The 60,648-nt window shown below is 42.1% G+C and overlaps 5 protein-coding genes and 1 long non-coding RNA gene across 7 annotated transcripts; 3 read left to right on the top strand and 3 right to left on the bottom strand.

Annotated features, from left to right (window-relative positions):
- Positions 1-717: 717 nt before the first annotated feature.
- fam161b (FAM161 centrosomal protein B) lies at positions 718-5,982 on the bottom strand. Its single transcript, XM_080783851.1, has 9 exons — positions 5,812-5,982; positions 5,156-5,401; positions 4,576-5,054; positions 4,017-4,351; positions 2,177-2,301; positions 1,862-2,029; positions 1,545-1,644; positions 1,281-1,456; positions 718-1,011 (listed from the first exon to the last, which is right to left on the bottom strand). The coding sequence occupies exons 2-9, from the start codon at positions 5,368-5,370 to the stop codon at positions 927-929; spliced, it is 1,683 nt and encodes a 560-aa protein (XP_080639977.1). The 5' UTR covers positions 5,371-5,401; positions 5,812-5,982; the 3' UTR covers positions 718-926.
- Positions 5,983-6,219: 237 nt separating this feature from the next.
- On the top strand, positions 6,220-21,509 carry coq6 (coenzyme Q6 monooxygenase). 2 transcript variants are annotated; one of them, XM_080783503.1, is made up of 13 exons: positions 6,220-6,619; positions 7,059-7,193; positions 8,532-8,590; positions 11,498-11,624; positions 13,019-13,149; positions 13,252-13,359; positions 13,757-13,819; positions 13,917-14,024; positions 17,250-17,452; positions 18,193-18,308; positions 18,719-18,885; positions 19,670-19,725; positions 20,531-21,509. In XM_080783503.1, exons 1-12 carry the CDS (start codon positions 6,427-6,429, stop codon positions 19,697-19,699), a joined length of 1,440 nt encoding a protein of 479 aa, XP_080639629.1. In that variant the 5' UTR covers positions 6,220-6,426; the 3' UTR covers positions 19,700-19,725; positions 20,531-21,509. The 2 variants fall into 2 exon arrangements, with proteins under 2 accessions (XP_080639629.1, XP_080639628.1); XM_080783502.1 differs by lacking the exon at positions 20,531-21,509 and having other exon boundaries at positions 19,670-19,790.
- Positions 21,066-30,238, bottom strand: entpd5a (ectonucleoside triphosphate diphosphohydrolase 5a). The gene is made up of 13 exons (XM_080783501.1): positions 29,417-30,238; positions 28,889-28,968; positions 28,222-28,365; positions 27,503-27,578; positions 26,738-26,773; positions 26,178-26,266; positions 26,003-26,082; positions 25,824-25,885; positions 25,613-25,714; positions 24,732-24,875; positions 24,368-24,424; positions 23,117-23,232; positions 21,066-22,715 (listed from the first exon to the last, which is right to left on the bottom strand). The coding sequence occupies exons 1-13, from the start codon at positions 29,841-29,843 to the stop codon at positions 22,632-22,634; spliced, it is 1,497 nt and encodes a 498-aa protein (XP_080639627.1). The 5' UTR covers positions 29,844-30,238; the 3' UTR covers positions 21,066-22,631.
- LOC308329280 lies at positions 29,873-33,706 on the top strand. Its single transcript, XR_013965372.1, has 3 exons — positions 29,873-30,015; positions 31,675-31,782; positions 33,500-33,706. It is a non-coding gene; the product is annotated as an uncharacterized lncRNA (long non-coding RNA).
- A 674-nt stretch (positions 33,707-34,380) lies between these two features.
- Positions 34,381-45,702, top strand: bbof1a (basal body orientation factor 1a; the record flags this gene model as incomplete). Its single annotated transcript, XM_080784207.1, has 11 exons — positions 34,381-34,424; positions 34,888-35,140; positions 35,329-35,394; positions 39,198-39,341; positions 39,694-39,774; positions 40,197-40,267; positions 41,448-41,592; positions 43,525-44,018; positions 44,243-44,347; positions 45,157-45,225; positions 45,421-45,702. The coding sequence occupies 11 exons, from the start codon at positions 34,381-34,383 to the stop codon at positions 45,518-45,520; spliced, it is 1,572 nt and encodes a 523-aa protein (XP_080640333.1). The 3' UTR covers positions 45,521-45,702.
- Positions 45,703-46,234: 532 nt separating this feature from the next.
- Positions 46,235-54,974, bottom strand: aldh6a1 (aldehyde dehydrogenase 6 family, member A1; the record flags this gene model as incomplete). The annotated part of the gene is made up of 12 exons (XM_080783873.1): positions 46,235-46,599; positions 46,981-47,079; positions 47,987-48,166; positions 48,322-48,503; positions 48,986-49,175; positions 49,547-49,668; positions 49,886-50,188; positions 50,541-50,619; positions 53,159-53,320; positions 54,060-54,134; positions 54,309-54,350; positions 54,936-54,974. 12 exons carry the CDS (start codon positions 54,972-54,974, stop codon positions 46,495-46,497), a joined length of 1,578 nt encoding a protein of 525 aa, XP_080639999.1. The 3' UTR covers positions 46,235-46,494.
- Between the last annotated feature and the right edge of the window lie 5,674 nt (positions 54,975-60,648).

The raw sequence follows: 60,648 nt of genomic DNA, 5'->3' as shown, positions 1-60,648 counted from the left end.
AAATATTTTCATTTGTAAACTTCAAGCATAATTCCGTTCCACTAAAATATGTATGTAAAAGATGTATAAAAACATCCTAATTACTTATGGAGTTCTATGCATGTTGATTTAATTTGCTCAGCCTTAAAGGACAACTTTAGTTTTTTCAACCACGGTTCATGTTTTAGGTTGTTATTAGAGAAAGTAAAAGATGAGTGTTAATATCTTTTCATTCACTGCTTCCTTTCGTTTTAGGGATTTTAGCTGTTTTTGACAGGGGGCGGGGGCATTCGAGCATGGGGCTAAATATGTATTTTTTTTACACAATATGATGGCGATTTCTTTTTTATTATTATTTACTATAGTCCTACTAGACCCCAAGAAATTACATCTGCCACAAAAGATCACAGGATCTACTGAATGTGAAGGTAGCCTACTGGGGAGAAGCCACACTGTGTCATAGGCTCAATATGTCAGTTCGACCCATTCAGTAGATCTGGTGATCTTTTGTGGCCAGATGTAATTTCTTGGGGTCTAGTAGGACTATATTAAATAATAAATAAAAAACCGCTAGAAAATGTTGTAAAATAATACATATTTAGCCCCATGCTCGAATGCCCCCGCCCCCCTATCAAAAACAGCAAAAATCCCTAAAACGAAAGAAAGCAGCAAATGAAACAAAATTAACACTCATCTTTTACTTTCTGTAATAACAACCTAAAACATGAACCTTGGTTGAAAAAAACTAAAGACTTAACTTAAGACTTTGTGTTAGCATTTGTCTGAAAATGCAGATGCATGGCAATTTCATAATTCATAGTTACACATCTGAAACTATCAACTGCCTCTTTGCACATAGTTATCCTTGACATGAATTATTTTTGTGGACAGCACTGTTCTCAACCAGAAAGACCACAAGACAATCCATGCCGCCTGGAACTTTTTGATCATCTCGTTTTTTTGTACCCGTTGGATTTCACGCTCGTTTCTTCTACCTCTTCAATTTTCTCTCCGTCGTCTACATTTTCTTCCCTAAATCAGACATGTTGGGTTAGAAAATGCCTATATAGTAATTACATGAAACTTTTACTTGGCTACACTTTTTGCCTTTTCTCGTCCAAAGGTTCTGAGGCCGAATCACAGCATTATGTAATGTAACATTATGACTAAACCACATGCAGGCTTTGGCTTTCCAGCACCGGTTCTATTCATACGGTCACCAGATACAGTGGAATTACATGATTGTATGGTCAAAACTCGAAGACAAGTGCTATTATGGAAGAAATACCCATGTTGCATACCTTATCTGAGTGCTATTTTCAATGGTGTCTTCATCTTTCTCATCCTCAGATGATGATATGTATGTCATCTGTGTTAATTCAGCCGCAGTGCCATTTGCTTCTACAAAATGCTCACACAACCCGGCTTCTTTCAGTTTGTTCCTGTACGTCTGCTCTGCATGAGCCTTGGCCTTTCTCTGGAAATAAGAGGTAAAAAATAATGCAACTGGGAAAGATACCGTTTTCTGATGCAATTAATTTTTCAATTAAATGTATTGCGTTTACCTGCTTCATCTGTTCAAACAGAAATGGGCGTACACTGACTCGTGTTTTCATGTCACGCAGTTCTCTTTCATAATCTCTCATCCTTTGTTGGTCAGCCTCTCTGACAGTCAAAGAGAAGATTACACAAGTGTGTGGCTGTTGTCATGTGTATATCAACAACAGGTATATAGAATACCACAGTCTCTTGTGCAAGTAAATACAACACTGAGCAGCAGATATATAAATATATTGCAGATATAGAATATCCCAATCACTTATCAAGTTTGAGATGCCACATCGCAAAATATATTAAACACAGCCTTTCTTACGGCACTTACCGATTCTGTTTTAGTTTTTCGTGATACACCTCTTTCAAGCTGCTATGTGGGTCCATGACTTGTGCACGGGTGGCAACTGCTTTTATCATGGCTTGAGACCTCGTTTGGTACCTTCTCATCCACTCTTCACTCTCTTGTTTCTTACTGTCCCTCAGCTCCATGGAGTTCCTGCACAAGAGAAAAAAAGGATTTTAGACATGCACGCAGTTCTCATTGCCTATTATAATGACATGCCCAAAATAAGGATGCTAGGGTTCATGTGGTTGAGATAGATTGCAATTTTATTATATATATTGCCAACACAGTGAGCTTCACCTGATGGCCATGCAGCGCTGTCTTGCAGCATCTGTGATGTACGTGGGAAGTGTGTCAGTGGACAGTGAGGTTAAGCCCCCAAATGAATGACTTCTCTTCAAAAAGCTGGACAACGATGCTGGTTCCTAATGGAAAGGAAAATAACTTCAAAGTTTAAATGCAAAAATCTTTTGGTTATTACAGATATGGATATCGGCCATGTTTATTATAGATAACAACAGGAACTCACAAACTGCATCTTTGCAAAGAGATATAATTAAAAAGCTGCAGAGGCTGCATGGTTCCTTCTATCCTTAACAGATCAGAGCGCTTTTCCTTTCTGCTTTGGATTACGGGGACATAATTTACAGAAATTAATTTGCTACCACACTTAAAACCATTAGATTCGGTTTATCACTCAGCTTGCATATTTATAACAGGCGATAGTTACAGTACGCACCATTGCATCCTCAAAAACAAGGTTGGCTGGTCCTCCATTGCTATCTAAAGAGATCAGCATTGGTTCTTATTTATTTACAAAGCGGGATTTCACCCCCCTACTTAAATGCCCTTTCACATTGGAATATTGGAGCCTACTGTCTGTACCTACCACACAGTCCCAGGACTGTCTACTGTAATGCTTGAGGTTGTGTTTGTCTCCATAGACCTCGGAAAGACTTTTCAGTGTTGTACAGTATGCAGGACATACTGTACCTGGAATAATCTATGGGGTCAAGCACCTTTCCCTTGTTCCCCTTGGACCTTTTCAGTCTGGTAGTGGTACTGTATATCAACTCTGGTTAACCTTAATTGCACCTATTTTAAAAAAAAAGTATGGATGAGCTCCTATGAGATGTGATTTTGTGACTTTGTTTTTTATTTAGTCATTTAATTTCCTCTTTCACGTCATTTTGTTTTTTTATTAACTTGTGATCTCAGCACCAGTGGAAAAGAGAGTATCTCAACTGTATTTTGCGTGTCTTAAGTACCAGGTCTTATTAATTAACGTAAGACCTGGAGGCGTGATCAATGTCATTTGGCTATTCTGAGTGGCCAAAGAGCATTGACCACGCAAAACACGCAAAAAATACTGTCTGTCTTCTGCCTCCAAGACAGAATATGAAGATTTATTTTGGTTGCAGGCAACAATATTTTGTTTTATGCAGATATACCAAAAGCAAAAGAGTATGAAACTGGTATTTATTTTTTTATAACATTTCTAAATAGAAAATATACTACAACTAGCAAACCTTGTCTGAAAAGTGACCCAACTGAAATCTTTGTTCAATTTGAAAATAAAGTCAACATTAACAACTTTGCAAATCACAAAATTATTGAACTTCTGTTGGCAGCTTTGAAATACTGAACAAAATCCTGGGTCTAGACTGCACCATGCCAGAGGCTCACCGGAACTCATCACAAGATTTACGGTTCAATTCTGTCTGGAGATCTAGAGATCTTCCTCACTTTCCTATCTTTCTACTATCTCAATAAAGCTAAACACATGTTATAATTAGGGATGTTAAGAAATTTATCAATTAAACTTAAACGGTTAATTCTTAATCGAAAATTCTGTGGTTCTATCATTGGGTGGTTTTCTGTGCTGTCTGTGCGACCGAGGAACGCACATGTGGGCCGTAAAACAAGGTCCCCCCCACCTGACAGACAAGACCGTGCACTTTTAATTTAATTTTATTCCTCATACAAAGATGCCATTTCTTGGCCCAATGGCCTTTTGTATTCTTTCTGTATATCAGCAAAGTGTAGATTTTTGTTAGACATTGAGGGAAATTAAGATTCTCAGGTCTAAACTTAATCGATAACTCCCATCCTTAGTTATAATTAAAGGATAATGGTCTACCTGTGAGTTTTCTGGGCTCATCCTACTTTGTCTCGAGGGGAGAGTTGAGGTTAGCAGTTGGAATGGTTTACACCTCGTTGCATCTTTCCTCTCCATCCTTCTCATAGCATGGGTCTGAAAGGTCTTGTGCAGCCTGCTGAAGTCAGGGACAAGAGGGTTGATCTTTGGATGGAAACTAGGCTTCTCATCCAGGAAGGCCAACATCTCTTTTTTTGTACGCAGGGCACTGCGAGGTTCAGGGTCCCCAGGGGAATTATTATTCTGTACAGGAGCTTTGCCGTTTCTCAAGGTCTCCTGTGCCGTTGTCTGAGTGTGAACCTTTCTGCAAAGTTCCTCTAGAAAAAAACACCACATTCAGATGGAAGAAGTGTCAGCTGTATGGTGTAGATAGAATGTATACAGTACTGTATGTATTGATTATATTAACAGAACATATTCTGTGACACTGTATTTTATTTAAATAACGCTAGATAGATGTTAAATTCATACCAAATGTTCTATCTCACACACACACACACACACACACACACACACACACACACACACACACACACCTCACCTTTCAGAGGTTCAGAGACTTCTGGTTTCTCAGTTTCTTTGGGAAGAGACTTTCTTGCAACAGCAGCTTTGTTTTTGTGATTTTGTGCAGTTTGATTTAACATTTCAGTTAACTTGTCTACCTTTTCTTTCTCTCTCTCCAGGAAGCTGAAAGGTTTTTGTGAGGAGAGGAGGAAGTTTCTCCTCTCCTCATGGCCTTGTTTCCTCTCCTCCTCTCTTAAACGCAGCATGTCTTCGTACAGGGGCAGACTCACATGGCTGGGGACGGGAACCGCACGGAACTGCTTCTGACACTCTGCCTTGTCCTCCAGCAGTGCCTTTGATGGGGCGTGCTTTGGTATTGTCTTATTATCACATTTTCGGGAGACATTTGACAGCGATTTCGATACGTGCCTCTCTGATTGTCTGGTGACCTGCTGTGATGTTTCCTTGTCTGAGTTCAGGGCACGTGTAGAACTGGACCGGCCTGGGCCTGAATGACTATATGGAAATACAATGATAAAATAGTTATGTGTAAAACGGATTTGACATTATGAACATTATGAAGACAGCGGATAATTGAGGGAAACTGCACAATATACCTAATCGAATGTCTTTCATTACTGGGCTTTCCGTTAATGTCTGTTGGGAGCAGGGAGTTCAATTGAATCCTTCTGTCCAGATCTTCTCTCTGTCTCCTCTCTGCCTCCTGCAGCTGCTTCCTGTGGGCATCCTTCAGGGCCTGGAGACGGCTCTCAAACGTATGTTCTGCTTCTGATCCAAGGCCGTCCACTAGCAAGGCTTCCAAGTCTGACATACTGTATTTATTTTAGTTCTGAATGCCAGAACTGGAAGATCAATACACAAAATAGGGTCAATATAAATGTAATATAATTAAACGCAGCTAAAAAAAAAACATGTTCATGCCTGCATGCAAGCATATTTTATTTCTCCATTATTTCTCCATCGTGTAGACTTATTACTGCACATTGTGCAATGAAACTTTATCAATAGCCTATTAATCATTCCCCTCCCACAATTTGAAGCGCATGTTTGGAGTTCATGACATGTTATGGTGTTACCATGGTACTGCAAGCAAGCCTACACTTTCACAATGATAGGAATTGTGTTATCGGGAGGAAATGGTATAGTTTCCATACATACTTAAACAAACTCGTAAAACACACAAAATACAAGATAGCATGAACAAAACCAAACGCAAAACTGACTCCCAATGTGATAAATAGCCTATACAAACCTGCAGTGCACAAGTAAATAAAAATAGTCCATTGCGTTCTGACTTTTTCCACTTTCGTGAATCCTACTCGAATTTCCAAACCACCCTATCTCGGTTATGATGTTTGACGATATCGTTGTAACTTGTAAAATAATGACTTAAGCCCTTAATACGATAAGTTAAAGTGCAAGATGTAAAGTTCTCTTTCGTTTGTGCAATGTCGGGTAAGTGGTGCCATTAGCGCTGTATGTGGACAAATAGAGTATTGCTGGCCTGGGTGCCACTGCCATTATTTTCCTCATTGGATGAAATGAGGTAGTTTTTTCCTTGTAAATATATGGAAGGCAGCATCCTTGTCCGAATTAAAGGCAGACGTAAGCAGACGCCCTGGTGCCTGAAAGGAACAATATTGGCGGTAATAAAAGTACCTTATTCCAGTGGACGACAACAGGAAGTATTTCCTCCAGCTTTAAAACGGGGTCGCGTTTATGCATGTGATGTGAATGTCAACAACATGGCTGGATTATAACTGATACATATTAATAAGGAGTCGGACGCATTTCAAGGGGAAACGTTGAACAGTGGATCGAGAACAGTCAGTGAGGTGTGCAGTGAGTGCACAGTGGAACAAGTACAATGCATAGTTTCGCAAAAGCGACGCTGGCTTTAAATGGATTTAGCCGGTGTTACATGAATGGGGCGAAGCACTCATCTACTGTAAAAATCATTAGTCGGGGACTGAGCACACAGAATAATGACCAGAGTGATGTTTATGATGTAGTTATATCCGGAGGAGGGATGGTGGGGTCCGCCATGGCTTGTTGTTTAGGTAAGTACTTCATGATGCCCATTGCCCTAGCTTGCTTCGAGTGAAAGGCTGATTGCACATTTGCTGTAATATAAACCTGCCAGTCAGCAACAACACTGCCATATGTTCACGTACCTTGTGGTTCTGCAGCCCCCTATTTACACATTTAAGTAACAATTAAAATGATTAAACATAACCAATAACTATAGGTGAGTGTTGTTTTCCTCACTTCATTTGTTTATCTATTCTCATCGTAATTGATAAACCACTATAATGATCATCATTAAATGATGTGAGGAAAACTAGTGTCATCACTGTCATGACATGACACCAGCCACAGGTATGTCTAAATGAAACTATGGTATGATGCATGTAAAACCACAATATTTAATAAAAAACAACGTACATGGCTGAAGTCTGTGGTCACGCCCATTTGCTCATTATGTCACTGTGTTGACAGGTATGGATCCCAATTTGGAGGGTAAGAAGATTTTGCTGCTCGAAGCAGGCAACAAGAAAGTGATGGACAGTGTCCCTGAAAACTACAGCACCAGAGTTAGTTCCATCAGTCCTGGCTCCGCCACCCTCCTCAGCGGTACGGTGTACAGACATGCAATGCTTGCAATTGAAATTAGACTTGTGCTTTATAAATATGTTTATAAATATTACTATTTATGGTGGGATACCCAGTAGTACCGCTAGTAGTTAGCTAGTACTGTATGAATATGGTTTAGTTTGCTTTGCTCTGAGCAGCAGTGGCTGCAGGGGGTAGAGTGGTTGCTTAGGAATTGGAATGGAATGTACAATCCCCTTTCCTGGCATTATGCCAGAGTGTCTTTGAACAAGACACTAAACTTCTAACCGCTCCCTGGAACTGCTGCTCTACTGCTGCGCGTAATAATTAGGATTGGTTAAAGTCTCAGAGGAGTCAAATTCAAATTCCTAGTACAAATTTCAGGTTGTATGTCAGTGCACACACACTGTAGCGCCACGAAGATGCCAAATGCTGCGAGCGGCAGGAGTCTCTTCCTGGTTTTTAGACCACTTCCACTTGCCGTGGGGGGTTTTCTGGCCGACGCAGCATTTATTTTGCTGCGCCATATCTACTTGGCCAATTAAACTTTCCCTTGTCAGAGTGTTAGCAATTAAAGAGACACTTAGTTAATGAATCTCATTAGTGGCAAACGTTTAAATAGTTCTTACAAAGTAGGACATTGATCAGTAGCTGTCCAGTCACCGGAGGCTTAGCAGGGATCATGTCTGGCTTCAGGTGTCCATGATATAATCTGTCTCCTTGGATTTCTCTTGGCCTTTTTTTAATTAAACTGATCCAGCTTCCAAAACACTACATTTATATCAGACTATAATTGATAATTTAACAGTAACTGGCCAGACCTTGACCTTTATTGTGCCCTTGACCTTTGACCTAATTGACAGAGAAATAAATCACCCGTTTGTCACAGCGTACTGACCGTTCCCTCCTAGGTTCACGACAATCTGCCAATCCATTCTCAAATTAACTTGCTATATAAAACAAACAAACATGAGCGGCTACAATATGCCATCATGCATCACTGAATGCAGGCCCGGGTAACCAGGCTTTCACAAATTTCTTGTCAGCCTTTTACAGTTGAACACACACCCCAACAAAGACATTAGTCGGATGGGGAATCAAACAAACTGCTTTGATGGACAAATCTCACACAGACTTTTACTGTGTGTTCAATTGGGCCTGATCTGTCAAAATGATGTCCCAACCAGGACCGACTCGCCCTGAACATACTGTAATGATTCAGGATGTAAATCCAAATGTAGCCTAAATGTCAGATGCCAAGTTACACTGACCTGTGCTGAAATTCACCCAACTCAAACTTTTGTTTACAAATTTGACAGGTAATATTTTATATCTAAAACACTGTCCTCGCCAATACAGGTATTGGAGCATGGGATCATGTCACAAACATGAGGTGCAAGGCCTATCAGAAAATGCAGGTACTGTACCTTTTTTGTGTTTTTTGGCACCTTGTGTAACGCAGTGGGAAATTGACCGTGACACTACTGGTGTCATGATCGAACATGATTTAGGTAACAAAACAAAGGCTAAAAAAAAGTAACTGAGAAAATGATTATAAATTATTCATATCTTTACCGTTTATTATAAAGATTATAATTATATTTTATGGATATTAATGTATATTTTATTCATCCTTTTAGCCTTCATATCTGACTGTACCACGTGTTGTTTACATTTATGACTAATAAAGTTTTCAATCAAAACTGTAAAGAAAATAAGGAAATAGTTTGCGCTCTTGTCAAACAGTCCATACAAAAGGGTCTTAATCAGGTGCATAAGTTGAAGGCATGAGATATAGAAACATTCGAGCACGCTGATATCGAGTAAAAGTAATGTCCATACTAAGGTTTAAGGATGCAAAAAAGTATTTCATAAATTCATAGTTCAAAGTGCTGTACAAAACAAAAGTGCACCAAAACGGTTTGAGATGCATGCAAAAAGAGATTAAAAAAAGATAGAATATTTGTGAAAATCCTTTTGAATAATTCACCAATAATAATGACACAAGCACAAAATGAGTTGATGACGCCAGGTTCCTACAAAGGAATGTTCCAGAAATCCTCTTCCTTGTCATGCAAAGCACAGTCTTTGTCCTTCCTCTTGCACTCTGTCAGATTTAATGCTGCCACAGACATATTTTTGTCCTCCATAAATCAACACGCCTTAACAAATGAGCACTGCAGGAGGAGGGTTTTGGATGGGCACTTAACTTTCCCTCACTCATCTACTATAGTGAACAAGCAGCACAGTACCATTTCTCTGCATTTAATTGTTGGCTCTGAGAAGTTGTACACACAGTGGCGTCGACTAGCATACATTTTCTTCTGTTCTCCTGTGCAATTTATGCATGTACAGGGCCTTGCGGATTCCAGTGTGCCGCAAAACCCCACGAGGGCACGACGTAGATTTAAAAACAGAACCCCAGTTGCCCTGGCATACTGGGAGTACTGGCCGCAGCATCAGTGTTTATTTATTAAAGTCATGTTCGTTATGAAGAATAAATCCTCTTGACGTTTTCAAATGGGTGCTCATTCACTGTGTCTTCTAATTATGAAGATTCATGTGAAAAACGGGACTGAGATGAAAGATTAGTAGAAGAGTGGTTGTCTGCAGCAAAGTGAACCCATTTTACAGCTGCGGGTGCAGGCTCCGTCCCTCCCGTAAGATGTGGTCAGTGTGTACCAAAAACTTAACCACAGGGTTACTCTCAGGGCCTAGGAGGATGTCATCATGAAGGGCTCTATGGTGATTATGGTGATATACCTCTCCCATAATACCTTCGCTGCACTGCCGCTGTTTCGGCTTGTTTGTCTCGGCTCGTGAATCTCAGCCATACTGTAGTAGCGGAATGCACTGAGGTCAGCTCTAAATAAGATCCCTTCCACCCAACAAAATACTCTTCCCACTTAATTGTCCCCTGAGCATGATGGTTTGGAAAGGCTACATGAGGGAGAATGAGATTTGGTCATTAGGTTTTTGTTTTTTTCCCACGTCGCAATTTTGCAAGACTGTGCACAGCGTTTAAATCTCTCAAGGGACCTCGTGACCTTGTTCTTTTTAAAAGTCATATCTTTTAACTGTGCAGGTTTAAAAAAAAAAAAGCAAATAATTTTGGGGTTGGTTTCACTAAATCTTTTCTTCCCAACCGCTTATCACAAGTTGCATACTCCAGTGCCATTAGCGGTTTGCTGCAGGGCATATCCCCCCACTTTATGGCAACTTGGGAGAAAAAAAAGCACAGCAGCATATTACTACTGAATGATAGGGTCTGTCGCCATGGTTACGGCCCAAGAAAGGATTAATCGTGCACAAACACTTTCACGTCTTTGTGTTTAACTTAAATGATGCCTTAGAGAATGAAATTACAGTTGCCTATAAGTACAACTTTTTCTAGTGCCCATTCTATAGGGGGTGATTGTGGTGATGTTAGTGGTGTTAATGTTAGGGAAACTTAACCCCCTGTGAGTAAATATTGACATGCAGACTGAGTCATCTTCAGAAATGTGTATTATAGACCTTAACCACTTGAAGCCAAGCGATCCCTATTCTGGGAATGTCATAATATGCAAACCGTCGATGAAAATAGATTTACAAGCTCACAATGCATCCCAATGTGAGCATCGTTAGCTTGTAACGAGCTATTTTCGGTAAAGGGATTTGGTGTAGAGGGAAAAAGGAGTGGGCCAAGGATCCCCCCCCCCCCCCCCCAAGTATAAAGGATTTAAGTGGTTCAAAGTGAAGTATAACACACTTTAGCCAAATTTGGAATGAAACGGCTTTAGAGTGATGATAAAGACGATAAGTAAAAACGTTTTACATGGGCACCTCAAACATACTACCCAAACTCAGGGGGTGACGATGGTGATGGTTTACAAATGTAAAGGTTTTCTTTTACGTCTTATAGACCATATCAGTGAAAGTGCATCGCTAGAGAACAACTTGAGTCCATGTACATTATTTCTTGTCGGCTGCTGATATTTACAAACACTGTAGCAGGAAAGAAACTTTGATCCGTTTAAAATCTTTCATCATTCTTTCATCATCGTTTCCCCAAGAAAATGTGGCAACGAAATTCATATTGCAAATTCCCATTTCACCCTGTTTCACCGAACCTCAAAGGTCAGCCTGAGGAGCAGAGGTGCTGTAGGGCATAGATCTAAGCTTGGTGCTTCGTTGTATGCACCGCCAACCCCTGACCGTGGCCAAACGACTTTGATGTGTTCAGTTCTATGAAGCCGTGCTCCTTGCGCTGGCTATATTTAGGGAAAAGGGGTGCATTTAAGGATAGAGTTGTAGACCACAGGGATAATTGGCCTCTCATTTAGGTTTGGGATGCCTGCTCCGATGCCCTGATTACATTCGATAAGGACAACCTGCAGGACGAGATGGCATACATTGTGGAGAACGACATCATTGTGGCTGCCCTCACCAAACAGCTGGACAGTCTCTCTGGTAAGGAAGCACACATTGTTTGTGTTTTCAGCTTAAAGCCCTGCTGTGTGCTACTGGTGATACACACACACAAGACCTCTGTTAATGGATGCTGGGTCTGGCTGCTAATAACACCACATTTGTTCCATCCTGCCCATGGGATTTGTTTATTTGTACTTTTCCCAGTGTCTGTTTTTAAACGACTAGTTCAGCTCTTGGATCCATCCGTGTTTTTCCTGCTATTTCAATCAAGCGCCACATTTCCTCCAGGCCAGAGCCCCACCGACTGAAGACACGTGCAGTGGTCCAGTGACCTATTTAAAGCTGCCATGTGCTCTAGTCTCTGCCACCTCTTGGGGCCTTAACCCATTCTGACCTGAGATCAGATTCTAAAAATGTCTGTTTGAAAATGACAGTTTTTTTTCAAAAATAGCAAACCCTACAAGCTCGTAGCGCGCCACTCGATGAGCTTGTAGATCTGCTATTTTTAAATAGCTAAAACATAACGTAATGCCAACACCAAAAGGGCTTCCCGCCTAAAATGGTTAAAGTGCTGACGGTGTGTATAGCATTGTTTTTCTTTGTTTTTGTTGACATCAGAATGGCTTTTGTGAGGTTCATCACAAATGGAAAAAGTATCTCTGCCATGTGCTTGACAGAAAACCGGCATATTTATAAACGGAACTTCTCCACATGTTGCAGATGCAAAGCGTAACAGATGTGTGGTCACTGCACATGTCTCATGTGTATCACCATTCTGGCCATGGTGTTGTAGTGCTGTAGAGTCAGTACATGAAAAGCGTGCTCTGCGCCAGCTGGGCTTCATGTAAACTCTGCTCTCTCCAATCATCGCAAGCCAATATTTGACACTTGTGTTGGGGAACCAGTAGTCGACCTGTGGACGGGCCTTAATCCAAGTCGGCAAGAGCCAGTGTAATTCAGGATCCTTTCATGTATCGCTTCTGACTGGACCGCTCCTGATATTTTTAGGAATACGGGCCGGGGAGTTTTAGTGCAAAACCCCAACATGCTGGCAGAGTGTGGCGTGGCGTGGTCTGCTTGTAGATAAACACTATTAGGCACTGCAATGTGGCAAGCCGAGCCCATTAAGATGATTGTCAAATGTGAACTAGTCTACTGTATGCCAGTGAGGAAAGCCAGTGGAGTTTTATGAGGTGGTTTATAGATCTTGCACTGCGTAGATCACAGCCAAATCTTACTTTTTCCCTCTTTTAGTTGGACAAAGAAAGTAGCAAACCCCTGATTAGTGTGTCACTTTGGTATAATGAACAGGACCAAGTTGTATTTCTTTTGTTACGAGAAGAAGAGTTGCATCAGTTGAGCCAAGGTCATTCTATTTAGACTGTAGAGAATAAGCTTCATCCAAAGTAACCACTTCATATCTTCATGGTCAGATAACGTGGAGGTCAAGTACAAGTCCAAGGTGGTGAATTACGTTTGGCCAATGTCCTGCCAGGTGGCTGACTCCATCCCTTGGGTCCAGTTGACGTTGGCCGGTGGAGAAACGCTTCAAGCCAAGCTTCTGGTCAGTTTAACTTTTTCATCTAGATTTCCTCATTGAAAGATTCAGAAGTGACCGTTTATTTGTAGTGAGCATTATTCTATACCTGAGCTGTGCCTCTTTCAGGTCGGTGCTGATGGACCCACGTCAATGGTGAGACGAGAGTCTGGGATTCCCACTGTGAAGTGGAACTATGACCAGTCTGCTGTAGTGGCTGTGCTACACCTATCAGAGGTCAGTACATTATGACCAGTCTGCTGTAGTGGCTGTGCTACACCTATCAGAGGTCAGTACATTATGACCAGTCTGCTGTAGTGGCTGTGCTACACCTATCAGAGGTCAGTACATTATGACCAGTCTGCTGTAGTGGCTGTGCTACACCTATCAGAGGTCAGTACAGTGTCGATGGATGAATGGAGAAAGCACATACTGTTTTTCCACTTGTTCCACTTGCCCTGTTCAAAGTTCAAACACTAAAATAACGAATCTACAAAGCTATTTTTGAAATATAATGCCTATAATGAAGCATTGCGGTTTGTGAAAGTGGTTAAAAGCTATTTCAAAGCAATTTGCCTACCAGGTTATTATGATTTATTGTTTTAATTCATTTTAACCGTATGTGTTTTATCAGCCCACAGAGAACGTTGTTGCATGGCAGAGATTCCTCCCAACAGGACCCATAGCAATGCTACCGGTAAATTGCAACCCATGTTTAGTAGTTGTCTAGAATCCATTCCTGTACCTGAGGACGTGATTGTAGTTTGACGAACGTCTCCTGTGCATTCTTGCAGTTGTCGGACACACAGAGCTCTCTGGTGTGGTCTACCAGCCACCGCCACGCAGAAGAACTGCTGGAGCTGGACGAAGAGAGCTTTGTGGATGCTATCAACTCTGCCTTCGTAAGGCCTGTTTCTACCATCAGCAACACTAAACTGCTTTATATGATGACGCAAAGATAAGATAGATCCCAATGGGGAAATGGCAGCAATAGCAGTAAGCGTGAAACACCGGGTACATACTGGAAAAGGTCTTTACATACAGGGGGCATGACAAATAAACAACTATATTATACAATTATATTATACAGCAGCATCAAAACCGTTACTGTATAGTAGACTAAGAGTCTCATATAGTGATATGTGTACAGTGTCAGTACAGTAACATACAACGGTGACGGTCTGGATAATATAAATGTACAGTACAGTCTATCAACAACAGTGAATATGCGTATACAGTAGTATAGTCTATCAGCAAATAAACAGTTACAGTAGTTAACAGGCACCTGTCATGGTTCAGTAGTGTACGTCCCAGTAGTGCCATATTCAAGTAGGAGTCCTTAATTCAATAATGGAACAGATCAGATCAACGGATAGGGATCAGGCTTGGTTTTGGAGCCTGGTGGCTACTGGCACAAAGGTCGCTTGCATGGATTCAAATGCATTTCAATATTAAAAGATTGATTATGATTGATGAATACAATTCTAATGTCCATGGCATCTTAATGGCAACAGAATTCTCAGCCAGAGAAGTTTTATGTATCGCCTGGAAGCAGACAAAAAGGAAAATTAAAGGTGGCAGTATGCTTTGGAAAAGGTTCAGCAGTAATTTAAAGTATATTGTGAGTCATAGTCAAACATACCAGAGCATGTAAGACCAGTTTACACAATATACACTCATCATCAGTTTAAAGTTTTTAAACCGCTTTCCAGGCACCGCTGGGTTGGACTTTCGATATGGCTTTCTTCTACTGGGAACGGTCCATGGCCACCTCGCGATCGATGCAGAGTGCTTTCATGTCAGCCAACACGGTCGTCTGCCAGGTCTTCTTAGGCCGGCCACTGTGTCTTGTCCCCTCTAAGTTAATCGACATTACTTTTACGTTCTCTCCCTTCCTTACTACGTGTCCGTACCATCACAGTCTGCCTCTCCTCACCACATCCACTATGGCCTCCACTCTCACCCTCTGTCTCAGCTCTTTGCTGGTTTTTCTATCCCTCAGTGACACACTATAGTGACTACACATCCATCGGATCATCCTCGTTTCTGCTCTGTTAAGCTTCTCTTCATGCTCCACCTTCAGGGCCCATGTCTCACTTCCATATGTCATGCAACTTCGTTCTGACGCAGGCAGAGTACACTTGCCCTTTCATCTTCAGGGATGGGGCCTTGGATGTTAAAAATGGCATGAGTTCCCTGAACTTCTTCCAACCACTTCGCACCCTTGTGGTCACTGCTAGGTCGACCCCCCCCATCAGCATGAAGCTTGTCCCCTATGTAAAAAAACTGTCCACCGCATATGTCTCCCCGTCCACTACAAGCCCCTCTTGCTCGGCTGCATCTACTGTACTTGTGCGATGTCTCCCCTGCACCGCTTGCACTGGAATGTCTCACTTGCCACTTGCAGGCTGCCTCTTACTCCACTGTATCTCCGATGGAACCATTTCTTACAGCCCCGGCACTAGAGAGAGTTAGCTTGTACTCCCTTCCCACAGACTCCACATGGCCAAGCTCCTGACTGCGGTATCACTCCCAGGCCAGTACCACAAACCATGACCTTTGACTTCTCTGCATTCACCTTCATCCCTTTCACTTCCAGGCATGTCTTCCAGGCCGCTAGCCTCCTTGCTAGGTCTTCTCAGGTCATACGCATAAAGCAGTTCCCATGGTAGTCCAACCCTAACTTCCCTCGATACCACATCCATCACAATAGCAAACAGTAATGGACTGAGTACTGATCCCTGATGCACACCCACCCTCACTTCGAACCCATCACTGTCTCCGTTTCCTGTCCTGACTACTGTGCATGCTCTGCTGTAAAGAGGCATCACTACCTTGACCAGTCCCTCTTCCATTCTGCTGTAAAGAGGCATCACTATACCTTGACCAGTCCCTCTTCCATTGTGCTGTAAAGAGGCATCACTACCTTGACCAGTCCCTCTTCCATTCCAGACTTCCTTAGGGCCCACCTCAAGGAACCCTATCGGAAGCTTTTTCTAGGTCAACAAAAGCATAGTACAACCTCTTCCTCTTCTCTTGGTGTTTCTCTTGCATCTGTCACGTGACAAAGATTGCACCTGTCGTACCTTTACCGGGCATGAAGCCAAACTGCATCTCATCCACCTCAACCTGTGCCCTCACCCTCCTTTCCAACACTCCCTCTAGCACTTTCATTCCATTGCGCTAATGTTTAACAGTGAACATTATATGGCTTACCTTTCCATTTTTGTCTTTGGAGAAACTCCTTTTTCCCAAGCTGGCTATTTTTACTGGCCTTGCTGATGGCTGGGGTCACCACGGTTGACTCATGCTTGGTGTCAGACCTGGTTTGCTAATTAAACCTGTGGTCTGCCAGTGTCGACCATTACGGCATGGAATGTTTTTCAAATGGAGTTAATTCAACTGCATGGCCTGGCCAGCGTCTTCTTTTAATTAGACCAGCTCTCAAAGCCCTGCCAAACCAGTTGTTTAGGGAGGAGGAAGCAGACTCTCGCTGGCCTGTGCTTCAGAATTGCCCCTTTGTCAGCTAATTTCTTTGTTGTGTACTGCTGTCTTCATTTTCTCTATATATTCTGCTCCCTATCGGTCATTCAAGATTAATTGATTGATTGATAGAGTAACAGTTGTATTAATCCTCAATGGGGAAGCTACAGGCCAACACATGTTAATGTGTGTACTGTAAAAGACAACAAAATAAACATTACACTTTTCAAAAACAATTAACTACAGAGAAATACAGTACAGTAATACAATAAATATTGCATGTCATTAAAAAGCTTGACACTACACGTATGAAAGACACTGTGTGTGTGTGTGTGTGTGTGTGTGTGTGTGTGTGTGTGTGTGTGTGTGTGACAAGAGGATAAAAACATGAGATGTATATAATATCAATTGCAGTGAGAAATAAAAGCATTAAAGGATCAAACAATGAATACATTTTAGTGAGGGAATTGAAAGAAAACTGATCTCTCAAGCCTGAGCTACTCGGGCAGGTGGTTCCAGAGTGAAGGAGCTCTGACCGCAAAGTCAAAATTAGCAGGTTCCTGCCTAAGGCGAGGACTTCAGACATCAATTTATGAATCCTATTTTTGTCAACTGTGATGCTTCTCTGTTTACGTCTTTGACAGTGGAGTAACGAGAACCAGTCTGAGTTGATGGAGACAGCTGGCTCCATGTTCCGCAACGCATTGTCGGTGCTGATGCCATCTGCCGGCTCAGCGCGCCAGCTTCCCCCCAGTGTGTCCGGCATTGGCCCAAAGAGTCGGCTCATGTTCCCCCTGGGCATGGGCCATGCAACAGAATATATAAGGCACCGGGTGGTGCTCATTGGGTAAGACACTGAAATCAGAGAGGATTGTGCCACTGACTCAGATTTAGAGGACATTGACACACAGGACTGTTGGAACTTTTCTGACAAACAATGGAGACCAGTATAGTCAATGACAATGACACTCAGTCAGTCAGTCACTCACTCACTCACTCACTCACTCATTGTTGGAACAATAACTCCCTCATGTTGTGTGCAAACAGCGATGTGGAACTACCTCATTTGTGAATTAGATTTTCAGTATGACACATGTCAACATCGGAATATTAACTTAATATATGCATTTCCATTTTTCTAAAACATTCAGTTCTATCCTCAAACCATACATGGATTATAAAATAAGTCCTTTACTTTTTTTATGAATGGAAATATCCTTTTTATACATACTGTACATTTCATCCCAATGGTTACTTCTTACTTTGTTTCATACACTTGTGAAAGAAAATGTTTATGAATATACAGTATGCAAAGCACTTTTTGTTTGTTGTTCTACTAGTTTGTTAAATATTAGCTTATTTTAGTTCACTGAATGTGAGAAAAAATAAATATTCTTTCTCATGTTCCCTTTTGTGGCTCCAGCACCTCTCTTAAGTTTTTTCAGCGGATGAGTGGTGGTTCTTTTTCCATTTTAGTTCACTGAATGTAAAATGCTTCACGTGGACACGGCTTTGATCCTATGCCATAGACTAGAGAAAAATGCGTTGCCTGTGTTTGCATAGTAATGGATTTGTTTGTGTTTGCAGGGATGCAGCGCACCGTGTGCACCCCCTAGCCGGTCAGGGAGCCAACCTGGGTTTTGGGGATGTGGCTTGCCTCACACGGATCCTGAGCCAGGCGGCCTTTAACGGGAAAGACCTGGGTCAGTGAGAGCCCTAAACAGACACAAGTTCTGCAGCCCTAGCCAGTGGTTTCTCCTAAGCTCTTTACCATGGCCCCAGCTTGAATGTACACTGTTGACCTTGCATTATAAAAAGAATCGGCTTTTCCTCTAGAGTTTATTTGATGTTTTTCTCCCCAATCCACCAAAGAACTGCATGTACGTCGCATTCAGTAAAAAAAAAGAAAGAAAATCCTGTTATGTGATTATGTATTTTTTTCCCCCCTTTTTCTTCCCTTCTTTTCTCTGTTGATTGGTCTGTTTTGAAGTCAAAATAGCTCCAGTGTATATTGACTTAATGCAGAAAACACATGGAGGCCATGCACATGGCTTAACACACAGTGCAAGATCAAACACGTCAGCTCATAAAGGCTGTGATTGTGTTTGTATAGGAGCCATGCATCACCTGTTGGAATATGAAACGGAACGCCAGCGGCACAACCTCCCCATGATGGCTGCCATTGACCTCATGAAACATCTTTACTCCACTAATGCTGCTCCTATGGTCCTCCTACGGACCTTTGGTCTGCAGGCCACGAACATGCTTCCTCCGCTAAAAGTAAGCCTCTCTCCTCATCACCTGTGTGTGTGTATATATACTATACTGTATATTACGTCACTTGGGAAACCTTGTGCCCCTTTGGGGAAGCCTCTTCGCCAGTCAACCTAAGCCCCATTTATACTTGTGTGTGGGTGTCGCGCACCGAAAATAGCACACAGTATGTACAAGCATGCGAAGTGAAAATCTCAGTGTCACTCAGGAACGTTCATCCACCTGTCTGTTGGAAGCCCCGCCTCCACCATCCTGCTCCGCCCCCCTCTTCTGATTACACGAGGCTTAACTTCAGCCGTGCCTATAATTTCCATGCTTCTGAACCTACTACTATGGCGTCTAAGTTTAGCCCCAAATTTAGTGTTACTGAAAGTGTGTGGGTGGGGTGCAGGGCAGGCCCTGGGGCAGTGTGTGGGTGGGGTGCAGGGCAGGCCCTGGGGCAGTGTGTGGGTGGGGTGCAGGGCAGGCCCTGGGGCAGTGTGTGGGTGGGGTGCAGGGCAGGCCCTGGGGCAGCAGCGGACAGCGGTGTTGGGTTGTGTTTTCACACCACTTTTATTACAGACCACTCAAGTGAAATGGCTTTATTTCCTACTAAGTGATTCAGACCAAAGTGACTGTAAAGACATTTCACCCTAAAGGCACGAAGTTTAACGTGACATTTTTTCCATATTAAATGTCAAGAGTTTCCCGGTTTACAGGTCTCGTATAGCACTCAGATCTAACATACCGTTACTAAGCATGATGAGGCGGTGATGGTGTAGTTGATCCTGTTCTCTTTTGCTTCTTGCAGGAGCAGATCATGGCATTTGCAAGCAAGTGACAGGTGACATTTGTCCTGCAGTGGAGGTTTGACTGGACTTTGTGAATGGAATGTAAAAGTGTAAATTAATAAAGTTTTATTTTACTCTTTACTATATGTGTTTATTGCTGTAACTTGAGAAACCAAGGACAAAGGCCTGTTTTTGGAACCATCTAATGGTAAACGTTAATCTATTCTTAGAAGTGGTTTTTGGTGTAAAAACGAGAGAAAAAGAAATCCACACCCACATCCTTTCGTGACATTGAACATTGAGGTTGACATGCTCTATGACAGCCCTGAGCACATATTAAATATGATGTAGACGTAAGAGGCACCCAAAATTGATATGTTATGCTTCATATTTCACACAGTTCTCTTAATTGCTATAGGATAATTCATGTAATGTATCATCAGGGCTAAAGCCTCATATGCTAAAACACAAGACACTTTTAGAGACATTTAATGATGGATTGTGCATGCTGCTATTCTGTAATAGTTATGTTGTAGTCATAAATCAAGTGTTCAGAAATAGAAAAATTGTGTAAAGATATGCTGTCAGGCATACTCTATATTTTTGTACATGTTCTGTAAGGCCTGAGGCTATTGTTATTAACTATTAACCCATTTAGACCTGAGGCCAATTCTAAAATCACACCCGTGTGAAGTGAGTGGTGCAACTCTGTGTGGCGTTTCCCGGGGGGGGGGGGTTCCAGACCCACAGGAACGCACCCAGGGTGCCGGCCCGGTTCCGGCGAGCCGCCCCGCGTCCAAAATGGTAGAGAAATGACAAAGTTACCATGTGGGGGTCCCCGGGGGTGTGGGGATATGTTAATGTGCGTGTGTGTGTGTTAGGTTGCGCACAGGTGGTGAAAAACAACCATGCTGTTTTCATGCTCATACCCAGCCAGCCAGCCAGCCAGGCACCCACCCAGCCAGCCAGCAGGTACCCACACACACAAGTCCGTAAGGGAGTGGCTTGCACCACTCAAAAACAACTTCTAAATCCTGACTTTCCCAACGTTTTCTCGAATATATATATTTAAAAAAAGAAAAAAATAATATATATATATATCGTCTCTTGTCGGATGTAAACCTTTTGCCTGGCATGGCCAGACTAATATCACTGCATAGATAAAATGTCAAAAGTAGCAATCTATAACGCGTCACTTTGCAATGCGTTTTGAACTTGTATATCTGCTACTTTTCATAAATAAGTGGTTTCTGCCCGACAGCAACGATATGTTCCTATATAAATTATATAGCAACAGCTAATGTAACACAGAGGTGTTCCAGGCTGTATAGGTGTTCCAGGTCTAGATGGATTACTGCCCTAAATACTGTATTTATATCCAGTTGGATTATTATTATACAAGTATTGCAGAAAGAATATTTTTAAATATTTTATTAAAATGTACAGCATATGTGTATTTCACTTACAAAGTTTTACAATGTTTTTAATTTACATACAAGTACATCATCAGGTGATTCAACTGATGAAAATAGAGGCATTTCTGAGCAAATGTGCAGCGGCAGCATTACATGTCAAAGCAGATTTTTGTCAAAGTACTTCACTTATACAAGTTTACATTGTGATATTATATACAGCAGTAGTTATTGTACATGTTGAATACTAAAAGGACAGCAAAGGCATGGCTTGAAGAGCAGTTACACAGAAATGTTCAATGGCTATATTAAATAATATAAAGATTATTAAAATACTGTATAATGAGGCAATCTTGCAGTTATTTAAATATTTGTACAGTTCACAAGAGAAAATGCAACAAACCCTTTTTTGTGTTATTTGTGGCTTGGATAAACACAAAGAGATCAAGCAGTCATGGATTATTTCTTCCTTTTTGTTTGCCTAATTACCGTGACCTTTCTTGTTTGTTTTTCATGTACTGTATTATGTCTGTAAATGGTGTTGAGATACACTCTAGCTAGCCTTGATGATATGCTCCTCCATTGCTATACTAACATATAGTTTAGACTTGGGGCACTACAATTTGGCCTCCCCGTTTGATAGGAACTGCTCCACTGTAGACAAAACAAATATTGAAGGCTGAACTTTCAAACACAGACATTAACGTCATACATACAACAGTATTCATTTATCATGCAACACACACTCAAGACTTCTCTCCTTCGCTGTGCTTTCTTAGGCCCCCTGAGTCATAGTGAATCCGACACTCCTTGATTAATATATACAACTATATGCAGATGACACCAAAGCAACAGTTGATGTCTTAGCTACAGTTTCTGCAACTTAAAGTGGTACGTGCAAAATCTAAGGAAAGGGAAACTTTTTGACTGTTCTCAGACTACTCTTTTCCAACTACTGTATGTCTACACTTCTCTAATAGCTTGTAAGGGCGAATTATCTCCCCCCAGTCTCATGAAAACATCCTAGTTAATATAAAAAAAAGAAAACTATTGATTTGCAAGCATTTAGACCTACAACTAAAGATTGCATGTTGCATACACCCCAACTTTTCAAATGTTCCACTGTACTACACAGTGCGCACCAGCACCACAGTACAAACTTCTCTTAAAAACACCATTACATTTTGCATTGCTTCTAAACAACCCTCTACCCACTGTAAAGGTTGGCAAGTGAGACAGCATTTCTGATCAGACACCTTGGAGGAAGCCAAAAATGTAAACGCTTTGTTTAACAAAAATAATGTCAGCTCACTAATTATGGGCTTGACGTACAGTAGAAATAGCTGGCCTTATAAAAAATATAGTGATTTATTTTTTCAACAGTTCTCGGAGTATCTGCAGGGTGCTGAGGTCAAAGAAGGTGGGGGGTGGGGGGGTTGGCTTGGAAGAGTGTGATGGGAATGGGGTTGTCTCTGAGGGAGGGGCTGGTCAGTGGGGCTTCGTAGAGGGGGGGACAGCCCCACAGTTACAGACCTGTCCCTTTCAGTGCGGCAGTGACAGTTGGCTGTCCTTAGTGGATGTTGAGGTTACGGAAGTGGTCGAAGGTGGCTCCCAGGGCCCAGCTTGTCTCCACGTTGTTCACCTTCTTAGCAAGCTGTGGAATAAAGAGCACAAAGGAGATTTTATAATGTGCCATAATTGATTTGATTAAGCCAAGCTATCCTTATTCTATCATTTTTGCCTTCATGTATCTCAAGCATTCAATGTGTCTCTTTGTTTAGTCTGCATTGTCCAATGACTGTCCCTTTTTGAGTGGTGCAACCACTCCAAGGAACAGCAATGTCCGTGTTCATGTGACTATGTCTGTGTTAACCTATGTGACTACGAGCACCAGTATGACTATGAGTACCAGTAGGGGCGCTGTTGTGCCAGAAACAGAGAGAGAGAGAGATAGTGCTGCACTGTTGCCTGCTAATGAGAGAGAGAGAGAGAATGAGAGGGGGGGGGGGAGGGGAGTTGCACCACTCAGTTCACACGGGTGTGATTTTTTCTTACCTGCAGCACTGTGGTGTCTTTAAAACCAAAGCCCTCCTTGAGCAGGCAGGTGATATATGTCATATCCATGCACAGGAAGGGGCTAATGGCGCGGTACTTGGTCATCTTGTTGCATACTGCAAAAAAGGCAGGAAAAAAGCGTCACACGTTGTCATGCGTCTCAAAGTGTCTTTTGAGTAAATATGTAGACGCCACTGCAGCCCATCCTAATGTCTTAATGCGAACATATTTTCGAACCTTAACGATATGTGATTAAAAGGCGAGTGCTGTTTTGTTTTGCTGGGAGGTGTGAGTTAAGGGTCAGGTAAGGGTGAGGGTGGGTGGCAGTGTTGCTAGCCCCCAGTGTGTGGTGTGTCACAAGCGTCACACGTTGTCATGAGCTCTATTTAAAACAAAGTGTCTTTTGAGTAAATATGTAGACGCCACTGCAGCCCATCCTAATGTCGTAATGTGGAATTTTTTTTGGAACTTAACGATACGTGATTAAAAGGTGAGCGTTGTGTTTTGTTTTGCTGGGAGGTGTGAGGTAAGGGTCAGGTAAGGGTGAGGGTGGGTGGCAGTGTCCGCTAGTCATGCACTGTACACAGCGTGTGCCAGCCCCCAGTGTGTGGTGTGTGGCTGTCAGGTGCCATTCTGCCGGGGGCCAGACAGACGACCTCAGTTCAGCTGCCAGCGCCCAGTATGTGCCAGGCATGCTCATCAAGACCATGTGACTGTGTTCCCGAAAACACAAACGGGTTTACAGAAGAAACCAACTCATTCCTGCTAGTGATAAATCTAGTTCTGCATTGGATGTTCAGAGATCCACACACTCCAGCTAATCTTGAGTCTAGAGTCTAGAGTGAAGTTAGAATGTATCTAAACAAATACACAAAGGCCTTGTGAAATCTCAAATTATATGTTCTGATGCCACCCTAAACACATTACACATTTAAAAACACTACATACATATAGTCGTTTATTTACATTCTGTCTCCATGAGACATTTGAGCTAACAACTGTCACACCAATAATCCCTGTGTGTGCCAGGGCAAGCTGTGCCAAGTTGACACGATTGTGCCAAGCTACGTATCTGGGCACAAACAAGGTTTAGTACTTGTGTGATTAGAACAGTGTGTGTTTTGCAGGAAAACTCAGTGGTTACGTGAAGCCTGTGAGATTGTTGGGTTCTGAAATATGTAAATAAACAGCGAGCTTCCTTATTTGTCCTCTGTGCTCTGAACTAATGCAAACCTCAGCTTTGACTCTCACCTTCCTTGGCTCTCTTTTTGAAATCTCTGACTTCGACCATGCCACCTCGACTTCCATCTGTAATGAAGCAAAACAATACGTTACTTTAACGACTTTCAACCTGGTGTATCTGTTTTGGGCATGACATTATAGATATAGACAAACTATACAAAATATATATATTGTCCACAATGCATTGCAACGTGTTGTAATGCATGATTACTATGCTGATAGCATAGTAAGTGCAGTGAACTTTGCTAATCGACAATTTTCACGATTCACTGTATACAACAAAGTACAGTACCAGTATATGTATTTTCTATTATAAATTACAATTTACTTGAGAAACAATTGGAAGCTGATTCCGTTCTCTCTGCCCACTTACCAATGAGGCCTGACTCCACAGCTCTGTCAAAGTAGTAGGAGAATGCATAGAAGACACTGCTGCCCTTTACTTCAAACGGCTGGTGCACTTTTCCTTTGATCACCTTCATCACCTCGTAGTAACACAGCTTATAGCCTGCATAGCCTGCATATGACAAAACGAAAATGAATGCTGTATTATTGTCACAGTGACTTAACACTCAAACATTCTATATCAGAGCATATTATGCGTGTTAAGGAAGTGGCCTAAAGAAGTCTAGAGGCAACGCAAAGAGGAATGCAGCCCGGAGAGCCTGAAGTCTCAGTCAGTGAGGTCAGACGGGTGAACTTGGGGGCTCTCAGAGTCACCATACAGTTATACCAGGGAAGCCCCAGAAAGACCACTTTCACACAGACCCATGGGACTGGTTGGCTCGGTCGAGCCTACAAAACCATGTGTTGACAAGGGCAGCACTTAGTATGGCCCTGTTGGGCTGTCTATTTTTACCACATAATTGAAAGCGGTCAAGATCAAGCCGCTCGTTACACAGAAAAATAACAGCTCAGGGACTAACCCAGTATCTTTTGGCTACTTGACTGTGGTATGGGAGTAGCTGCCTTATTTGTGGAGTTAACTGACAGTTTTCCTTTCATTTAAATACAAGGTTGACTGTAGTCTAATTGTTCAAGAGGGAAGGCGGAGAGTGAGAGGATGACAAAACATGTGTTTGTTGCCAAAGTCCCAGGGACTCCTATGGGAAAATATCGTGAGAGACTGCAGTACTGTATATTGTTCTGCATAATATACCGTTGGGCTCTGCAATCTGAATGCAAGGAATGTAGTCTGTCCGGTCCAAGGAACTGGGAAGGCAATCCAAAACCGCAAAAGCTCTTTAAACTTACCGTCTGGAATTCCGCTAACTTGGTAGGTAGTTCCTCCAAAGGTGACTTCCTCCCTAAACTTCTTAGGCAGGCAGGAACTGTAAAAGATTTTCCAATCTAGACCTGAGAAAGTGGAAACACAGCCAATTTGAACCTGCCAATCTCCCATTGTACAGAAGTACACATGTCAGATGTGGAATGAGCCTTGCAGGTACTGGAACTGATTACCCACCATCAGCTCCCAGTGCACCAAGAGTTGCCAGTCGAGCTGCAAACAGTCCATTTCCAAGATAGCTATGTGGGGTGAAACATTAAGTTATTTATTTGTTACTATTTACAGGTTTTCATGCCCAAAAGTATAGAATTACATATACGGTAGAAGGGCACAACTGCCTCTTTTCCATTATTTACCTGTGTGTGTAGAGTTGATATGTCAAGTTGAACATGTTGAAGTTGGCTATATAAGAGGGTGGGGCACTGAAAACAGTTTTCTGTTGAAACAAGGGCACATATAGTGTGTCATTGGTAATATGCATCAATATATTCAAATGTTAATTAGTCAAATTGTACAGTATGTGTCATTCACCTTTGATTTGGGAAGGAAAGTGATCTGGGTAGATCCACCGCCCAAATCCAGGATGCCTACTGTCCTCTTTGTATGGGAATATAAGTGACCTAAAGCAAAAAAAACAGCACACAACTCAATATAGAAAACTGTAGAATGCATCCTTTTGAATATTCATTATCATTGTCTGTAAACAGACCATGTGACCATATCATGTACAGTACATTAACTGCGCACTTGTTTTATTTAGAATTAATTAATTTCCCAACCACACCAAGTCATATAGACTGGCCCGCTATCAAGTATTCTTGCAACTGTGCTGACCTTGTCTGTGGACACTGTGTGGGAAAGGGTATTGTTTTGGAGGGTGCATGGGTCTTTAAATAAGGTGAAGCTACACCAGTTCAGTGTCAATTGTAAAGGAATATCGTAACCACATGGGTCGCAGTGACTCAACTTCAGACCCTCAGAGAGAACACAAGAGTCAGTCACTGCCGGCTCACTGTGTACAGAGGCGACCTCAGTTATGAAGCCCCCCTGACCGTTAACACCACTGTAGGAGAAAAGGAGCAATGTCTTACCTGTCAGAAAGTTCACAGTAACCCAGGCCAGGACTCCTAAACCGGACACATGGAAAGGGGGGGACATGAATAAAACCATGAGACCTGGTTACCATTTATTACAGCTCAACTACAAAACATGGCTTGTTTCAGGCATTCGTACACATATTTAACATCTTAAGCCCTGTTCAAATATTTTAAAAATAGCCAATCTACAAGCTCACAATGCGTGGCTTCTTTTTACTTTTTTGAAAATGTCTGCCAATAATGACATTCCCAAATTAGGGAACGCCAGTTTTCAGAGAAAAGGCCTAAACGAGGGTGGCGGAGATGACCATTGTCTAGCTTTCTGTTGTTAAAGTGCAATGAAATTAGCGGTGTGTGAGTCTTGTAGGATTGTAGACCAGCCCAGGTAATAACAATAGTCTCAGATGTCAGTTATTGCACTCATAAACTGTGGATAATGAATGGTACAAAGTGCATGATGAAGCATAACGTGGTGAGGTCGTCTTAATGAGTGATGTGGAGGATCACTTTAAATTATTGGGCGTGGGGCAGCAGCGCAGACAAGGATATTTAATTGTCCCAATGAGGTAGCAGCAGGCCTTATGAGGTATAGCTGCAGGCCATAAATAGGTTTTTATGAAGACAGTATTGGTAGATATAACTTTAGTCAATGACGATGTACCTCATTTGGCAATCGTCAACATGAACCATTTTCTGAAAGTTGGAATGCTTTCATCATAGTCAATGCATACTGGTAATGCCACTTCAAAGATGCCCTACCTTCGTTTGTCCCGTTCATGATGGAGACACTGTTATTTGGTATAAAGAAAGGTGACTCCTCAAAAACCTCCCGCACCTGTGGAAACAATGCATATACATCTCATTCAACCATGTAATATGCTACAGTATATAGTGACCATAAACTATGACAATCGGAATATGAACCACTTAAACCCTAGCATTCATATTCTGGGCATGTCATAATAGGAAAACATTGGTACAGTATAGATCTTGTAGCTCAGCTATTGTTGGTGATGAGATTTGGTGTAGGGGGAAAATTGAGGGTGCCAAGGATAGACCCCAGGGGGACCTTGCTCAACTAATGTAAGTACTGTAGGGTTTAGATCATTAATATCCTCCCTGAAAACACAGGCAAATGAATTGTGGTGGGTGTTTCTGAGTGACAGATGTCTGACCACAAGCATGGTTGAAACAGTAGTCTAAAAGTTAATAATTCAAATGACATATGGCTAACCGTTACTCCAGACAACCCCACAACAGCTGCTTTTTTACAACTTGATGATATCCTCCAAATGGGCAGACTTGCCCTGGTTTTGTGTGTGTGTGTGTGTGTGTGTGTGTGTGTGTGTGAGAGAGAGAGTGCTTTTCAAAGACACAGTGACACTTGTAAGTACTTAGTGGTTTCTCATCCCATTCTTTGGAGGAACGGATTATGTTTGTGCCAAATAGCCGGAGGACTGTGAGAAAACGTGCCTCACCTCATCGAGCAGCGCGTTGGCCTTGTCCTCGGGAAGCAGTCGCAGACCCGCTGTGGCTTTCAGGACCACCGGTGTCTGCTTCCAGTCTTCCTCGGGCACAGTCTTTTTGGCAATCTTCAGCAGCTGTCTGATGGTGTTACCACCCTGAAGGAGGGATAATGAGCAGTTACAAACCAGCGACAGTCAGCAGACAGTCACACAGTAGCACATAGCAATCACCCAAAAAAACGTACCCACAGTGGTAGCAAACCAAAAAGGATGAATGAATGACTGGACTGATGGTTAGACGACAATTCGTAGTGATGTTTCAGTTCAATGGGATATATTCAAGGATTAAAGACTGAATGTGCAGTATATTGCTCTAGTCATCTTGTGGAAGTTAATTGGACTCAGCAGTAGGCAGTGGTAATGGCAGCACTACAAGGAATTCTTCAACAGTATATAGACTATCACAGGGATGCAACTTCATGAAAATCCCAATGGTTTGTACACAGTAATAACAGAGTTAATTTAATTCTGAGAGTGTAAAAATGCACCCGTAGGGATCCATTTTCATACTCTCAGAGTTAAATCAAAAGATTCAAAACCCCAGATTTTATAGATAGTGGGGAACTTCCCAATTTCTATCATCTTAAATATCAAGTAATGGCATAACTGGCATACATACCTCCTCAGGCTTGTCTTTGTAAGCAGACAAACCAGGCTTCACTGCGTGGTACATTTCATGGTCGAGAACTGGCAGCTCCACTAAAGAGAGAAGCAGGGGGTGTCAAAGAGCACATAATAAGCCAAGCAAAAGACAACTAATTGTAGGACGTTTGCCTCAAATATGAAAGAGTTGCAACTTAAAAGCATGTATTTGCAAAGCATTCAATTATCACACACGATACTTAGACAGTAGGTGTTGACTTAAATCCAGATTCACTATTACAAGTTTGCTTTAATAGTGTAGTAAACGCAGCGTTGAGTCAGACAGGCAAATTAAAAATCCAACTCAGCTACTTTTAGACTACTGTCTTGCTCATGCTCTCTCCACACCCTGCCGGCACATGTTTGTCTTTACACCAGAAAGTGAATGACCTAACAGCAAACAGAGGCTCTCTGGGAGGCAGCGGCATGTGGATCCTTATTGGCTCCTAGGACAGTGGCAGAGAGAGACTGGATACGGCAGAGAGAGAGAGAAACCTCCACTCACCTGGGTCTTTCTGAATAAACTTATAGATGTGGATTCTGGTGCCTGTGCTGCCAGCGTCGAACATGATTCCATAGAACACACGGTTCATGCTCAGAGGGGTGGAAGCTTCAGGTTCTGGTGGATGTGCAACTGCAACCTCATGGTAAGGCTCAGGTGCCGGATGGAAGACTTCAGGCACGTGGTGATAAGAATCCGCTGCCGGGTGGAAGACCTCAGGAATGTCAGGGTATGTCTGAATGGCCGGCTGGGAAGCTTCAGGAACCGGGTTGGAGACCTCAGGCAGATGGTTTTCCGCGTTGGCGGAGTGCTCGCGGTAGCGGTAATGGGGAACAAGGCGGTGGTGCCGGTAGTAGGTGGCCTGTGCTAAGAAGTCCCCGGCCAGAAGCCACCACAAGGACAGAGACAGGAGCAACATCTGGAGCGCCATTGTTGTGGAAGAGAAGACCGCCTGTGAGTTTTAAAAGAAGAAAGAGCAGCAAAAAAAAGCTATGAAAAATGAAAAACCTTTTGTTGGTGCTGATGTTAAAACTTTATCAGAGGGGCCCCGTTGTATGGAGGAGCTGCATGGACCGGAGATGTTGCAGGCTGCTGTGATGGAGGTACAGAGGATGAGACACGGTGGATCACAGTGCACACTCAGGACTGTCTGGTCATCTGTTTACTGTATATAAAGACATAAGGGCTTGGCACAGGGCCACGCCAACAGCAGCCATCAACCAATCATGTGGAGTTCCATCCCAGCTCCTTCCAGAGTCCCCCCCACCTCGTGCTAGAGGCTGAATACCTGCTTACCAGCAGATTTTTTCTCTCCTTTTTTTCAATTTTACATTATTTTTGGCTACATGATTTTTTTTCTTCATCAGAAGCCAAATTTCTCTAAAAATAAGAAGGGGGAAAAAAGGATTTATCAAGAGATCTAAATGAATGGTTCACACAGAAACTTAAAGCAATGGTCTTAAAATATATTTTATGAGTGTGTTTAATTAAGACTTACAGGGCTGGACTCTAAAATCAAATTGAATGTACTTTTTTTTTTTTTACATTTCTTTTTACTTTGACCAGTGTTATAATCCTAATTTGGTCTATTACTTATATTGGCAATTGGCAATGATGAAATTGTTGCAGAGCAAATTATTTATTTATTATTTGATGCTCATGTTGCTTAAATAGAAATATTATCTATTTTAACAAATCTTATTTACAGGTATTAATGCTATTGCTACTGAACTGTTGCAATTGTTAATGCTTGTTCAACTTTAATCCTATTTACTTTGTAGGCAACTTAATTATTTTCTTTGCACACTATACTGCCCACTTTGTTGAATACGTTCATTCTGCCATATACTTAGATTCTTATACTTTGTAAGTGACTCTGGATAAGTAAGAGTCTGCCATATGCCTACATTTTAAATTGTAACGTGGCTTTACATTCACTAAACCAAAATAATGCAGAGGGCTGTTTAAATACACGGTGGGACTTTGTGGTGAGGACATAAGATGGTGTTATAATGAAGAGAAACCCCAAAAGCAGAATGGTACATTTCAAGCTGAAACTATGAGTCATTGAGTGGAGTTACTTGATGGGTTTTACATTACTACCTGACAAACCCCTTTCAACAACTGGAATGATATACTGCATGTGTGGAAATGCCCTGCAATACATCGCACTCCACTTGTCATGCTACGACCATGACGTGTGCCCGAAAACCCACATAAAAAACTACTTGTAGTACTTTTAACCAAGCTTACTTTCAAAAAAGATGTGCAAACGTGACTTATATTCCAACTGGCATAAAAGTTAAAATAATGTTAGCAATCATCTCACTCCCACTCATCCCTGAACTGACCACAGGTTTTCCAAGGCAGAAATATTTGGGCAGCAAGGCATGTTTGAAGAAAGGATGCATGAAAAGCATGAGTGGCTGTTTCTCTGATTTAGGTGGGTGGTTGGCAATGTATTTGAAACCATGCAGCAATGTATCAGCTGAAGTCCCATGTAACATTCAGAATTCCTGGTCTTTGGGAAGGGAGTAAGAGAGGAACTGAGGATATCCCAGCAGACCTATGCATAGACTGGGGTATCACTTTCAATGGGACTTTGCTTCCACAGATTATAGAGATGCTGTAAAAGCAGGCAGCAGCGCTTTAATTGAATTTCAAGATATTTTGTTGGTGTCCAAACAAGGTGATCTGAGTGACAGTCTGCTGGCTCATTCAACTGCTTGTATTATTAATGAAGCCGTTTCACATTCATACAGCGGGTGTTGGGTGAGCGAGGCAGAAACCGTCTGCCTGGTCAGAAGGGTAAGATGGACTGGGGGTGGAGCGAGGTCCTGCAGATGGGCACCATGGAGTTCAGAGAGGAGGTACATAGAAAGGACAGTGAACAGCGGGTTGGGCTTGGCACCAGTGTGCACCCATCATGCCATTCCAATCCCAGGACACTCTGCTGTGCAAAGCACCGTTCCAACACTGTAATTTGGACTAAAAATATTGGACTTTCTTTCCTCCTTTCCTTTTTTCTAAATACCCTGGCTGCTTTTCCCCCCCCAATCCTGTGGCTGACCAGAATGGTGTTTTACCCCTATCAAAGCATGCATGTGTAAGACCTCTCATTGGCCATGTTAACAGTATGATCTGGTCATTTATAATGAATTAGAATGATGTCCTATTTAACAATTACTTACATACTTCTTGAAGAAGCCATGTCTTGTCCGCAAAGTGTGTCTATAACTATAACTATAAACTTTCATGACAGCAGACAGCCTAAGTACAAATATAATTTATGAAAAGCTACTACAGTGAAGTCTGTTCACAGAAGTTGTTGTAGGATATGTGGGGGATTATCTGACGAGGTGCCATTTGAGTGGGCAAAACCTTACATATACTAAATAATACTAAATTGTTTTATAGGGTCAATATAAGTAAAATAATATAGCCTTTCCACAGGAGTATCTTTTTATATTTTTCCAAAAAGAATACAAACAAAACCAATAGCATATATTCCGGGAGGAAAAACGGGCAAGCACCGGGGTGAGTTGTCCAGTATTCGTGTGAAGCATCTTACCTCGCTGTCTCTCCTTACAGCACTCGCTATCTTGCACACCAGTGAATTATTGCACGCTCTAACCGTTGACACATAAACCTTCTTTCGTTACAACGTGATATTGTGTGAACAATGGCTTGACAAGCACATCCTACAATTACACTGTCATATTCATTTTTATATTGCAATGGCAATTTAGAACTGCAGAAGGAGGAGAAGGACACTGGAGCAGCACGGACATTTTAAGCCTTTTATTAGGTGCGCTAGTATACAAAAACGACTAACGTTAATCGTTTGGCTTAAAATGTCTGTGCAGCTCCAGTGTCCTCTCCTTCTTCTGCATTAAGTGTCCTTGTTCATGTGATGCCGTTCTAGGCTTGAGGCGCGTTAAAGACTCCCTTTGTTCTTAAGCTCGTGTGGCAATTTAGAACTGTTCTATCTTACTCTAGAGTGAATTGACATAAACTAAATTAAAGGAGCACTAGGATGAATGAAAATGCAAGGAAAACTAGGTCAATCGCAGCCAAATGAAAGCATAGGCTATGTAGCGAACACACTGTAATCTATAGGCAAGTTAAGTATGGCAGAACTACAGTATGGTATATGACACAGCATTTCATGAACAAAATTACCCAAAGTCGAGGTAGCTTGAATACAAGGTTTAGTGATTTGTCTCGAGCTAGCAGAACGTTGTAAAGCATAAGAGGGGACCCCAGCTTTGTAATCTAAGCCGTGCAATGTATTATTAATATGCTGCAATGTTGCCCTCAGGAATGCCATGTTTGTGGGTGTTCTACCCCAAAAACTCTATTGAAGAGGCCTAAACCTTGTCATTACAATTCCAATGATAATCACAGCTTTGAAAACTCAGGGTTATTTCAGTTTTCTCTGCTTGCTGTCATAGCAATTACCTTTAAATTTAGTCTTCAAACTCTATGCATGATGCCAGAGCAAAAAAGGCATAAGTCTATATGATTCAGTTTACAGTAGCTACACCCTAACATTTTGTGATATCTGCTTTTTTGTTTGTTGAATAGTGTTCCCTGGATGGCCTCCAGCAAGCTGAACAAGATGGCTGAGGACATGCAGTGGTTCTGAGTTTAAATTACGACCTGTGCTGAGCTTACATTGTTTCTTTTGGTTAAGCTTAACCAAAAATGTACAGTCAGTCAACTGCAATTCATTTGATTTTAGTGGCTTCTCTGTGACTTACTGTATGTAACTGCAAAAATAAAGCAATTTCACTGCCAAATGACCAGCTCACTGTTCTTTTCAGGACAATATGCAAACATTTCTGCAGAGGCAAAGTGTATGTCATGTCATCATGTGGGAAGACGTTGTGTGCAAACAGATCCTGTTTGATAAAAAACAGATCATGCAAACAAATCATAATTACAAGCCAAGTGACATATGCAGCCCATACCGTGTCATCACAGACTCCAAACATGTAGTGGCAGGCATTCAAATGTAGTAATGATCTCCACCACTATCCAACATTCATGAGCTTATTTTGAGCTGGGACATAATAATGCACGCCTATCTCATCCAGTAATTCAAATACATGCCTGCTATAGGCTGCTATCCCTGAGGATTTACATTTGCACAGTGGGATAAATTATAGGCCTATGCAGAAATGTCTATGTGCAAAACATTTGCATTTGTACAAAGTTAAAGAAATTAGCTAAATGAATGCGTTGCTATACCCTGCAGGCTGCAGGTACCAAAGGCAGATACATTTCGGAGTCTCCACACGTGACTGACTGACCACATCTCCATGGCAACACTAATTGCAAACAATGTCCCTGCTGGTGTCAGAGGCAATCCTGATCAGTGAAGCAATGCTGTAGCAGCTGAGAAGTTTCTCATCTTCTCCTTGCAACAGTCAACACCAGCTAGTTTTCTGCCTGTCACCCACAATATGCCGAAGAAGAAAAGTACAAAGGGAAAGAAGGCGAAAGGCGGGTAAGTTTAGCAAGCAATGAATGGGCCGACTAACAGATGTGTCATAATAACAGGATAAACCGTACTCAGCAACACAAACACAATAGTGATATGGCATCATGTTTGATTTAGGCTACAGTTAGCAAGCATACAACTTTGATACTGTCAGTAGCCTACTTATTAGCCTGCGGCATTCCTATAATTGTATATTGTGTAGTTAAGTAGATATTTTGAGTTTAATACAACATAATTGGGTGTATGCATGTCTATTTGGTTACTGTGTTTGTTTATTGACACATAAAGAACATTATTTGTAGGTTTTGGCTAATTTGACACAAATTAGGCTATGGGCTTTACACCTTACCATAAAATAAACATCTAGCAGACTAATGATTAATTTAATTGGCTGCAGCTGTCTTTACCCTGGCCTGCTGTGACTTATCTGAACACTGTACAAATACAATTTCACTTTATTGCTATACAGAAAAGGAAAGAAAGACAGCAAGCAAGACTCGAAAGCAGACAAAGAGTCTGACATTGAGAAGGCAAAGGCCAACGCTGCTCTATGGGAGGCCAAGTTAGAGCTCACCGAACAGTCACGTGGGCAGTACCGTGAGGCTGCTCGCCGGCTGGCCCGAGCCAACGATGACCTGACAAACCATCAATATCGAACAGAAAAGGACACCATTGACATCATCAGACTGTTAAACAAAAAGGATGTTGAGAAGGAAGAGAAGGTTGTTGTTATTATTAATATTATTTTTATTATTATTATTATTATTATTATTATTATTATTATTATTATGTATAGTCATCCTTTATTAAGTTATATTGGAACATATTCCTGTAGTCTTTTTGGCAACACCTCCACCAATAGTGTAAGTGTGTGGCATTTGGGATACGTTTTGTTTGTGTCATTTTATAGATAACAATGTTGGAGGATGAACTCAGAAGGCAAAAGGAACTTGCGCAGGAGGAGAAACAGAAACTGGTAGGGTGCATCATTACACAAACACAACAGTCATCATGTGACTAGAATGTTGGTAGAAAGAAATTGCAAAAATCCCTTTGCATACAAAACAAAATCCCAGTGTTAATTTAACAGTGTAAAAATACATTTTGAGTGGTGCTAGCCTCTATATCCTATAGATGGCAATGTGTGTCCGTATGGCTGTCCCTGTCCCTGTCCCTGTGTCAGAGTATGGAAATAGTTTGTTGACCACCAAGTGTCACTGTTGTCACTGCAGCCTAACACACACACACACGCACACACACACACACACACACACACACACACACACACACACACACACACACACACACACACACACACACACACACACACACACACACACACACACACAGAGGGCAGGGAGGGGAGCTTGTACAGTACAGCACCACTCAGTTCAGATGGGTCTGATTTTTTCATTGCTCAACACGCAGAATGTTTTTATATCTTTAGTGTCAAATGTAGTCATGTGTCAAGTACAGTATCGAATGAGACAACAGTTTAAACCCATCTAAAGAATCAAAGGAATGTGCTGGATCTGTACAGCTGTGTTGTATGTAATTATACACTAACGTTTTATGTAAGACAAAGAAAGCTGCAGCATAACAACAAAACAAAACAGTACTTTATCAGTTACACAATCTAAAAAGGATCTGAATCCTTCTGAGTGGCAAAACAAAAAAGAAAACGGCATTGACACATGCTAGTAGTCAATCTTGACGTGTTATACATTCCCTCACATCTTTGTAAATTGCCAAGAATAGCACAGTCTATTTTTTGACACTATTTATTAGCCTCTGTTAATTGTAATTAAAATCACATGATCAAATGCTATTATCATCAAGCGTCCAAACAAGGGGGAATATTTCCAGCTTTTGCTAAACAGCTGTTTTCCATCTCCCTAAGCGCTTACTTCATACTAAAAATGTGATCCAATAAGCAGCAGAGGCACAAAAAAGAGGCTTGGTCTGGATCAACTTGAAACATCCCCATTTTAGACATGCATGGTGGAACTGTCACATATGCGGTATGCCCATGTTGAAAGAATATATATTGTTGTGGTGGTTGACTCCAAAGATGTGACCCCGAGACGCTCTCCTCCAACTCTTTTTCTCATTGCGAGGTGATAAAATGGTTCGTCTTGAAAAGTGACTTGGTGGAAACTACCTCATCAAAAGCAGTCCGAGAACGTGAGTGCCCTGGCTTTAGTCTTGATGATGAGACTCTGGGTGCTGAGAAAACCAGTCGGCCAAACAATTATATCATAAAGAGTTTTCCAAAGCCATTTACCACACTACATTAAGAAATGCACAGTAGGCGCATTTATTGTGTGGAAAGATGACCTTTTAAAAATAATTTAGAGAACCCCCCCCCCCCCCCCCCCTTCCCAATTTAGTCAGTTCCCCACACATTTCTGTGTAGTCTTGTCACCTGCCAGTGAGGAGCCCCTACCGGTGAGAGGATATACAGTAGGACCTCCACTTTACTCGGAGTCCTCACCTTTCAACACTACCCATTGTCAGGTGCTGCCAGCCCATAGGAGTCGCCTGTGCACTGTGCAGCGATCAAGATTACCTTCTCTGCCAGACTTCCCTCCCCCAGTTATGCTTGTATAAGGATGCTCGGCTAAGCCGGAGGCAATGTGGAGGACTCTAAGTCTTAGTCACAGCCAATCCTGAAAACTGTTCAAACTAGAAACCATTGGTATGCATTCAGTTTACACTACAGTATGTACAATATACTGCAAGTTTGTACATGTATAGTATGTATAGTTCTGGAACAAATGCAAACTTGTGTGTGCGTGTGTGTGTGTGTGTGTGTGTGTGTGTGTGTGTGTGTGTGTGTGTGTGTGTGTGTGTGTGTGTGTGTGTGTGCGTCAGTGAAATACATTTGAACAGTTTCAATGTTTTATTTAGCACATAAAGAAAATAGAAATAGAAAAGGAGAAAAGAAACTTAAGTTGGATTCATTATCTAATAAAGCTAAACCATTAAATATATTCACAAGTTTCTTTGCTGTTTTCTATTTTTATTCATTTCAATGAATTAAACTAAAACAGCAGTTCTTCTTTAAAGACTACCAGTAAAGTTTGTGTTTTCATAAACAAATTAATTGGGTGATCCTCCATTCTTCTAAATGTAATATATTTTCTGGGGCAACTACGCTAAAATAAATATTTGGGACCGGTTTCATACCATCCAGACATGGTTATGTTAAAAAACATAAACAGATGGTCTGTCGTCTCATCGTAGGTAAAAGTTACAAAAACAAGATACAGGGTCAACTGCAAACATGCAAAAGGACCCAGTGTTGTTGTTGGGCTCAGTATGTTCAGCATTTGGCTGAAGGTGCTGACATTGCAAGTTCAAGACCTCCAACTTAAATGTGAGTTTTGAGAGCCAATTTAAGTAGAGGTCACATAGGTGTCAATGAGTGTTGCTGAGATTGGGTGTTTAAGTTCTCTGTTTAAGGAGGAAAGCTTGAAAAGCTCTGGGAAAACAAGTAGAGTTCTCAGTGACTCACTGTTGCACAGGTTGTGTGTTCAAGTACTGTTTCTGTTTCTCTAACACTTAAGTTAACTTAGGCATAATGACCATGGGGAATGCTTGAAAATCTCTTGGAAAACAACTAAATATTACTCAGTCTGACAGTCACAAGTGTGTTCAGGTTCAAGCCCTCCGACCTAAAGGCTTAGAGACAATTTACAGAGGAATGCTTGAAAAGCATTTTGGAGAATATATCTGTCCCAGTGTCTCACTGGAGAGCTAAGTGCCAAATTTCTTGTGCACGCTGCCAGTAGGCCAAGGATGTAAATCCCTTGTTGTGAGGCAACAGTGCAATCCACTGAGTCGATGTCACCATGTTGAACATTTTGAATTTATTTTTTAAAATCAATAAATAAAGAATAATGTTATGGCTTGATACCACGATAACACTTTGGGTAACTGTCATTTGAGTGTTGCTGTAGCTGCCAGAAACGTCAGTTTAGCCCATTCTGACCGGGCACCCATTTTGGTGTTATAGCATCATGTTATGCTTTAGCTATTGAAAAATAGCAGATCTACAAGCTCATAGCGCGCCACCGAGTGGCGCGCTACGAGCTTGTAGGTCTGCTATTTTTGAAAAATCGAAGAACGACTGACTTTTTTTTTAAATCTGATCTCAGGTCAGAATGGGTTAATCAGACCAGTGTGTGTCCGGTGGAAACCTCGTATGAATCTGATCTCAGGTCAGAATGGGTTAGGGGCAACAACAGCACAAGCGCACGTTGGCGGCACAGCATACAGTAGCAGCGCAAACAGATCTCTGCTTTCCTCCTTATCTGAAGAATAACAATTAAGCCAAAAAGATGTAGTCAGATGGTTGGAAACCATTCATTTACTCATCATGTACATCATTGTGGGCGCATGTTTCGCTGGTGTCTCATCGACTTTGGTCACGTTGTTGCATTTTTTCTCTGACTGGTGTGTCCACAGTAGCAATTGACTCTGACTTTGAGGTATTGAGCCTGACAAACCCAGCCTGATGTGTGCTTAAGTTGGGCTGGGTTGCAAAGGGCATGGTCATTGTGAACTTTTAGAACGTTTACTTCTCAGCTGGTATAAGCAGTTGTTCTGTGTCCCTGGAATCTCTGGACAGTTCTCTGAAAAAAGAGCATAATATGTACTCTTCCTGAATCTATACAAATGGCCTTTCACAGAGACACATTTTTGTATTTCAACTTTTATGTGCGTTAAACGCACTATATTATCTTCTGTACATAATGTTGTTTTTGAACGTTGCAGGTTGCTGAATACACACTTCAAATAAACGAGTTGGAAGACAGGTTCAGAGAGAGGTCAGATGATTTTAAGATGATTCAGGGGGAGTGGAAGACGATTAAGGAGTTTCATAAGAAGAAAGCCCAGATGGAGCAGGAGCTCAGCGATGTGAGGATAAATACACAGATGATTACTGTACTTCATCCATTAAGACCTGAGGCCGATTCTAAAAATGTCTTCTAAAACTGTTTTCTGAAAAGCTTATGTTGCTATATCAGTGGTGCTCAAACCTAATTCATGTCAAGGACCACAAAAATAATGTATGTATTTGGCTGCGGTCCCCCCAGCGCAAAAGATTTTGTTAAAAAGGTTCTCTTAAAAAGTATATATATTCAAAGATCTATCTACGATTTTTGAATAGCCATAAAATAATGTCTTTTTAGTGTCTTAATGGGTTAACAGGTATGTTTGACCTTCATTACAGAATTTTAGCAGTAAACATTAACCCTGTGGTTTCCAGATTAAGGAAAGCATGCATGTTGCTGACAAACAACACCAGGACAACCTGGCCAGAATGGAGCACAGATTTTTCATTGAAAAGGTATGAAAGATTGGACAGACATTTTCACTGTACTGCAGTCATAACTCATAAGACAAAGTGCACATGGAAGTAGTTGTGGAATATTAGGAATAATGCGATCCAACTAAGGTAGTTGTATGACGGTGTTGGGTGTCTCAACGTGTCACATCTTGACATACAGTAGTGAGCTTATTGGCTATTTTTGCTATTATATAACAACCCAAAAAAGTATGTTTGGAAATTGTTGAACGTTTTTTAATGATTTGGATATTTTTTTACAATGTTAAAAAGGTTATAACGCCCGTATGACATTCCCGAAATAGAGACGCCAAGTTGAAAGTACTTATTGACATTAAATTGAACAATTATCCAGTCAGGTATGAAGCCAAAAGAAGCAAAGAGACACAGGAGGAACAGTGAGTTGTGTCTATTCCTTTGCACAGGCTCGCCTGGAGAGAGAGGCTGAGCAGAGGATCGCCCTGCTAGCTGAGAGAGCCCACAACGAAGCCATTGTGTAAGTGTCTCTCTGCTGTGTCATTACAGGCTAATTTTATTCTTCAAACTGAACATTCAGGGCAGGGTAGAGCAGAAGAAGTAAATAAATCATAAGTACAGAAAACAAGGTTATTGTTTCCACTGCACCATCTTGTCAGATTCACGAATGTGTACATCACTTATAGACAACGATTACATTCCTCGCAGTCTCACTCTCAACGGGCCTTGCCTTAAACAAACATAAACATCTATGTTAGTTTTGAATCCATAAGGGGGTAAAGGCTACTTTGCTTCTGTGGTGTTACATTTTACCATGCATAACACATTGACATTGGTGTTGGTGAGGCTTTGATGTTGATTTGAGTTGAGTACCACTAATTAAGTTTAAGTGTGAACACGCTCCAGTTTAATTACATTTGCTGACTAGGAGCACAGAATTTTACTGGGATATATTAGTCACGATTTACTCTACATGGACACACCTCATTTATTCAGCTCCGAAGCTGAACCAGCTATGAGTGAGTCACAGTAAATTAACAGGCCACATATAGTATTTTAAAATAACATTTGTGGGGCGTCCGGGTGGCGCAGGGGCAAAATACCTGCCCACCACCGTGGAGGCTGTGGTTTGATTCCTCCGCAGTGCTTTCGGCTTGGCTGGGCGCTCAACATGAACAGCAGGTTGACCAGGGCACCTGTCTGCAGAGAGGGAGGGAGGGATAGATCTTCACTGTCAGGTGAAAGGAAGCAGCAGGTGACTCCTTGGAGAAGAAACGTGATTGCAGGCCTGGCCACTTAACGTACCAGAGGGCTCTGAACGGTGAACCAATATTCTCCAGCGCTTCCTTCAAGCGCGACCGCCGCTCTAGACCAGAAAGCACACTGGCTGGGCCAGGCTAGCCCCAGACAAACAAGTAGGGGTTGACAGTGGCAGGGACTGCTGTACATATGGGGAACACAGACTAAATTAGGGAGAAAGTGAAATAAATACATACATAGCCTACATACTAAACGTTTGTAGATCACTAATATGCTACAGTAGGTAGTATTTGCTGCATATGACCAATTCTCAGATGTTCATGTTGCCTGGTAAACTGAATTTTCAATATTCATGCTTTAACTTCTCACTGTGTTGGCAATTTTAGAAAGTTTCAGACATGGCTTCTCTTTCTGATTTGCTTGTATCCCCAAATCAACAGCCAGCTGGATGACGCCTCACGCTCTGTATTCAAGGAGAACGTCCGACTGAATGAGGCACTTAACTATCACGTTAAGGAGGTGGAAGACCTGAGAAGATTGACAGCGTCAATGGTCGAGGAAAACGCCTCCCTTGCCCTGAACAAGGTATGCTTAAACCAGGGGACAGGGATTTTCTTTTATATATCTTTTTATCCCACGATTTTGTAACCCATTTTTGCAGGGCGCTAGCCGCCCTATACACAGCGCCCCTCACTTCACGCAGGTGTGAGTTTTTCACCTAGTGTCAATTATCTAATGTAATCCTGGGCTCTACACTCCCTCTGCCAACCTGGGGAGAGCAACGGACTGACCTCATCCTTTTTTCAATGCATGAGGAGTCCAAGCCACTTATTTTCACCTGACAGGGGGGAGTTTCTCCGTTTGGACATAACGGGTAGAAGGAACAAATTATTGTGAGGGTATACCTACCCTAGGGGACACAGGGAGAACATGCAAACTCTACACAGAAGGGCCCTTTCGCCAGCCCCACCTCAGGTATGGGCACTGAATGACGCACTGAGGACAGAACACATGCATACCCCCAGCGCCCACAGCGTCCCCAGCACGAATTGAACCCAGGACCTATCTAGCTGTGACTCTGTGAGGCGACATCCAAAAATAATCTTTTAATCCTTTTTAGTTAGAAATCACTTGTCAGATGATCTGCCTGTGGTGGGCATATTTCAGGTAGTATTTCCCCTGTGTTGTTTACTTGCACTGACCCTGTGTATAGCTTGTGGTCCTACTTTCCCCTCACCTCCTGGTGCTTGCCAGCCTCTCTGTGGTTGGTGGTTGTGGTGAGAGTTTCCACTGGCAAATGGGCTCCATTTCAGTGGCTATACCCCCTCCCCCAACTCAATGTTTTCCGCTTATGCGTTTCTAAAACAAACAAATACTTTATACATGAATCTTAAGTACAAATTAGAGTATGGTGTACTGTCCGTATGATACTCTAAACTAAATTACACCAAAGGTTACTTTAAATCTTACCTTACCATATTGTGATATTTTAAGTCACCGTCTGATCCAACACAGCCTTAGAACATCCTTGATCACATCTCATTGTTATGTCACAAACCATTTTCTATCTAATATGCTCCAACCAAATCGTCACGGTGTCACCACCACAACCAAAAAGATATTTCTGGGTGGATAACGCTGGCGGCGGCATTGTATTTTACACTTATGGTGATGTGCCATGTCTGTTTTGAAGCATCATTGGTCCGACGGAGCGGATTATTACTACTTTTTCTAATAATCTTTACCCTAACCCTAACCTCACACTAAACTATCATTTTGAGGACTATTGGGGTTTCGGAATAAAGGGCAGGTGAGGCCCCATGGTGATGATTATACTGAGCATTACAAAATATTGTTCTAAATATCTAGACATAGCTAATACTGGACAATTTATCTTACATTTTGTAGATATCCATAGACATTCCGCCCGGAAATACTGCCACATTAGTTTGTTTTGTATATAGTCCTATCATGTGACAAAGTTCATGTGCTACATTACATGCATGACCTGATGAAACGGGAAACGGGAGACTCCAATGGTCGTGCAAAAAAATGCTGTTGCAGTTGAACAGTATATTGCCAAATTTATGTTTTGCCAAAGATTGTTGATCTATAGACAAATCCATGGAACACTGCCCTGTAGGCCAGGTGTAGCGATTACCTCAGCCATACATTACTGAGGTACACCTCAGTAATGGCTGTGCCCAGGTCACGCCTCCGTGGATTTGTCTATATAAGCGAGCTTGTACATCTGAGAATTATATTGTGAGACACCTTTGTAGTTTGTACAATGATTGTACTATGGTTTTTCTCAGTTTATATCGCTATGGGGTACACACAAATACACAAAGCTGGGCATAGGAGGGGCTAGCGCCCCTCAAACACAGGCCCCCTCTTGTTTTTCAAGAGGGGGCATGCCCCATCAAAGTGATTTATATAATAATACTGATGAACAGAATCATCATCAGACCATTGGTTAGACTGAGCTTACTCAACACTGCTATTGTTTTCGCACAGGGTACCAGTGAGCTGATGATCCAGGACAACGCAGCTCACGTGAAGGCACAGAGGGAGGAGATATCTGAATTGAAGGCCAAAGTGGCTACCTTGGAGCGAGCCCTCGGGTCGATGGCTGAAGAGTTTGATTGGGAGAAGGAGACGACCCAGCAGCGAGACCGGGTCAGAACCCAAGCCGGCCAAGTAGAACTGGACAAGCTGCAGAAGGTGCTGGCCATGCGGGAGAAAGAGATATGCCGTGTCAGGCGGTTGGCGTGTGTCGTCGTAGAGCAGCGCACGGAGGTGGAGTGCTTCTTCCAGGAGGCTCTATTTCAGGTGAAGCAAGAGATTCAGGCCAGCAGAATGCAGTACAGAGAGGAGGCACTGCAGGCCTACCGCAGTAAGATGGCTGAGGCCAGGGCAGGCCAGCAGAAGTATCCCCTCATCCGCACCTTCCACAAGAACCCTCATAGCACCAACTGTGTCTATTCAGACATGGACGAGGCTGCAAAATGGTGAGATCCTATGCCAGAATCCTAGTGAAAATGTCTTGTTTTTCAATGCTAAAAGCACTGTATCAGCACCTTATACAGTAAGTAGGCCCACCTCATCCAGAGGTGGGCCAAACACCAATATTAAATGCAGTTCACATCTAGATGCAGCTTATGACATGGAAATGTATTATAGTTGTGTTTTGCATTCATTGATTTCATGCACGGTTGCACCTCTTCTGATTCAGGACTCATGTGCAGAGCAACAAGGTTGACATCTCAGATCTCACGTGGGAACAGAAGGAGAAAGTGCTAAGACTGCTCTTTGCAAAAATGAACGGACAGAGAGCAAGGTATAGTATTACCCCCTTTAACAGATTGGATGTGGACGAGCAAGCAACAAGCATGTTGGTTAATTGTTAGTCATTTTCCCTTTCCTTTTCATACCTAATGGCCCCACTTTGGACGAAGATGGTCCATTTGGAGTCGCCGAACATGAAAACGAAACTTCTGATGCAATTAATTTTGCAGAACAAAATGCAGTGACACCAAGCAATAGTTCAGCCTGAGCCACCATTTGTGACTCCTCCCTCTATTTAATGTCTTAAACAGCTCTGTTCTCAGCAGAAGAGGATACCATAAAACATCACTTAAGGCTTCAACCAATTTTATTTTCCGTCCAGCTGCTTAAAAAGAATGAAGAAAGAGTCTGGGCACAATAGTAAAAATAGGCTCAGCCACAGAGTCGTGTGCTTGGAAACAAACATCTGGTCACGTCGATTTGCCTTCAGCCTATTGGCTCCACTTCACGTGCACCAAAACGTTTATTTAGTTCTTTGAACACTTGTGGTCATGGAGCAGCTGGTAACATGATTTTCAGAAAGCAGTGTACAGGAGATCTGACTGCATAGGGGGTATATCAGGGCAGTCGATGTATATTCACATTAACCGTGGTCTGGCATGTAGTCCTACAGCACAACGTGCTGAATTTGGTGACCTTGGAAGGCCATTTTAGAGAACCTCGGTCAGTGTGCTTCACACTGACCCAAACTAACCCCTTTACGAGGCTAGTTGCAGGCCTGAGAGAATAAAAACACAGAGTGTTAAAACATGGCCTCTCAAAATGATGTACTTCATTGCAACTCTGCATTTTTCCTGACAGGAACCCCAGCCAACCTTTGGCTTTGCCTGTGTCCTCTAAGAAGAATCCAATTCACAGCGAGGCTGCTGGGTAAGGCAGCAGCGGAATGCATGAGAATACAACAGCTATATTTTCTTCTTTTAATTACAAAGCATGTGCAGATTTATTGTTCCCACATTCCATGTTTAGCCGGCAAAGCATTGGACTTGTGACTGTGATTCCCAAGTGTGATTTATCAGATTCATCTTTTTGTGCGTGTGTGACATAATGACGCCCGTTTTGCAGAATTACAGAGCTGCCGTCCCCGATGACCTTCCTCACCCAGGCGCCTGTATCCAGCCTGCCCTCCAACCCCAACAGCCTTCCGGATATAAACACCACATGACTTGTTTCTGGCCCTGGACACTTACATTGCACTTTCACTGGGACGTCTGCTGCTTTCCGCAAAATTGCAATTATGTGTATCTTTGTGCGCAAGATGTTCTTTATGTTCATGGGAAAGCTCGCCTTACCTTAACCAAGACTTAAATGCATCCTTTGCTTCTTTCTGTCTTATCTCTGCAGCACGCACAGCTCATGTACTGTACATCCGATTTAACAAGTGGCCTTATATTCCATTTGCTACCTTTCCTAACCATGAAGTTCTGATATTGTACTGTAAAACAATATATATATACATTTAAGATGCAATATCTGGAACTGAATGTGTGACTGATGGTTATTAATGGAAATTCAATGTTAATTGCAAAATACCAGAGTGACAGTGGATCAGCGGTAGAGTGGCCGGTAGAACAGCCGGATGCAGAACTGTGAGGTTCCCAATTCGATCCTGAGCTCCCCCGAGTGTCGAAGTGTTCTTAAACAAGACTCTGAACGGCCTAATTGCTCCTGATGAGCAGGTTGGTGCCATCTATGTAAAACGCTTTGGATAAAAGCTCTATATCTAATGCAACATTTACCTTCACCAGATAATGCATAGTTAGTACTATAGTAAGTACATGGAGTTTCAATACTGGCATTGTGTTGGAAGGACAGAAAAAACTTTTTTTCTTAGCTTTATTATTATATTGCATTGTTTACAATTTACATTATACAGGTTGTATGCATCGACAAGATCTTGACACATGTCGAACATTCTGTACACATCATTAGTAGAAAATCGGCATAGGAGAGAAATTACATTTATCTATCTACAGCTTTATAATGGTTGAGTTTCAATGTACCATTAAAAGTGTCAAGACAATCTCTAAACATTAAGGCTTGTCTCATTGAGAGGAGGGTTCACAACATCTAGAGCTAGAGGGACTGCACAGTAGTTTTAAAAAAAAAACAATTCTATTCACAACACACAGTTAGGGCTTAGCGTCCCATGGTGGGCATGGTAACGGCAGGAGTTTTCGACGTGGCATCTTCAGCTTTCCATTGTGACGTAACAGTTTTTATCTGTGTGTAAAACTGGATGCCCTGCAGAGCAAAAAAGCATTTACATCAACACTTACTGAACATTTATCAATCACTTAGAAGAAGAATACAACTTTTTTCCAACTATATCTCCATGTCTTATATATCAGACGGAGCAAGGATCAATACATGGCGAAAGTCTGTCAATGCTCTCTGTATGGCTGGAGCAACAAATCGAATCTACTGCAGATCGCGAGGCCATAAAATACTACTTGTAGAATAAGATAGCAAATCGCCATGTTCAGAACAGGACCAAATATAAATGACCAAAATGTTTTAACACAACACTGTACTTAATTAGCTATATAGACTATGTTCACACATTTGACAGTCTAGTAAACTTTGAATTCCAAGGCACTTGGAATTTGTTCATTTGTTACTTACTGCTTTTCCATAGAAGTTGGTGTCACCTCTGAAGGACCCTCTGGATCCAGTAAAGGAGAACATGGGCAGTGGAACAGGGATGGGAACGTTCACTCCAACCTGCAAAATGTAACCAGTCATCATCTGCATGCGTGCAAGCTTTACACAATAGCGGCCTGGATCTAAGGGTTCGGATGAGTATGTAAATATGATACGTGACAGAGCCTATACTTATCTTTAAAACTAACCTAGAAACTGATGTGTTCTCAACTTCTCCGTTTTGACAGTGTTGTGTGCATTTGCTCATGAAAGGGAGAGGAATAACTAAACAATAACAAAACATGTTTCTTTTGAAGGCAGTGGAAAGCATGCGCTGGTTTACAATGTTTGAAACTGCGGGTGTAATTCTGGACACACTGGAGTCAGACCTTTTGGCCAAGGTATATGGGAGAGAGGGGGGGGGGGGGGGGGAATACAAGGAGATGTTTGCTGCATGGAGGTTTGGAAAGGAGTCCAGCACATGTCCTGCAGCATTCCCCGACATGTGAACAGCAAACACAGGGCCATAACTGGGCCCCGCAAGCAAACAAACAGGCTGGTCATACAATATTTATGCGTAAACGTTTAACAGGTTCCAAGGAATCCCATTTCAGTTTAATTTAAGACCCCCCACCCCTCCTCTAATTCTACCAGGAAAAATCTTGTTCCCTGTGAGATCCCCCTGTTTTTATTGAACAGATGCATATTTACACAGAGGCTATTTGTAGACCCCATGGGATGGAAAGGAGGCACCAAAGTGTATATTTTAACTCAGGAGCAAACAAGGCTATACTCGCCATGGAAAATAATTGTTCCTGTGTGTGTGTGTGTGTGTGTGTGTGTGTGTGTGTGTGTGTGTGTGTGTACATTTTCAAACAGAAGTGTGACTCCTTGTTTAAAATGCTGTATAGACATTGACAGCAAGCTGTGAATGTAACCAATGTTCTCCTAAAACAAGAAAACACATTGGGAGATTCTAGTCAGTCACCTGGCCGACGTCCACCTCATGAGTGTATTTGCGTGCGGTGGCACCATTTGTGGTGAAGATAGCTGTTCCGTTGCCATAGGGGTTTTTGTTGACCATAGTGATGGCATCATCCAAGGTGTCTGCCTCTAGGACGACCAACACCGGCCCAAAGATCTCCTCAGTGTAGCACTTCATCTGGGTCTGGGGGGGAAAGAAACGGGGAGACACCTGTGGTCAGACCTCATGACGTGATTCACCATTTGGGCATTTACTATTTTATGTCATTGGGGTATATAGTAAATACATGGTGTGTGTTATTAAAAATGTAAACAACATAAAGACATTAATACACCTACTGTGACATTGGCGATGATGGTGGGTCCAACAAAGTTGCCGTTCTCGTAACCCTTGACATGTACATTCCTACCGTCAAGGAGTACCGCCGCTCCCTCATCCAGGCCACTCTGGATCAGGCTGTTGACTCTCTCTTTAGCCTGGGGAGAGATCAGAGGCCCCACATCTGCGCCAGGCTGGTCCCCTGACAGGGTCCCCAAAAACAACCGGTTAGAGGTTTACATTATGCATGTACAGTACGGACACTACAAATACTCTTCCAGCCACAAACACACAAAAGCCAGCGCGAGGGGCACTCCAAGACACTCCCTACAAAATGGCTGTTTAGAGGTTTCCTGTGCAGTCGTACAAATTAGAGTGCAGATCGCTGCAAACATGGGGGGGATTATTCATTCTTTTCTTCCACATCAACTTGCTTTCTCAAAAGATTTGATGCTCCGAGTCACTATTTAGCTCAGGGCTGCGGATTTGGCCACAAATTTGCAGCATGACTGACTGAACAAGCTCTCAGTCCCAGCTGACTCCAATGCAAAGTTATAGTAGGGCGCAAGGCGAGAGGTGTGGTTAGGGCGGCGTGGGTGGCCCTAAGAGGGCCAAACCGAAGGCCCCCGGGGATGAATGAGGGCCTGGGAGAGAACGAGAGGGCGGGGCGAGAGGGTGGGGTACCTGCATTCACGCGCAGAGCCTTGGCACGGTCCACCAGCTCCGGAAGCCAGCTGCGTGCCTCGCCCACCAAGATGGCTGTAGAAAGGGCCATACAGCGTTGCCCTGCCGCCCCGAATGCGGCACCTACAAGCTGATTAAGGGTATTCTCCTTGTTGGCATCAGGCATCACTACACCATGGTTCTTGGCTCCCTACAGCACATGACAAGCAGTTAGACTTAAATTATTACACAATGGAATGTGAATATATGTGGCATTTATTATGTTACAATATTATGTTGTTATGAATATATTATGGCATAAACGATAATGCATAGGAACAGGATATGTTTACAGATTAGATATTAAACTGCCTCCCCATAATTCAGCAGTGTTGCCCAATTCTAATCTCTGTTCTGCATCTCATTTTATGTACAGTAAATTGGAGTAAAAACTAAATCAGCAATACTTAGTGGGTCAATGCTGCCCCCTTCTGGTCATTTTTTAAAGTAATAATCTGAAATGCAAATTTTATAGTAGACTACATAACATTTACTATTCTGACCTGGGTTTTCCATACTCACCATATTAGACTGTACCCTCTTTCCATTTTTGGATCCCCTCTCATAGATATACTCTCCAGCTTGGTTAGAGCCTACAAAGCTGATTGCTTTGATGGCTGGATGATCACAAATTAAATTTACAGCTGTGAGAGAAAGGGAGATACACAATATCTATTAGCATCACTACTTATTTTACTTATAATATTAATTTCATCATCTGTTCCAACTTGTGATATTATAGCTTAAGGGTAATTCATACTTTGCTACACGGCCCTTTCACTCAACAGAAATACATCATTGTGTTGAAGGGTTGCTGAAAGTGTCGCGCACCATACGAAGAATAGACCATTCAATCCATACCATCATGCTGGCCATGGATGATATTAAGTGTTCCATCTGGCGCGCCGGCATCCTGCAGCATCTTGGCCAACAGCATGGCACAGGTGGGCACGCGTTCCGATGGCTTTAGGAGGTAAGTATTACCACACACCAAGCCCATGGGGAACATCCAGAGCGGGATCATGGCGGGAAAGTTGAAGGGGGCGATGCCGGCGACCACCCCGAGGGGCAGGCGGTATGTGTAGGTGTCCATGTCTTTGGTGATGGATGGTAAGGTCTCTCCAAGCATCAGAGAGGTAATGCTGCAGGTGTGCTCCACCACCTCTGGAGGAAATAACCATACAACCATACAGTCCATAAAACTAAACAAACACAAATTCGTATCTACCGAAAGGCAAAACACAGGACAAGGTCTTCATTCAACTTATTGAAATAGCACCTAAATCAAGCTAAAATAAGATTGTGGATGTATTTTAATAATTCCACATAGTCTCAGTCTCTGGGAGTTGGAAACAAGCAGGTAAACTCATTCAAAGTGCTGGAATAAAGTTTTTATGTGAGCATTGATTAACTGTTCACATTACCGCAGAGCACGTTTACAGCATGTTTATGAAGTGCATGTATAGAAAGGTAGGGGTCTTTGTGTGACGCGTAGTGTAGTAAGTAAGAAACTTACGCAATCCCCTGAACACATCCCCCTCTGCATCTGCAAGGGTCTTGCCCTGTTCTACAGTGATTGACTTGGCGAGTTCTTTCTGCACACACAAGGAAACATCAATATAAAATGTAAACAACGGTGTATGCAGTAACACTCCAGTGTCAGGTTATCAATATGATCAGCAAGGTAAAGATAGCTGAACTTGAAAGAAGTATTACATACACTAGACTATACCAGTAATTCCCAAACGTTGTAATTTCAAGGACCCCCACATTGACATACATTAGCAGCAAACCTTGTATTGAACTGTACTTTCCTGTGCTTTATTTATTCAATCAATCAATGGCTACAAATTCATTTTATACAATATTTTTTTATTTCTTTTAATGTCTGAGTCAGACAATCTATACTGTAAAATCCTCAGTGTTCATTTAACTCAAGAGTGTAGTGCATGGGTGTCAAAGTCAAGGCCCGCGGGCCAAATGTGGCCCGCCATGTCATTTAATGTGGCCCGCCTGCCTCAAGCAAAAAAAAAATGTTTTTTTTTTTTTTTTTTTTTTTTAATAGCCAAAATATAGGCTTATAAGTAAGGCTGCATGATATATCGAACATGTACCTTCATCAGAGTGGAGAATATAAGTATAAATCAAGTTGAGCAAAGCCACTCTTCTCTGCCCCTCTCTCTAACAGACACAGTTAACGATTGCTTGTTAAGTGCCTGCCAGACAGACAATCAGATGAAATGAAGGCAGGTGTAGAGTAGAGTGTAGACTAGTGAACTGAACATGTTCTCTTTATATCAAGTTACCAGCCCCTTATGAAACTACTTCTCCCCAAATCCAAATGGATTTCATTTTCCATCCTGAATGGCAGTAACTAGCATACAATGAGAACTGAGAAGATCTCCACAAAGGTTTACTCATCAAAACTGATTATATAACTGTAACCATCAAAGCATGCACTCAACATAATGGTTATGTGACCATGGCATGTGCATAATATAAAATCTTATACGTTTTATCTGATATTGATTAATATGGGGGGTGGGTTCAATTAATCGATTATTAATCGGCAGAGCTGTCGACTATTCAATTTGGCTGATGTTCACTTTGTGGCATCCCTACAAGTTACAACAAGTGAGTAAGTGACTATCTCTCTTCCATACTGGTGTGTGGCGTCTCTTGCGTGATATGATGAAGTAGAACGGTGCCGTGCACGTTATAGGGACAAAGTCGTGTGTGTGTGTGTGTGTGTGTGTGTGTGTGTGTGAATGTGTGAAGACCCATCTTCTCTTTCTGTCATAGTGACATTGTCCTGCATCAGATCATGTCCAAATCAGGTTCTCCGATCTCCAGTAGCCTCTTCAGTTTTTTGAAGATCTTTTGAGTGGTGCAACCACTCCCTTACGGAGGTGTGTGTGGCTGGCTGGGTCTGAGCACTATGTGTGTGGCTTGCTGGCTGGCTGGGTCTGAGCACTATGTGTGTGGCTTGCTGGCTGGCTGGGTCTGAGCACTATGTGTGTGGCTTGCTGGCTGGCTGGGTCTGAGCATAGATAGATAGATAGATAGATAGATAGATAGATAGATAGATATTATAGCAGTGACTGACTGAAGGGCCTCCCACACCGTCTGCGAACGCCGCGCGTCAAAACAGCCGCCTCTATCATTTTCAATGAACCTATCGCACACCGGCGGTGTCCGACGTGCGCTGACGCGCCGCGTCGGACGGAGCCGGTGTGTGTTGGGCTTGAGACATCGAGCGTGCGTCCGCAACTGGTTGTGGCCCCCATCAAGTGACCTTTTGACCAATGCGGCCCTCGCCCCAAATGAGTTTGACACCCCTGGTGTAGTGTATAAATGGAACCAAATGGCACACGTATGGGACAGGTCCTGGTCCATAAATCCATTTGTACATTAGTCCAGCAGCCAACAGGGGAAATTTGGTATATCGTTTTTTTTATTGGTCTAAAATATTGTCTATATACATACAGTCGTGAATTCACTTGCTGACCGACTGTCAGCATAACCTTTGAGCATTTTTTTTCATAGGGGGATATACTGTATGTGACCATACCATTAGCATCCTATATAAAAGGCAAAACTAGGGGGTTATCATGATTCTGAATCCATTCCAAGCATTAGTTTTGCACAAAAGAAAATCACACCCGTGTGAAGTGAGTCGTGCAACTCCCGTGTGGGGGTCCCCAGGGGGTCCCCGGAAGTTCCAGAACCACAGGAACGCGGCTAGGGTGCCGCCCCAGTTCCGGCGAGCCACCCGGCAAGTTACCGTGTGGGGTCCCCAGGGGGTCCCTCTACTGTACTCTGTCACTGTAACACCCCAAATCATTATCATGAATGTATGTACGGTATATAGACAATATTTTGGGCCAACCAAAAAAAAACTATATAGCAAATGTCCCATTCCACACCCCGGCTGCCGGACTATATGCTCTGAGTTACAGACCCGAAATGATTCACCAGCTGGGGGTCGCTGGACCGCTCCTTGAGATCCAGTGTAGTACACAATTGAAAAAAGGTACCTAGGGGATATGATATGCATCCCTGAAACATGGTCTTAACTCAACTCTCTGAGGTTTAACACTACACTATGAGCTGTTGAACATTTCACTGACTTACAATGTTGTCCTTGATAATCTGCTGATAGCGCAGAAAGATCTGCTGCCGAGCCAAGATGGAGGTCTCAGACCAAGACTTATAGGCCCTGGAGCAAGAGTCCACAGCCGCCAACATCTCCTCCTGGGTAGCCTTGGGTACGCGAGATATTACCTCATTGGTGGCCTGCATCCAAGAAGATAAAATAGAATGGCTTAATCAGCTTAATGGGATATTATGAAAAACATCAACAGGCTCTGTCAGGCTGAAGATTTCAAGAAGGGGGGTAGAATCATATTACCTGAATAAATAATAATATTAGAGAACACCGATAGTGTTGAGTGATATTTTTTTCGATGAACTGGAGATCATAGGGTGAATGAACTATAGAATGTGCTAAGAAAATATCCAACTGATGTTTCGACACATACTGTCTTCATCCAAGTCAAAGGGCCTGTTCTTCCAGCTGGTAACAATTTTGTAAATGGTTAACTCCTCAGGATGCTCATCTGAGATACCAGCACTCGGTTAGGGGGTCACAACCTTTAGTAAACTACTGTACATGGCAAAAGTTAAGTCCTAGTCAGGACTGGTCAGTGATCACTGTATGCGACGTGTGTCTTTTCACCAAAATGTACTGACCAAGAGGCTGCCTATGAAGGACATTTTATCCTGACACTGTGTAGACTGCACATACAGAAAAAGTTGAATGACTTAAGCTTTAGTAGACACGTTACATAAAACTGTTCGCATCAGAAAGTGCATAAAAGACATGCAAAAAAGAAGGAACTCAGTAGAGTTAGGTGATTATAGAGTAATTTCAATACCTGCCCATTGTGAAACATTTCACCTATATCCAGGAAACCCTACTCAACCCTACAGGACCTGTAGGTCAGTGATGTTAGTGTGCTGTTATGTTACTTACAGGATTGTGAATATCGAGCCACTCTGAAGTCTTGGATTCAACAAACTTGCCATCTATGAACAGCTTAGTGGTGGGCTGGAAGGAGAGATGATACATTATGTCTGCATCATTATGTGAATTATAATAACCAGTTGCATATCGATAAGTTATAACTTATCTATATGCAACTGGTTATTATAATTCAGGTTCATTGTGTCATGTAACAACAGATGGATGAGAGTGATAGTAATAATATTTTCATCCACTCACCACAGAGGAAGAGTAACACATGCGGCCCACTTGAAGTGGGACCTGTACAAAAGACAGAGCAGGTGCTTAGTGCAGGTTGTGTTGCTAAACAGTGCAATGCAGACGATCAGAATTGTATAGCTTATGGTAAAGCAAAACAAAGATTAATGCAAATTGCAAAAGGGACCATTGTCCAGTTTCAACCAGCTTTGGCCTGATTAATGTGCAACTATGAAGCGGTCATGACTGCACGTGTGGGGGTCAAAGTCAAACCATGCATAATGAACATGGACTCTGGAGCTGAGGTTCTGCAGATATATGGTTCTGCTAACAGGTGGACTGATAAATACCCCCAAAAGTGATTGCAAGTGATATGCTTGTCTGGTGGCAAATGCACTTCTTTCACAGTGTTAAATAAATAATCATAGAGTTCCTCTTCCATAGACAGATGAAGCAATGTGAAATAATTCTCACTCAGTAAACTGAAACAAATCAACTCCATTTTGTGAACAACAAAGTAGTTTACAATTACATCAGAACAATATGGCACTCCATCCTGCAACCACATGACATCCGTCAATTTGTAAACATTGACGTCAAAAGCACTTAGGCAAATAGTTTGTTTTAGTTGTTATATATTTGTCTCACCTTTTTCTTCAACAGTGACCTCATTGCAGTCGATGCCATTGTGAAAATCTTGTAAATTGAATTACTATGAATTATTATTGTACAAAGTTGACCCCCTGACGCCCAGGTAGGAGGACAGTGAATGAAGTGGCAATTTTTACAGGGGACTCACACACAATCCTTCACTACTTGGGTCCAAAACGTAAAAAATTAACCATCTTGGCTTGGGTTCACTCAAATGGGCGGGCACGAAAGAAAAACATAACCTGCTATTGGCTCTTATAAAGTACGCCTATGAGCTGAGCCATTTTATTGGTTCAGCCTGCGTTGCCCACGATTTAACATAATTAGTCCGGAACAACACAATTTTGTATCGGTGTTGACAATGTCCAGCAGGGGGAGGTGTTTTACCAGGCTAGGATCCATACGCATGTGCATGTATTTAAGTCATCAAGACGCCCAGCGCCAGCTTTTGGCAACACGCCAACACCCAACACGCTGCTATATGTGTTTGTTCCAACAGGCCGGGCCGTTTGTTTTCCTAAATAACTCGTAATGTTAACATTTAATTGACATGGAAAAATTGGACAGCAAGTAGAGTCGTCAGTGTTTTTACCAGGCTGGCGAAAAACAAAAACAAGCTTCTACTTCTACAATAAGAAGCTGTAGAAACAGAAGTCTTCACTCTGCACTGCAGCCTATCAAACTCAGGTGTGTTTGCAGGTGTTAGCTTATTTAGCTCAGTGTTTTTCAACATTTTTCATATCAAGGTTCATTTATTCGGCATTTGAACACCAACATTTGATGAGAATTATAGCCTCTCAGACACAAAACTATTAGAATAGGCCTATTTTGTTGTCGTTGAATAAGATTGATTGAAGTATTTATTAACAGTTTGCAGAATGGCTATATTTCACATGAAATCACAACTCAATACAAAGACTGTTACTATGGACGACACACTGATAAAGAATTACACTTGTTTACAACACGGTCCAACATGTCCAATTCATCACAACATTTAGAGACATACAAATATTCTTCTATAAAAGATTTTGTCCACAATTCCATTCTGTATGTATTCCATTCTGTACAATATTGGTAGCCTACCATTAGGATAGATAACAGGCAAACGTTGTTCAAAATGACAATTAGATATTTTACAATAATGTTACTCTTGACGGGTCCATTTGGTTTAATTCTACTATCTCAAGAGCACTAGCTTAGCTAATCAACTGCTTATCATTAAAGGAATTGATGGAAGTGCCTGTGTGTAATTTCACTTTGATGTTCCTTGATAAAGCAGCAACAGTTAGTTGGTTAGTAGAAGCATTGATAAAGCAGCAACTATATAGTTAGTTAGTTAGTTAGTTGGAAGCATTGTTGTTTTGTGTGATGTGATATGAAGCTTTTATTTGCTGGAGTATTTCCAATTTGACATACATTTTGTGTGCGCGTGTGTGTGTGTGTGTGTGTGTGTGTGTGTGTGTGTGTGTGTGTGTGTGTGTGTGACTGTGTGTGTGTGTGTGTGTGTGTGTGAGCTTGTAGATCTGCTATTTGTATACATTTCATGCAAATCTTCCCTGGTCCACAGTTGATATTGTTTAATGTGCAACATTGTGATTTGTTGCCAAGGCACTGTAGAGGTGTTCATATTCTGTAGGCCTATGGCGTTTTGTCTTTTTGAGTAATGCATTGCAACCACTCCTATAGACAGCTATGTGTGTGTCCTTGTGTCCGAGCACGGATACAGTACAGTACAGTACAGTACAGTTTGATTTTTATAATTCATTTCTGAATTAATTGGGCCTTTTGAAATATAGTTTCTAGCTCGAACAGCAAGATACATAGGGAGACAAAATTAGTGGTGGCCAACTCCCTTATCCTGTGCCACTTTGATTTTGCGTGTACATCGTGGTTCGAGGGCTTGATTAAGTCTTTTAAAACAATACTACAGTCAGCTCAAAATAGACTGATCAGGGTTATACTAGGGATGGAACCCAGAACCCATATAGGAAGGAACCAGTTCAGAGAGCTGAACTGGCTCCCAGTAGAATCAAAGGTTACAATGGCTAGACTAAACATGGTCCATAAAATTAAATACGGAGAGGTCCCAGAAGTTTTAAGAACATGTTTCAGGCAGGTAAACGAGGTACACAACCATTTCACCAGAGCCAGTATTGCAGATGTGGTGCTCCCTGCTTTTAAAAGTAAAGTGGGCAAAGGCTCATTCATTTATATAGGAGCCACACAGTGGAATAGCCTGGAATCCAGTGTTAAACTGACCTCCAATTTGAGGACATTTAAACAGAAGTCTAAAAAATGGTTACTGGAAAAGGTTCCCCTATAAAGGGTCATCTTAGAGGGATGGGTAGGGATGTACTTGTTGTGTTGTGTATGTAATGTATATGTACTGTTATGTATTTGTGATGTATTTTAAAGTATTGTTCCGTTCAGTGTGAGAGGACCCCAGTGGAAATAAGTCTTTGGACTTTACTGTATAATCCTTGAATCGCTGATTATAATGTTGTATTATGATTGCTTTTCTAAATAAATCAAATCAAATCAAAAAAAGTGGTCTTCCCCTTTTGGCGAGTGGTCTTCACTTTTTGGCGAGTCGCCAAGACCACTCGCCAAGACCACTCGCCAAAGGCGAGTGGTCTTGCTACCTTGTAGAGAGTACAGTACAGTACAGTACAGTACAGTACAGTACAGTACAGTACAGTACAGTACAGTACCAGAGATTAAAATAGGGTGCACTTTGCATCCCAAAATGCATTTTATAGTTGAGGGACAATAAAACGACAACCTCTGCATCCACGGGATGCACTACTGTACTGTTTTTTTCTCTAGTTTATTTTGCTAGCTTTAGTTATAATAATCATTTCTTCTTCTGTTTTCTACATGAGTATAACCACATTATAACCATATAAAATGAAATGGGAGTTAAATGCTGCAATTTGTAAAAATATTACTCCTAACATAGTTGAAGTGGGACTCATAAAATGTCCCTGGGACTCATCTAAAAGACCATCCCGGGACTCATTACATTGAAAACCTATTTACTACAGTACAGTACAGTACAGCACTCGCGTCAGAGGGGTCTGATTTTTTATTCTTTTTACCAGCTTCTATGCAGCTGAGTCTATAATCGGTGTGCAAGCTAGTCCAGTAGTCCTGTAGTCAGTTATAGCGGACCCCCGCAGATAATAATGCAGCTGGTAATTAATTGATTTAATCAATTTGGGCTTGTTTTTATATATGTATACTTTCTTTTTTTTAAAGGAAAAATGATGCCTGCTGCCCTTGTCTGGAATCCTCGTCAGAACAGATTTGTCTCCCTGCCTCTCTCCCGGACAACGACGTGGTGTGTAGGGTGAATAATTATTCCAACACAGCATATAAATACTTTTAAATAGTATTTATCGTTGCTGTTAGAAAGATTTTCTTTTTTGTATGAGCTACAGCATAGCGGTGGCAATACCTCAGTGGCAATAGCTCACACTGTGAGGTAGTGTGAGCTTGTAGATCGGCTATTTTCAGAAATCTTTGCCTTTCTGAGGTAATTGACAATTTGGCTGATGTTTGACCAATTTTGGTAAAGTTGGTTACTTTTGACGCAGCAATGGTCTTATTGGTTTATTATTAGTTGTCATTTTACAGATATTAAAAAAAGGTCTTGCAAGTCCCTAAATTAATAGATTTATTGGGGGGTAAAAGCATAATATGTAGTCGTGTAGAAGTAAAATTAGTAGAAATGTAAAATACGCAAGTAAAATAAAATACCCATTTTAAGTACCAGTAAGATGACCCCTGATGTCTCATGGCTGGGGGTGACTGACTGACTGACTGGAAATGCACTTTGATTTTGGTACTCATTGAGGGGCGCCAGCACCTCCTATATGCCCAGCTTTGGGTGTTTGTGTGAACACAAACATTGGCTTGTGACTGATTGGCTGATGATCACCCCATAGTGATGATTTAAAAGTGAGGGCAGAAAAGTGAAGATGCCAAAAGTGATTGGCCGGAATGACTTTTGTGATGATTTGATTGGCTGAGCACGGAATGTGATGTGGTGATAAGAGCGCCCTTCACTTCACACGGGTGTGATTGTTTGTTTTTGTTTGTTTTTACTTTACTGGAGTATTTACAATTTGCAATACTTTCACCCTCTACTGTACATCTCAGAGGCAAATATTGTACATTTACTCCTCTACAATTATTAGAAATCTTTAGTTACTAGTTACTTTGTAGATTTAGATTATTATTATTACAAACCAATTCAGTCCTGTATACATTTTAGCCATTTGAAAATAGCCGATGAAAATTGCCGTTGATGAAATCTCTTGCAATATATCGAATATCGCAATAATCACAATATATATCGAATATGGTGGTGATATTACCGAGGGCCTAATATCGCCACATATGGTATCGTGAGGTACCCATATCGTCCCAGCCCTAGAAGCTATGCCTGATGTTGGTCTGAAATCATTTCTACAGTAAAACTGGACGGGAACCAGTATTATGTACGTACATGTAATCATTATGTACTTTAGCTATTGAAAAATAGCAAATCTACAAGCTCGTAGCACGGCACTTGGTGCTGCGCTACTAGCTTGTAGATCTGCTATTTTTGAAATATCGTGAAAATGTGGTGCAAATCTTTGAATATATATTCTTTCAGAGCGAACATATTTTGAGATGGGGGTCGTGACCAATGCCCCCCATCTGAAAATATGTCCAGATGCAAACATTTGAGTTAAAAACTCTGGATGAGTATATATTCCAAATGTGTGACATACAAGCTCGTAGCGCGGCACCGAGTGCCACACTATGAGCTTGTAGATCTGCTATTTTTCAATAGCTAAAGTAGGCCTATAACGTAATCCTTAAAACTCCAAAAGGGGGTTCCTGCCCAGAATGGGTTAAAGGAGCATTTTTTCCCCCCAGAGGATGGAGCTGTAACAGTCATGTAATGCCCCCCCCCCCCCCCCCCCCCCCCCCAGAGGCGACACTATGCCTGATTTTGCTCCCAGATCATTCTTAACACTTCAAATAACCTGTTAACTTTTTTTTACTCTTTGTTTTTTTTAAAGGAAAATTATGCCTGGTATCCTTGTCTGGAATCCTCCTTGGAGTGTTGGCGGAGAGGTACAGATTTGACTCCCTGCCTCTCTCCCCGGCCTCATCCTGTGGATCGTCCTTTGAGTGTTGGCGGAGAGGTACAGATTTGACTCCCTGCCTCTCTCCCCGGCCTCATCCTGTGAATCCTCCTTGGAGTGTTGGCGGAGAGGTACAGATTTGACTCCCTGCCTCTCTCCCCGGCCTCATCCTGTGGATCGTCCTTGGAGTGTTGGGGGAGAGGTACAGATTTGGCTCCCTGCCTCTCTCCCCGGCCTCATCCTGTGGATCGTCCTTGGAGTGTTGGGGGAGAGGTACAGATTTGGCTCCCTGCCTCTCTCCCCGGCCTCATCCTGTGGATCGTCCTTGGAGTGTTGGCGGAGAGGTACAGATTTGGCTCCCTGCCTCTCCCCCCGGCCTCATCCTGTGGATCGTCCTTGGAGTGTTGGGGGAGAGGTACAGATTTGGCTCCCTGCCTCTCTCCCCGGCCTCATCCTGTGGATCGTCCTTTGAGTGTTGGGGAGAGGTACAGATTTGACTCCCTGCCTCTCTCCCCGGCCTCATCCTGTGGATCCTCCTTGGAGTGTTGGGGGAGAGGTACAGATTTGGC

Source organism: Protomyctophum bolini, assembly GCF_963924005.1.
Source record: "Protomyctophum bolini genome assembly, chromosome: 15".
In the NCBI taxonomy this organism is placed as follows: Eukaryota; Metazoa; Chordata; class Actinopteri; order Myctophiformes; family Myctophidae; genus Protomyctophum; species Protomyctophum bolini.
This window is presented reverse-complemented; position numbering and strand designations above follow the sequence as displayed.

What these genes read in the sequence shown, in the direction of transcription:
- fam161b (XM_080783851.1), bottom strand. Translation starts at nt 5,370, where the DNA reads ATGTCAGACTTGGAAGCCTTGCTAGTGGACGGCCTTGGATCAGAAGCA. An exon ending in AGTCTCTGAACCTCTGAAAG is followed by an intron (nt 4,352 to 4,575) that starts GTGAGGTGTGTG and finishes GTTTTTTTCTAG; the next exon opens with AGGAACTTTGCAGAAAGGTT. An exon ending in GAAAATAGCACTCAGATAAG is followed by an intron (nt 1,012 to 1,280) that starts GTATGCAACATG and finishes TGTCTGATTTAG; the next exon opens with GGAAGAAAATGTAGACGACG.
- coq6 (XM_080783503.1), top strand. Translation starts at nt 6,427, where the DNA reads ATGCATAGTTTCGCAAAAGCGACGCTGGCTTTAAATGGATTTAGCCGG. An exon ending in ACAGCTGGACAGTCTCTCTG is followed by an intron (nt 11,625 to 13,018) that starts GTAAGGAAGCAC and finishes CTTCATGGTCAG; the next exon opens with ATAACGTGGAGGTCAAGTAC. An exon ending in CACCGGGTGGTGCTCATTGG is followed by an intron (nt 17,453 to 18,192) that starts GTAAGACACTGA and finishes TTGTGTTTGCAG; the next exon opens with GGATGCAGCGCACCGTGTGC.
- entpd5a (XM_080783501.1), bottom strand. Translation starts at nt 29,843, where the DNA reads ATGGCGCTCCAGATGTTGCTCCTGTCTCTGTCCTTGTGGTGGCTTCTG. An exon ending in TGGTGCACTGGGAGCTGATG is followed by an intron (nt 25,715 to 25,823) that starts GTGGGTAATCAG and finishes CCACTTTCTCAG; the next exon opens with GTCTAGATTGGAAAATCTTT. An exon ending in AAGACACCACAGTGCTGCAG is followed by an intron (nt 22,716 to 23,116) that starts GTAAGAAAAAAT and finishes TTTATTCCACAG; the next exon opens with CTTGCTAAGAAGGTGAACAA.